The sequence below is a fragment of the Helianthus annuus genome, chromosome 9 (genome assembly GCF_002127325.2).
Source record: "Helianthus annuus cultivar XRQ/B chromosome 9, HanXRQr2.0-SUNRISE, whole genome shotgun sequence".
NCBI classification, from domain to species: Eukaryota; Viridiplantae; Streptophyta; class Magnoliopsida; order Asterales; family Asteraceae; genus Helianthus; species Helianthus annuus.
The window spans coordinates 2255099-2327187 of NC_035441.2; positions in this window are offsets into that span (position 1 = coordinate 2255099).

Genomic DNA, 72089 nt, shown 5'->3' on the forward strand with positions numbered 1-72089 from the left:
TCGAAAGTATAAGCGATGGTTTAAATCGCTTACCTTACGACCCTATATAAGCACTAAACTAAAAGTGACGAGCTAAGCATGTTAGAACATGCTTAACTAAGTTTAGAAACAGGTTTGGCATTAAAACAAACGGCTTTGATGCCCTCGAGTAGTTTGGTTACAAAATACGCAAGAATGCGCATTTTGGCCGAAACTACGACTCGTCACTGAGCCTAGATAACGTGGTAATCAGTAGGTATGGTCACTATGGACCATAACCATCGTGATCACGCTCACGTTATGAAGTTCCATGAACTTCACATTGACCAAAAGCTGGTCAATGCAGAAAGTCAACAAAACGTTGACTTTTGGACTCGAAAAGCGAATAAAAGAGCGAAAGAATACTTACGGAGGGTCCCCCAATGCTAATCTAGATCACAATAGCTCAGGTATGAAACAAAGGTTCCAACTTAGAGCTTAGATCAGATTTTTGTGGGTTTTTGCAATCAAGGGGGGGGGTATTTATAGGAAAAGCATAACCGTTAGGATCGTTTATCGAATAACGTGATCGAATCTCGTGCGTACACTTGTCGTAAAGTTGTGGTTACTGGAAACACCCTTTAGAGAGCTGAAAGGGCAAGTTTAAACATGTGGTTGTGGTTGAATCTGCTGAATAATCGCTGACTAATCGTTCTTATCTGTTCTGCAAGTCTGACGCGCCCCGCGTAAGGATTTGGTAAATCCTTACGCGCCCCGCCTAAGGTTCCCAGATCAGAATTTTCAATTTTAGTCCCTGCACTTCAGAAACACGTAATTTGGCCCATTTTTGGCACTTTTAAGCCCCGTTAACCTCATTTCAAGGCTCTAGGATGAAGTTAAAGTGTAGGGGACTTGAAATATGCTCAAAAATATTCCGGATGTCGGTTCGTTTGGCCGTACGATTGCGATGTTCGCTTAATTACGACGGAATGCGCATAAGCGCGAAAGACGATCCAAATGACGCGACGAATGGATTTTTCTCATGCCAAACACTAAGGCATAATATAAGGATGCTTATATAAATTTTTGGATGTCCGGATGTATTCAGAACGTAAGTTATGCGCGAAAGTGCAAACTTATGCACTTTTTGACACTTTTAGTCCCTGAATGATCCAAAAGTTTATTTTAGCATACCAAACCTCTCAAAGCCTATTTCTAAGCTATGTAAAGGATATTTATGGTATGTTTAACTTATGGACATGTTCCGGAATGTTCGTTACAGTTCAAATTGGCATACTTTCGCAGTTTGTCAAGTTTAGTCCCTGTAAGCGAATTAACTTGTTTTTGCTATACCAAAGCCTTCAAAACTTATTTCTAAGTTATGTAAAGGTTATCTAAGGTATGTTGAGTATATGTTGATGTTCCGGAGTATTTGTCGCACTAAACTGAGTACGTTTACGCACCAGTTAGCGTATAACTCTCCAGAAAGCGATGTAGAGTTTGGAATTGAATAAAAGTCAAACACGAAAAATGTAAAACACAATGAAACAAACATTGGGATCAAATAACATTATTTTATTGATAATTGAACTGTTCATGATGATTACAGGCACAAATGTTACACCGCCCAATTCTTAACCGCATCTACTTTTGCAGGATCCACATGTATCCCTTTTTCGTTAACAACATGGCCAAGGAAATGTACTTCTCGAATCCAGAAGTCACACTTAGAAAACTTTGCATACAGTTGTTCCTTCCTCAACAGTTCCAAAACAAGACGTAGATGTTGCTCGTGATCCTTCTTGTTTTTTGAATAAACCAAGATGTCGTCAATGAACACTATAACAAACTCGTCGAGATATGGCCTACATACACGGTTCATGAGATCCATGAAGACCGTTGGTGCATTAGTCAATCCGAACGGCATGACCAGAAATTCATAGTGGCCATACCGCATTCGGAAAGCTGTTCGAGGCACATCCTCCTCTCTAACCCGTACCTGATGATATCCGGACCTAAATCAATCTTGGAATAGAAACTTGACCCTTGCAGCTGGTCAAACAAGTCGTCAATGCATGGCAGAGGATAACGATTCTTGATCGTCACCTTGTTGAGCTCGCGATAGTCGATGCACATACGAAAAGACCCGTCCTTCTTCTTCACAAAAATACAGGGGCTCCCCAAGGAGAAGAGCTAGGACGAATGAAACCCCTGTCTAGTAACTCTTGAAGTTGATTCGATAATTCTTGCAACTCTCCTGGTGCAAGACTGTATGGAGCACGAGCAATCGGTGCTGCTCCTGGCTGGAGTTCGATCTGAAATTCTACCTGACGATGCGGAGGTAAACCAGGGAGCTCTTCAGGAAAAACATCAGGAAACTCTCGAACAACAGGAAGATCTTCGAGTTTCCTCTCGTCAGTCTGAGAGTCAGTAACAAGGGCCAAAAGGGAAGGATAGCCCTTACGTAGACAACTTAGAGCCTTCATGGCTGAGATAATACTTACTGTAGCACCGTTACGATGACCCTGAACCGATAACGATTCACCACTAGCAAGGGGAATACGAACGACTTTCTCCTTGCAGAGAATTTCTGCCTGATATTTGGATAACTAATCCATTCCGACAACTACATCGAAGCTCCCGAGAGTAACAGGAAGTAGGTCAATGTCAAATACTTGACCTAAGAGATCTAATTTGCAACCCATGAGGACATGAGACGCTTCAATAGTTTTACCATTTGCTATTTCCACTACATGCTTAACAACAAGAGGTGTTGGACTCAATCCTAGACGACTACTGAACCCCGTAGACACATAACTCCAATCGGCACCCGAGTCAAATAAAATAGAAGCATAAACACCATTCACAGAGAACGTACCAGTAACTACATTGCCGTCGTTCCGAGCTTCACCAGCTCCAATCTGGAACACTCTGCCTCGAGCACCATTTCCCCCATTGTTGCCGTTGTTGTTGTTCTCAGCATTGTTATTATTCGGGCGATTGTTGTCGTTAGCGTTCTGGTTTAGCTGAGGGCAATCCCGCTTAAAATGACCCTCATCCCCACACTGATAGCACCCTTTCCTGAAACCCTGGTTCTGCTGGGGTGGTTGCCCCTGTTGTCTTTGATTCTGCTGGTTCTGTTGCTGCTGGTGTTTGGGCTGTGGGGCCCTACAATCCCTAGCCTCATGGCCCGCTTTGCCACACCTGTTACACATTCGCCTACACGGCCCGTAATGATGATAGCCACACTTGTTACACCGTGGCTTTCTCCCCGCATACTGACCCTGACTTTGGCCACTTCCCTGGCCTTGATTGACAGAAGACGACTGGCTGATGCTGCGATTGGTATTATTGTCTGGCCTCTTCTGAGTCTGACCGGCACTGGACGTTTTATCATAGTCGTTCCACTTCTGTTTGTTGTCATTAGCAGATGCAGTAACAGTGGGTGCAGCAGCAGTATTTGTTGAAACACGCGGCGGTAACGAGCCACTCTCTACCTCTTGATCCACAATCTTGTGGGTTAATCGAACAATCTGTGTCAAATCATTGAGATGGGTTGCAGTGACCAAACTCTTCACACGCGGAGGCAGTCCCTTGATGAACAACTCAATCCTCCGGGACATAGGCCGGGACAAGTTCGGACACATGTCGGCCAGTTCATACGATCGCTTCACATACGCTTCGACCTCAGATCCAACCATCTTCAGGTCATAGTACTCGTTTTCCAACTTCTGGACCTCATCCCGAGGACAATACTCCTCTCTGATCAGTTCTTTAAAGTCATCCCAAGTTGTGGCATTCGCTGCCTCAATGCCCAGCAACTGCACTTGGGCATTCCACCACGTTAGGGCACCATCTGCCAAGGTACCCGCAGCATATTTCACCCTGTCCCAAGCGGGACAATTACAGATAGCAAACACGGACTCAGCTTTCTCAAACCATCTCAGAAGTCCCACAGCCCCTTCAGTCTCGGTGAAGGTCTGTGGCTTGCAGTCCATGAACATTTTGAATGTACAAGCAGGTTGGTTGGGTTGGGGTTGCGCGTGCTGACCAGCTTGATAGGCTGCTAAGGCCTCAGCCACACGGGTATTGATTAAGTCAATCAACTCAGCCTGAGTCATGTTGATGTTGCCACGTCCGTTTCCTCGTCCACTCATGATTCTATATGTAGAGATGAACCAATTCAGGAAATCAAAACAAGATGGAAATCAAGTATCATGTTGATATCTACGTACTACCAGGTTCACACATAATAAGGCAGAACCCTTCTCACGCTCGATAAGCCTCACTGGGACTTGCATGCACTCCACGTTATTATTAAGTGTGCACCCATAATAATAAGGCAATTTGCATGCTTATCTCAGTGCCTCTTAACTTGCGCTCGAAGTTTCCCCCGTACAAACAATACAACAGATGGTATCACAGGTCTATGATTCACATGAGTCAAAGAGTAGTGTCACACTATCAAGTCACTACGTTGTTTAATGTTCATTTCATATATGTTGTGGGTGTGTGACTGCTAAGCAAATATTGTATAAAGTGAGAGAGACGAACCTTGCAATCTGGAGCTGAGTGTCATGATCGATTTTTTTGATGGTGTTCGGTTATAGTCTGGTTTTACAAACGTTTTAAAACGTAGTTCACTATAACCAGTGGCTCTGATACCAAACTGTAACACCCCCAAAATTCCACCTGCGGAAACCCCGCGAGGCGTGTTACGCATCAGAGTTCAAGCCACCAATCACAGAGTTCAAGCCACCAATCACATTGAACCAATGGTAAATACTTAAATAAAACATGTCATTAATTACTGAATTAAATGTCAACATGATGTCAATTCCCAAAATGTTGTGTAGCGGAAGCAGGTAAATAATCGTTTAGCAAATGTTTCATAATAATACTTAAAACCAGTGTATCAAATGTAAGATAATCCGAAAGCCTCGATCCATGATCACTCCAGCACTCCCAGATAGCAAGTCCATGCTCCAAACGTTAACGACCTACAAGCATGCAAACAAGTGTGTCAGACTACGCTGGTGAGTTCAAGTTTTAGTTAACAGGTTGTGTTACCATATGTATGTTAATGCGATTCAACGTTGCAACACGAAGTTGCTCATGCTAGATACCCTAGGGAGTGTGCCCATATGTATCCGGGGAGTGTGCCCCTTAACAACCCCAATGCTCCTAACCGAGCATTGGTAATGATCGATCCCATGTACAATATCCAATATCCAAGCTAATCGTTTACCCAGAGTTTCCCTTCCAAATGTCTACCAGTTGTCCCAAACCACCGGGACGCATGCTTAGAGAAATGCAATGAACTCACCTTGATTTGCTCGGTATGTTATAGTAAGTGCTCACAAACAATCAGTCAAGTCCTACGGTACGTATATGTATAGGATCAGTTGGTATTCACAAAGTTGACACGTATGTGTAATCACAAAGGACAATGCATCGATGATCACCAAGTAGCACATTGTACGCATTCGAATTCATATAAGTCATGCATGTCACTTAACGGCAGTTAAGTATCTCAGTTAACATCTAACAACGTTAAATCAGGTTACTGTACAAGTATTCAAGTTGGCGAAATACACTTTTGGCGAATCACACCTTTGGCGAATCACATCATTGGCGAAACACAACCCGTTTCGTCAATTCTGCTTTTGGCGAAACAGAGTTATGTTTCATCAATCATCCCTTGGCGAAACACATCTGTTTCGCTGAGATTTCGGTTTCGTCAAACCAGTCCAGTTCGTTAACATCAGTTATGTCCATGATCAGTTACGGTTTCAAAACCCTAGTTGCCGTCACAACGTCATCAATCATACAGTCATCACATAACACAGAAATCACGGGAATCCTAATCATGGCTGCAGCCGTTATCGACATCAACATCAACATCAGTCATCAAACAGTAATCACATGATCATCAATCAAACATACGGACTCATACAGGAATCGTTATACTGACTGCAATAAAACTGTGTGCCAATCGTAGGTAATCTAGCATATATGTTAATCATTAGAACACATCCAGTTAAATGCTACACAACCCTAACAATCATGTTTCGTATAATGTTATGAAACCGATTCATATAAACAATCGTGCATACCAATTCGAAACCACAATACTCATATAAACACATTTATTCTAGAGATCGAACCAGCACATACACACGCAAAGGTTGAGAGATCAAAGTATCATAAAAACCGATTATACTAACCGAGATACAAGTAAGGATGATGCGGGTCGATCGAGAGAGCTTGGGAATACAATCTGCCGTCGTACCGAGTGTTCTAGGGTTTTTGTTTTGCCAAGAGTGTAAAATAGGAGCCGGTTCACGTTATTATACACGTTTTCACGTAATGGGCCCTTACTGGGCTTGGCGAAACTGATGGGCCGGCTAAACAGATTTCCTGTTTCGTCGAGATGTTCTTGGCGAATCAACTTCTGTTTCGTCGAGCTCATTCATGTGTTAACAGTTTAACAGTTTAAGTTTCTCAACAGGTTTCAAGTTATACAATTAAACACATAATCATGCAAACACAATACGTTTCATCATAACATAACGTGTACAATTACAAGTCAATAAATCAAATACTAACAGTCAAAGTCAACGTATATTTAATGTGAAAGTGAAGGTAGAAAACTCGAGTTGTCACACACATGGTTTCTCCTAATCTATGGGCTAGTTTTAGGTGCAAATGGTTTTGTAAATCAGTGGGTACGAGGTGTAAGGCTCAGATCGAAGCTCGGTTTTCAAGAAACGATCCTAGCGGTTCTACTAAAACTATAATACCCCTCACCCATTTCATTCTTTCCCACATTTGATCTGAGTTTTTCTCTAAGTGGTTGTGTTTATACACTTCCTACCTGAGATTACATGGAATCAAACCTTGCGGGGACCTTCTGTAAGTATTCTTTCGCGTTTTACGTTCATTTTAGCGTTAAAGTCAAGCTTTGTTTGACTTTATGCATTAACCAGTTTATGGTCAATGCGAAGTTCGTTTGAACTTCATAACGTGAGCTTAATCACGATGGTTATAGTCCCTAGTGACTATACCTACTGATTAGCACGTTATCTAGGCTCAGTGACGAGTCGTAGTTTCGGCCAAAATGCGTTTTCTCGCGTATTTTGTTACCACAGTACTCAAGGGTATCAAAACCGTTTGTTTTGATACCAAACCTGTTTTCTAACTTAACTAAACATGTTCTAGCATCTTTAGCTCGTCGCTTTTAGATTTGTGCTTGTTTATGGTCGTAAAGGTAAGCGATCTAATCAATCGCTTATGCTTTCGAACCCGACCCGTTTGGTCGATCATTAGGATCCGCCCAAACACATTAGGTGACCATAGTTGTATAGGGAATAAGCTTCCAAGGTTATACCTTATGGTCACGCCATTTAAGTAGTTATATGATAGGTAGTTTATATGCCTTAGGAAAATTACCAAAATACCCTTTTACGCATAATTTCATTTTAAGCATATGTAACCTAAATTTTGACATCTAAACTGATTAAGCAACTATATTAGACATGTTAAGGCATATTCTACTTGTCATAGGACTAGCTAGACGGTCCGAACGCGTTTTACGCGAACGACGCGTTGAAGTAGCATAAGCTACCTAAACGGGTCGTAATGGGTCGTAAGCACTTAGGTTAGGTTTCCTTTTAGTATGTAGGCTTTATTAAACCATATCATATGAGTTCCAACACTCATTTGGTTTACGAAACCTCATACTATCCAATCTCCCGATTAGGTTGTGACAACTCGAGTTTCCGAGATTCCACCTTCACATTTATTGCACGTTCACTGTTTGTTAGGCGTTTACTTGCACAATTGGTTTACTTTGTAACTGTATATGTTTTGGTTCAATAAAGTGTATTGTGATTGTGCATGGTTATGTGTTAAGTGTGACAAATACATGAACTTGGTGATGAAGCGGTAAAATTATATTGTGATGGGTGTTTTATGTAAAAGATGATACTTAGGGATGAGTAGAGTAATTAGTGAAATTATAATCATTCTTAACCCTAATCCTTTTCACTAATCATCACCCAAGAAGCAAAACACGTACTTTCACATTCTCCAATCCTCTCTACAATCATCTTCTTAATCATTGGCAAGCTCCCAATCATCACACTTGATTCCACACTTTATCTAGAATCAATCCAAGGTAATTGTTTAATGATTGTTTGTTATTATCAATTCTTGATTTTGTGATTCATGTAAACCCTAGTTCTTCACATACTAGTTCTGTACTTACTGATTGAGTTCTGATTATTGTGAAATGATGTTGATTAGTTGTGTAATCGGTTGCCTGATGCTAAGATACAAGATATGTAGAATGATTGATTGATAATTGGATTACTGCAATGCACATGAGTGAATTAGGGTTTTCTGATCGTATGAACGTAAGAACGTAACTGTTCCAATGAACTTGAATATTCGTATGTATGACTGATTGTTTGTCTGAGTTTCATGCTTAAAGGTCCGACTTTTACATGTTGCACTTAAGGTCCGAATTTTGTTGATTCACATGATGTCCGACTTTTTGTGGTAGCCTATGATGTCCGAATTTGTGAAGGGTTAAAGGGAGTTCGACTTTTAATAAGATAGGGTAGTCCCACTTTTGTTGTGAAACATGGTCTAACCTTTTTATGTATTAATAATGGTCCGAGTTTTGATATGCATAGAGGGTCCGAGTTTTAACATGAGAAGTAGGTCCGACCTTTATAAGTTATAAGGGGTCCGAATTTTTACAAGGGGAGCCATTTGGTCTGAATTTCTAAGGCTTAAGCCTTGTCCGAATTTAAATGCATGGGGAGTCCGAACGTTTTATCATGCAACACGTAATGTCCGAGTTTTGTAGGATGCCCCCTTGTCCGAACTTTTGATTTGTTTTGTCCGAATACTATGACTTTGTGATCTGTTATGAAGGTCCGACTATTCTAACGGATGCCTAGTCCGAACTTTTGGTGGATGATCTCTTGGTCCGAGTCTTATGCATGAACATACAATCTGAGTTTTGTTGTCTGTTAAGTGATTAACTTATTAAGTGTTAACTGTGTTATGTTCGTCAGATATGTAAAGTATGTAACTGTTGTTCAGCCTGATAACCCGTAAAGTGTGTTACTGACTAACTACGTTAGAATTGACCAAGAACTCTGTCATATGATGCATGATTGGATGAACGTGAAATATAACTGTTATGTGTTACATGACGATGACTGCTTAAAACGCTTTGTGACATAGATTACATGCGTATCATTACGAACATGAACTGATTTAATACACGTGCACACTACAGGACTTGACTGATTACTTGTGAGTGCATAACCTAGCATACTGAGCAAACCAAGGTGAGTTCACACAGCCAAGGCATGGGGTTCCCAGGGTGGGAATGGGTTTGGATTATTTACTTGTGCTTACCTAGCTTATGGAACTTAGTTATATGGTCCTCGGGTGAGGAAGGGTTATAGATAAGATACGATTAGACTAGTGATACTTATAGAACCGATCTTCGCACACAAGCCGGGGTTGGCCGCGATAATGTGACTAATCTTCGCACACATGCCTAGGAAGGCCGCGAACTATACAGTAAACTTCGCACACATGCCGGGTGGCCGCGATACAAATATACCTAGTCTAGAACACTCGGGAAACTTTCCCTAATCTTCGCATACATGCCTAGAGGGCCGCGATACGAACTAATACGATACATGACTTAATGAACGAACACACGGCTTACTATACTATTATAATTACTGAACTATTAACTGTGAACTCGCTCAACTAGTTGTTGACTCTCTGCTGCATGCCTTGCAGGACCTTAGGTACATATGGAGCTTGCACAGGAAGAAGCAGGTCGTTGTGGTGCATGGATTGTGGATCTTATGTTAAACTTTATAACACTTGAACTTATTACATGCATTGGGTTCTCATATTATGCTTCCGCTACATAAACTATGTTTGATTTGAACATCAACTATATTGAATTGGGTTTTTACAAACTACTGCGATTATTATATACTATGTTCAATATGATTGGTGGCTTGATCCTGGTCAGTCATGCTCCCAAGCGGTGATACTCCGCGTGTGGATTTTGGGGGTGTGACAGATTGGTATCAGAGCCTTTGGTTATAGAGAACTTGGTTTTAATATGGGAAAACGTTTTTATTAAAACCAGACTATAACCAGAACAGTGCTCTCAACGATCCACAACGACGCTTCGCTCCACATGCAAGACTCGACATCCTAGGTAATAAGGTTTATATTAATTGCCTACATGCTATAATTACATAGAACTTTGCTCGTGGTATGCTTAGATTACATTGCTCACTATATGTTATTGCTTGAGAACACTTGAGTGCTTACTCTCTTCTGTCATCGCACTACCCGCGAACCATTCTCACTTGTTTTACTTTTACTATGAAAATTATGTCTGGACGTGTTAACATGACTCAAGCCCAGTTGACGGCTCTCATTGCAGAACAAGTTGCTGCGGCACTTGCAGCTGCACAAGCAGGTAGTATACCCTTCGGATGTGATTCACACTAGGATCTTTAGATCCTACATTAACTCTTGTGTTTAACCTTGTCCTATTCTTACACGATAGGTTAACACGCTCAGCAGCTCGTCTGCACTTTCAAGAACTTCATGGACTGTCGTCCAAGCACATTCAGTGGCACCGAGGGGGCAGTGGGACTCCTCCATTGGTTTGAGAAGCTAGAGTCAGTATTTGAAATGTGTGAATGCCCTGAGGCTCGCAGAGTCAAGTACGCCACTAGCACTCTCGAAGGAATAGCGCTAACTTGGTGGAACGCGCAAGTACAGATCCTAGGGTTGGCAGCTGCTAACGCCACACCTTGGGAAGATTTCAAGGAACTGATAAAACGAGTGTGACACCCCAGGAAAGCTAGTGAACAGTATACCTTACGTTAGTGAGTGCATAACAAATTTCGGGACGAAATTTCTTTTTAGTTGGGGATACTGTGACAACTCGTATTTCAAACCCGTTTTTGTATTGTATGCAACGTATGTGAACTTGATTGAATTATCAAATGATTAAATTATTGAATGTCATGATGTTATGATAGGTTATATGTTTATGAATGTGTTTACTTTGTCCGAACCGCACAACACATAGCCGATCGCACAAACTAATGGGCTGACCCATGACACTCTCGGCCCACTCTCTTTGAATCCGAAACACATAGATAACCCATGAAGGGATTCGGCCCACTTCACTTATACGAAATAGATGGTAGGGTAAACACCTCATTTGTTACAATTCACCTCACACACTCAAAACCCTAAAGCTCCCTCTTCTCTCACTCGAACTCGACGGCACAAGACAACCAAGGAATATCCTTCGTTTGGATCACCCTCTTGCCATCATTAACCGGTTAGTATGCTTGTAATTGTTTGCGTGGTTGAATGATAGATTACGTGTTGTGTGTGTACTATGATAGCCTTGCATGATGATTTAGGATTTTTAATTAACATGACCGATTATGTTCTTGTGAATAAGATTACATGTCTTGCATGATGATTTAGGTGATTAATCGGCTGCCATGTTCTGTGTTCGGATTAGTTGTGTGATGAACTAAGAATTGAAAGTATGTAATGTTGTGTAATCGGACGGAACCATATAATTAGATAAATTATTATTATGCTCGAACAAGATTAGGGTTCATGAGAATTAGAAGGTAAAAACCCTCATTTGATCGAGTAAAGGCACGTTTTGAAATAGATTAGTTGTTAATTGATAGATGATAAACTTGGAAACTATTGATTGGCTTGATTAATGCTTGTAACCGATTGGCAAGATAACCGGATGTTCAAAACTAACCGCACAAACGATCCAGTCGCACAAAGTTCACTGGATCGCACAAACCGCACAAGATTGGGCCGGATGTATGTTTGGGCTGGCCTGGTCCAATCGCACAACCCATTGGGCCGCACAAGACCTCCTGTCGCACAAGAGGTCCAATCACACAAGTCTGATCCGGTCGCACAAGGGGTATTGACCGCACAAGACTCCCTGGATCGCACAAAGTTAGCGGATCAGCTTAACATGTTGGGCCGGACAAGCCCAATTACAAGTGCACAATCCGTTCGGAAAGTACAAGGCTGTCCGGTTCGCACAACACTTGTATGTTATGACAATTGGGGCGAGAATAGGTTAATGGGCTGTTATATTGTTGGGCCTACTATCTTTTTGGGCTTGGTTATTTAAATCATTCAAGTATGAATATGATATGCTCTCGAATGTTAACGTATAACACGTGTTGTCATGAACTTTACGTGCTTGTGACTTGTTAGTCTATGTGTAAACATACGTGCATTATTTGAGACAAAACCTGACTTGTATGATAAACGTGTTAGGACGTGATTGACCATTTTAATTCGAGTAACTTTGGTATAATCTGCCGAGCAAACCAAGGTGAGTTCATTGCATTTTCTCAAGCATGCGTCCCGGTGGTTTGGGACAATTGGTAAACATTTGGACGGGAACATTGGGTAAACAACTTAATCGGTTGGGTTATTGCCTGGAGGGCAATGGGGGTAATTAGTTGATAGCGCTATTAGGTGGGAAACCTCACACCGGGCTGTAAGGACGGGCGTGAACTAATTATCTGGATAGGGCTATGGTTGTTAGAGGCACACTCCTCGGATACATATGGGCACACTCCCTAGGGTATCTAACGATGGCAACATAGACGAACAAGGGGTAACCACTCCCCGGATACACATGGGCACACTCCCTAGGGTATCTAACATGAGCAACAGCGTAACGCAACATTGTATCGCATTAACATACATCTGGTAACTCAACACGTTAATAAAACCTTGAACTCACCAGCGTAGTCTGACACACTTGTTTGCATGCTTGTAGGTCGTTAACCTTGGAACATGGACTTGCTATCTGGGCTTGCTGAAGTGGTCATGGATCGAGGCTACTGGATTATTTATAATTGATACATTGGTTTTTAAGTTATTTCAAAACAATTACTAAACGATTTATCATATGCTTCCGCTACATAACTCTTGGGAATTCTGTTGTGTTTGACATTCAATCTTGGCTATTAATGTCATGTTTTATTTAAGAATTTACTATTGGTTCAATGTGATTGGTGGCTCAGACTCTGATGTGTAACACGCCTCGCGGGGGTTTCCGCAGGTGGTATTTTGGGGGTGTTACAGTTTGGTATCAGAGCCACTGGTTATAGTGAACTAGGTTTTAAAACGTTTTGTAAAACCAGACTATAACCGAACAACTTCGAAAATCGCTCATGACACTCAGCTCCAGATTGCAAGGTTCGTTTCTCTCTCACTTTATACAATACTTGCTTAGCAGTCACACACCCACAACGTATATGAACTGAAACGTTTAACACCATAGTGACTTGATAGTGTGACACTACTCTTCGACTCATGTACACCATAGGACGGTGATATCATCTATTGTGTTGTTTGAACGGGGGAAACTTCGAGCGTAAGTTAAGAGGCACTGAGATAAGCATGCAAATTGCCTTATTATTATGGGTGCACACTTAATAATAACGCGGGGTGCATGCAAGTCCCAGTGAGGCTTATCGAGCGTAGGAAGGGTTCTGCCTTACTATGTGTGAACTTGGTAGTACGTAAATATCAGTGTGATACTTGACTCCTGTCTCGTTTCGATTCCTAAATCGGTTTATTCCCCACTGTAGAAACATGAGTGGACGAGGACACGGACGTGGCAACATCAACATGACTCAGGCTGAGTTGAATGACCTAATCAATACCCGCGTGGCTGAGGCTTTAGCGGCCTATCAAGCTGGTACGGAATGTACCAAGTACTCTTTACTCTTATACCACGTACACGTCTTTTCATTCCTATAATGTGTTTCCTCCCGTTATTTAGGTCAACAAGCGCAACCTCAACCTAACCAGCCTGCGTGTACGTTCAAAATGTTTATGGACTGCAAGCCACAGACCTTCACCGGGACTGAAGGGGCTGTGGGACTCTTAAGATGGTTCGAAAAAGCGGAGTCTGTGTTTGCTATCTGTAACTGTCCCGCTGGGGACAGGGTGAAATATGCTGCGGGTACCTTGGCTGATGGTGCCCTAACATGGTGGAACGCCCAAGTACAGTTGTTGGGTATCGAGGCAGCGAATGCCACAACTTGGGAAAACTTTAAAGAACTGATCAGGGAGGAGTACTGTCCTCGGGATGAAGTCGAGAAACTGGAAAACGAGTACTACAACTTGAAGATGGTTGGGTCTGAAGTTGAAGCGTATGTGAAGCGATCGTATGAGCTGGCCGACATGTGCCCAAACTTGTCCCGGCCTATGCCTAGGAGGATTGAGTTATTCATCAGAGGGTTGCCTTCGCGTGTGAAGAGCTTGGTCACTGCAGCCCATCTCAATGATTTGACACAGATCGTTCGTCTGACTCATAAGATTGTGGACCAAGAGGTGGAAAGCGAATCGTTACCTCCGCGCATCTCAGCCACTGCTGCTGCAACACCCCCTGCTACTGCATCTGCTAACGATAACAAACGAAAGGGGAGCGACTACGACAAAGTATCCAGTGCTGGTCAGACTCAGAAAAGGCCAGACAACAGCAACCGCAACATCAGCCAGTCGTCTTCTGTTAATCAAGGCCAGGGAAGTGGCCACAGCCAGGGTTCGTATGCAGGGAAGAAGCCACGATGTAACAAGTGTGGCTATCATCATTTCGGGTCGTGTACTCGGAAGTGTGACAGGTGTGGTAAGGCGGGCCATGAGGCCAGGGATTGTAGGGCCTCACAACCCAAACACCAGCAGCAACAGAACCAGCAGAATCAGAGACAACAGGGACAACCACCCCAACAGAACCGGGGTCTTAGGAGGGGGTGCTATCAATGTGGGGATGAGGGTCACTTTAAGCGGGATTGCCCTCAGTTAAACCAGAACGCCAACGACAACAACCGCCCGAATAACAACAATGCTGGGAACAACAACAATAACAACAACGGCAACAACGGGGGTAATGGTGCTCGGGGCAGAGTATTTCAGCTTGGAGCAGGGGATGCCAGGAATGACGGCAACGTTGTATCTGGTACGTTTCCTGTTAACAATCGTATTGCTTCTGTATTATTTGATTCGGGTGCCGATTGGAGTTACGTGTCCCTAGAGTTTAGTCAATGATTAGGGATAACCCCAACACCCTTAGAGGTTAAGCAAGTAGTAGAACTAGCAGATGGTAAGACGATAGAAGCCTCAAATGTCCTTTTTGGATGCAAACTGGATCTCGTGGGTCAGGTGTTTGATATTGACCTCCTTCCCGTTACGCTCGGTAGTTTTGACATAGTAGTAGGCATGGACTGGTTGTCTAAGCATCAAGCAGAAATTCTATGTAACGAGAAGATGGTGCGAATTCCTCTCCCTGATGGAGAGTCACTGTTAGTTCAAGGGCATCGTAGTGGGACGATGGTTGGGATTATCACAGCCATGCGTGCACAACAGTATCTACAAAAGGGGTATCCTGCACTGTTAGCGCTGGTTACCAACGCTCAATCTGAAGAAAGTAAGATCGAGGATCTACCAGTGGTGCGAGAATTCGCTGATGTATTCCCAGAGGAGCTACCAGGATTACCTCCTCACCGTCAAGTAGAATTTCAGATTGATCTTGCACCAGGAGCGGCTCCAATTGCTCGAGCTCCTTACCGGTTAGCACCTGGAGAATTACAGGAACTGTCCAATCAACTGCAGGAGTTGTTGGATAGGGGTTTCATTCGACCCAGTTCTTCGCCTTGGGGAGCCCCAGTTCTGTTCGTGAAGAAGAAAGACGGGTCATTCCGTATGTGTATCGATTATCGAGAACTCAACAAGGTGACCATTAAGAACCGCTATCCGTTACCACGCATCGACGACTTGTTTGACCAGTTGCAAGGGTCAAGCTTCTATTCAAAGATCGACTTAAGGTCGGGTTATCACCAGGTAAGGGTTAGGGAAGAGGATGTTCCCAAGACAGCCTTTCGAACGCGCTACGGACACTATGAGTTTTTGGTCATGCCGTTTGGATTGACCAATGCACCAGCGGTTTTCATGGATCTCATGAACCGCGTATGCAAGCCATATCTCGACGAGTTTGTTATAGTGTTTATAGACGACATCTTAGTCTACTCCAAGAACAAGGAAGATCACGAGCGTCACCTACGTCTCATCTTGGAACTCTTGAGAAGGGAGCAGTTGTATGCGAAATTTTCTATGTGCGACTTTTGGATTCGAGAAGTGCACTTCCTTGGGCATGTTGTTAACGAGAAAGGGATACATGTGGATCCTGCGAAGGTGGATGCAGTTAAGAATTGGGCAGCACCAAAGACTCCGTCTGAGGTGCGACAATTTCTTGGTCTCGCAGGGTATTATCGAAGGTTCATTAAAGATTTCTCGAAAATCGCGCAACCTCTCACCTCACTGACACAGAAGAACACAGCGTACTCTTGGGGAACGAAGCAAGAAGAGGCCTTCCAGTTGTTAAAACAGAAACTTTGCAGTGCACCGATCTTGTCTTTACCAGAGGGCACCGAAGATTTTGTGGTATATTGTGACGCGTCAATTCAGGGTCTCGGTTGTGTGTTGATGCAACGCGAGAAGGTAATAGCTTATGCTTCACGTCAGCTGAAGGTACACGAGAAGAACTACACAACACATGACTTGGAGTTAGGAGCGGTGGTGTTTGCGTTGAAGATTTGCAGGCACTATCTGTACGGTACCAAATGCACCATCTATACCGACCATAGGAGTCTCCAGCACATCTTCGACCAGAAAGAGTTGAATATGCGACAACGACGATGGGTGGAATTATTGAACGATTATGAATGTGCCATCAAGTATCATCCGGGCAAGGCAAACGTTGTAGCTGACGCCCTCAGCAGAAAAGATAACGCACCTAGGCGTGTGCGAGCATTGCAACTCACGATTCAGTCCAACCTCCCCTCCCAGATACGAGACGCTCAGTTAGAAGCGTTAAAACCAGAGAATGTTCAAGCTGAAGCTTTACGTGGCTCGAGACAACGACTAGAACAGAAGGGAGACGGTGCCTACTATGTAACCGGACGCATCTGGGTTCCACTCTATGGTAACTTACGAGAACTCGTAATGGAAGAGGCACATAAATCACGCTACTCTGTACATCCTGGATCAGATAAGATGTACCATGACTTGAAAACTACCTACTGGTGGCCCAGCATGAAGGCTCATATAGCCACCTACGTCAGCAAATGTTTGACTTGTGCTAAAGTCAAAGCAGAACATCAAAAGCCCTCAGGTCTACTGCAGCAACCAGAAATACCCACATGGAAGTGGGAACAAATCGCTATGGATTTCGTAACAGGACTACCTAGAACTCAGGCGGGGAACGATACCATTTGGGTGATTGTTGATCGCCTCACGAAGTCAGCACACTTTTTAGCAATCAAGGAAACAGACAAGTTTTCGCAATTGGCAGCAATCTACCTTAAGGAAGTGGTTTCTAGGCATGGGGTGCCAACTTCTATCATTTCAGACCGTGATCCACGTTTCACTTCAGAATTATGGCAGTCTATGCATAAATCGTTTGGTTCCCAACTCGACATGAGCACCGCTTATCACCCACAGACGGATGGTCAAAGTGAGCGCACCATCCAAACACTCGAAGATATGCTTCGGGCATGCGTACTCGACTTTGGAAAAGGGTGGGAGAAGCACCTACCGTTGATAGAATTCTCATACAACAACAGCTACCATTCAAGTATTAAGGCAGCTCCGTTCGAAGCATTGTACGGACGGAAATGTCGTTCACCTCTCTGTTGGCATGAGGTGGGTGATAGCCAGATCACAGGACCTGAGTTTGTCCTTGAAGCATCGGAAAGCATTGTGCAGATCAGAAACCGTATGGCCGCAGCTCGTGACCGACAGAAGAGCTACGCTGACAAGCGTAGTAAACCGTTGGAATTTGAAGTTAATGACCGCGTTATGTTAAAGGTTTCACCCTGGAAGGGTGTGGTGCGTTTTGGGAAACGCGGCAAACTAAACCCTCGTTACGTAGGACCATTCAAAATTTTAGAACGAATTGGAAAGGTGGCTTACAGATTGGAGTTACCGGCCGAGTTGGGTAATGTCCATGATGTATTCCACGTATCGCAGCTAAAGAAGTGTTTGGTTGATGAAACACTAGTAGTACCATTTCAAGAGCTGAAGATAGACGACAAATTGCAGTTTGTTGAAGAACCTATTGAAATCATGGATCGGGAAGTTAAAGTTCGTAAGCACAGCCGCATACCGATTGTGAGAGTTCGTTGGAACTCAAGACGGGGTCCAGAGTTCACGTGGGAACGCGAGGACCAGATGAAACTTAAGTATCCACATTTGTTCCCCACAAATCAGGCAGAACCTAGCAAACTTAATGTTGATGCAACTAGTGAATTTCGGGACGAAATTCCCATTCAAGTGGGGGATGATGTGACACCCCAGGAAAGCTAGTGAACAGTATACCTTACGTTAGTGAGTGCATAACAAATTTCGGGACGAAATTTCTTTTTAGTTGGGGATACTGTGACAACTCGTATTTCAAACCCGTTTTTGTATTGTATGCAACGTATGTGAACTTGATTGAATTATCAAATGATTAAATTATTGAATGTCATGATGTTATGATAGGTTATATGTTTATGAATGTGTTTACTTTGTCCGAACCGCACAACACATAGCCGATCGCACAAACTAATGGGCTGACCCATGACACTCTCGGCCCACTCTCTTTGAATCCGAAACACATAGATAACCCATGAAGGGATTCGGCCCACTTCACTTATACGAAATAGATGGTAGGGTAAACACCTCATTTGTTACAATTCACCTCACACACTCAAAACCCTAAAGCTCCCTCTTCTCTCACTCGAACTCGACGGCACAAGACAACCAAGGAATATCCTTCGTTTGGATCACCCTCTTGCCATCATTAACCGGTTAGTATGCTTGTAATTGTTTGCGTGGTTGAATGATAGATTACGTGTTGTGTGTGTACTATGATAGCCTTGCATGATGATTTAGGATTTTTAATTAACATGACCGATTATGTTCTTGTGAATAAGATTACATGTCTTGCATGATGATTTAGGTGATTAATCGGCTGCCATGTTCTGTGTTCGGATTAGTTGTGTGATGAACTAAGAATTGAAAGTATGTAATGTTGTGTAATCGGACGGAACCATATAATTAGATAAATTATTATTATGCTCGAACAAGATTAGGGTTCATGAGAATTAGAAGGTAAAAACCCTCATTTGATCGAGTAAAGGCACGTTTTGAAATAGATTAGTTGTTAATTGATAGATGATAAACTTGGAAACTATTGATTGGCTTGATTAATGCTTGTAACCGATTGGCAAGATAACCGGATGTTCAAAACTAATCGCACAAACGATCCAGTCGCACAAGGTTCACTGGATCGCACAAACCGCACAAGATTGGGCCGGATGTATGTTTGGGCTGGCCTGGTCCAATCGCACAACCCATTGGGCCGCACAAGACCTCCTGTCGCACAAGAGGTCCAATCACACAAGTCTGATCCGGTCGCACAAGGGGTATTGACCGCACAAGACTCCCTGGATCGCACAAAGTTAGCGGATCAGCTTAACATGTTGGGCCGGACAAGCCCAATTACAAGTGCACAATCCGTTCGGAAAGTACAAGGCTGTCCGGTTCGCACAACACTTGTATGTTATGACAATTGGGGCGAGAATAGGTTAATGGGCTGTTATATTGTTGGGCCTACTATCTTTTTGGGCTTGGTTATTTAAATCATTCAAGTATGAATATGATATGCTCTCGACTGTTAACGTATAACACGTGTTGTCATGAACTTTACGTGCTTGTGACTTGTTAGTCTATGTGTAAACATACGTGCATTATTTGAGACAAAACCTGACTTGTATGATAAACGTGTTAGGACGTGATTGACCATTTTAATTCGAGTAACTTTGGTATAATCTGCCGAGCAAACCAAGGTGAGTTCATTGCATTTTCTCAAGCATGCGTCCCGGTGGTTTGGGACAATTGGTAAACATTTGGACGGGAACATTGGGTAAACAACTTAATCGGTTGGGTTATTGCCTGGAGGGCAATTGGGGTAATTAGTTGATAGCGCTATTAGGTGGGAAACCTCACACCGGGCTGTAAGGACGGGCGTGAACTAATTATCTGGATAGGGCTATGGTTGTTAGAGGCACACTCCTCGGATACATATGGGCACACTCCCTAGGGTATCTAACGATGGCAACATAGACGAACAAGGGGTAACCACTCCCCGGATACACATGGGCACACTCCCTAGGGTATCTAACATGAGCAACAGCGTAACGCAACATTGTATCGCATTAACATACATCTGGTAACTCAACACGTTAATAAAACCTTGAACTCCCCAGCGTAGTCTGACACACTTGTTTGCATGCTTGTAGGTCGTTAACCTTGGAACATGGACTTGCTATCTGGGCTTGCTGGAGTGGTCATGGATCGAGGCTACTGGATTATTTATAATTGATACATTGGTTTTTAAGTTATTTCAAAACAATTACTAAACGATTTATCATATGCTTCCGCTACATAACTCTTGGGAATTCTATTGTGTTTGACATTCAATCTTGGCTATTAATGTCATGTTTTATTTAAGAATTTACTATTGGTTCAATGTGATTGGTGGCTCAGACTCTGATGTGTAACACGCCTCGCGGGGGTTTCCGCAGGTGGTATTTTGGGGGTGTTACAACGAGAATACTGCACGCGTGATGACATCCACAAGTTGGAGGTGGAGCTGTATCACCTGAAAATGACGGGGTCGGAAATTGAAGCTTACACGAAACGGTTAAACGAGCAGGCCATCCTCTGTCCAACTATGGTGGACCCTCCAGTTAAGCGCATTGAGTTGTATCTCAAGGGACTTGCGCCAGAGATTCAGAGCCATGTGACATTGGCTAACCTTAACAACATCCAAGACATTCAGCGCCTTGCTCATCGCCTCACCGATCAAGAATTGGAACAGAACAAGCTACCAAAATGCATCAGTGCTACCACTACTGCTGTCACTACTTCTGCTACTCCCAGTGACAACAAGAGAAAATGGGATGGGGATTCCAGCAAGGGATCAGTTTCTGTTCAGTCTCAAGCACAACAACGCAAGACAAATGACCACCAGAATCCGGGTCAGCAATCATCAGGCAGTCAGGGGCAGGGTGGATATCGGGGAAATCACCCACTTTGTAATAGGTGCAACAGGCATCACAGCGGACGGTGTCGCAAGGAACGTTGTCATAGATGTCTCAAGTTAGGGCATGAAGCTAAAGACTGAAGGAGTGCACGACCTGCAAATCAGAATCAGCAACTCCCACTACCAGCTCCACAGAACCAGCAACAGCAGCCACAGCGAGGAAACCGGGGGTGTTTCCAGTGTGGGGCTGAAGGTCATTTCAAACGTGATTGCCCTCAATTGAACCAGAACCGAAATCGCAACAACAACAATCACCAGGGCAATGGGAACAACAACAATGGGGGAAACAACAACAACAACAACGGCAATGATGCTAGAGGCCATGTGTTCGTGCTGGGTCGGGGTGACGCAAGGAACGACCCTAACGTGGTGATGGGTAAGTTTCTTCTTGACGACTTTTACGTTACTGTTTTGTTTGATTCGGGTGCGGATACAAGCTATGTGTCTCTTAAAGTTAGCCAAATGTTAAAACATGCACCAACTCCATTAAACACCAAACATATCGTAGAGTTAGCTAATGGTAAAAATATAGAGGCCACACACATAGTTCAGGGTTGTAATCTTATCCTCGCTGGTCAAGCTTTCTACATCGACCTTATTCCTATAGTTCTGGGTAGTTTCAACATCGTTGTTGGTATGGATTGGTTATCCAAGCAGCAAACAGATATCCTATGTAAAGAATAGATCATTCATATTCCCCGTTCTGGTCAAGAACCTCTCGAAGTTCAAGGCGACAAGAGTGGTGCTGTGGTGGGTATCATCTCCTTCCTGAAGGCCCAAAAGTGTTTACGAAAGGGGCACACTGCCATTTTGGCACTAGTTACTGATGCATCAACAAAAGAGAAAAGAATAGAGGATATTCCTATGGTACGCGAATTTCCTCAAGTGTTTCCTGAAGATTTACCTGGTCTACCGCCTCGTCGCCAGGTCGAGTTTCAAATCGAGCTAGCTCCTGGAGCAGCACCAATAGCCCGCGCACCGTATCGTTTAGCTCCAACTGAACTGGAAGAACTGTCTAAGCAACTACAAGAGCTCTTGGATAAGGGCTTTATTCGTCCTAGCTCTTCGCCTTGGGGAGCTCCAGTGTTATTTGTGAAAAAGAAGGATGGCACTTTCAGGATGTGCATTGATTACCGCGAACTAAACAAGGTCACAGTGAAGAACCGTTATCCTCTTCCACGTATTAACGACTTATTCGACAAGTTGCAAGGGTTGAGCTATTACTCCAAGATTGATCTGAGGTCAGGTGACCATCAGCTGAGAGTCTGGGATGTGGACGTCTCCAAGACAGCATTCAAAACTCGCTACGGCCACTACGATTTTCTAGTCATGCCATCCGGGCTAACGAACGCCCTACAGTTTTCATGGATCTTATGAACAGGGTGTGCAAGCCTTATCTAGACAAGTTTGTGATTGTTTTTATCGACGACATTCTGATCTACTCCAAGAGTCAGGGGGAACACGAGCAGCACCTGCGTCTTATCTTGGAACTTCTTCGAAAGGAGCAACTGTACGCCAAGTTTTCAAAATGCGACTTCTGGCTTCGTGAAGTCCACTTTCTATGCCATGTGGTAAACAAGGATGGGATTCATGTTGATCCATCCAAGGTAGATTCGATCTGGAACTGGCATGCACCGCGTACACCAACGGAAATACGCCAATTCTTGGGTTTGGCGGGTTGCTACAGGCGATTCATTAAAGACTTCTTAAAGATCGCTCAGCCGCTTACATTGCTAACACAGAAGGGTGTCACCTATCGTTGGGGTAATCCCCAGTAAACCACTTTTCAGCACTTAAAGGATGGACTATGCAGCGCACCCATACTTTCATTGCCAGAGGGCACGGATGATTTTGTGGTCTATTGTGACGCATCGATACAGGGGCTCGGGTGTGTATTGATGCAACGGGATAAAGTTATTGCCTACGCTTCTCGTCAACTCAAGGTTTATGAACGAAACTACACGACGCACGATTTAGAGCTGGGAGCTGCTGTTTTTGCGCTTAAGATATGGCGACACTACTTGTACGGTACCAAGTGCACTATCTACACCGATCACAGGAGTCTCGAGCATATCTTCAAGAAGAAGGAATTGAACATGCGTCAACGTCGATGGGTCGAGATACTGAATGATTATGAATGCGCCATCAAGTACCATCCAGGCAAAGCCAATGTTGTGGCTGACGCCCTCAGTCGGAAAGACACTACACCTAAGTGCGTACGAGCATTGCAACTCACCATTCAGTCTAGTCTTCCAGCACAGATACTAGATGCTCAAGTAGAAGCATTGAAACCGGAAAATGTAAAGGCTGAAGCTTTACGTGGCTTGAGGCAACAATTAGAACAGAAGGAAGACGGCGCCTACTATGTAACAGGACGTATTTGGGTCCCACTTTATGGCAACTTGCGTGAGCTAGTGATGGATGAAGCTCACAAATCGCGCTACTCGGTACATCCAGGGTCGGATAAAATGTACCACGACATCGGAACTACTTATTGGTGGCCTAGCATGAAGGCCCACATTGCTACCTATGTCAGCAAATGCTTGACCTGTGCAAGATTCAAGGCAGAGTATCAGTAACCAGCGGGCCTACTCCAACAACCAAAGATACCACAATGCAAATGGGAGCAAATTTCCATGGATTTTGTTACAGGCCTACCTAGATCCAGGGCGGGAATGATACTATTTGGGTGATCGTGGATCGACTCACAAAGTCTGCACACTTCTTGGCAATCAAAGAAACAGACAAGTTCTCCACACTAGCAGACCTATACGTAAAGGAAGTAGTCTCAAGGCACGGGGTGCCCACCTCTATCATTTTGGATCACGATGCACGATTCACATCAGAACTATGGCAAGCAATGCACAAGGCTTTTGGCTCTCGGTTAGATATGAGAACAACTTATCACCCTCAGACGGATGGGCAGTCTGAACGCACGATTCAAACCTTAGAAGATATGCTTCGGGCATGTGTTATCGATTTCGGCAACAGCTGGGAAAAACATCTCCCTTTAGTAGAGTTCTCGTACAATAACAGTTATCACACTAGCATACAAGCCGCTCCATTCGAGGCATTGTACGGACGTAAATGCCGGTCGCCTCTCTGTTGGGCAGAGGTGGGGGATAGTCAAATCACAGGTCCAGAACTTGTAGTCGATGCTACCGAACAAATTGCTCAGATACGTCAACGCATGGCGGCAACACGCGACCGTCAGAAAAGCTACTCGGATAAGCGTAGGAAGCCATTGGAATTTCAGGTCGAGGACCAGGTTTTACTCAAAGTCTCACCCTGGAAGGGTGTGGTTCGTTTTGGCAAACGGGGCAAACACAATCCGTGGTACGTCGGACCGTTGAAATCATTGAGAGAATAGGCAAGGTAGCCTACAAACTGAATCTACCAGCAGAACTCGGGGCAGTTCACAATGTCTTTCACATGTCGAATCTGTATAAGTGTCTGTCAGATGAGACCCTCATCGTTCCTTTGAAGGAACTCACTATCGACGAACAGTTACATTTCGTCGAGGAACCAGTTGAAATCACGGACCGGGATATTAAGGTCCTCAAGAACACTAGAATACCTCTTGTACGAGTTCGTTGGAACTCCCGTCGTGGCCCAGAGTTCACCTGGGAACGAGAAGACCAAATGAAACTCAAGTATCCCCAGTTATTCAGGACGGATTCCAAATCAACGGGGGGATGATGTGACACCCCAGGAAAACCAGTAAACGATACAACTTACCTAGCTTCCTTAGTAACCGCATGCTAACTATCGGGACGAAATTTCTTCTAAGTTGGGGATAATGTGACAACTCGAGTTTCCGAGATTCCACCTACAAATTTATTGCACGTTCACTGTTTGTTAGACGTTTACTTGCACAATTGGTTTACTTTGTAACTGTATATGATTTGGTTCAATAAAGTGTATTGAGATTGTACATGGTTATGTGTTAAGTGTGACTAATACATGAACTTGGTGATGAAGCTGTAAAATTATATTGAGATGGGTGTTTTATGTAAAAGATGATACTTAGGGATGAGTAGAGTAATTAGTGAAATTCTAATCATTCTAAACCCTAATCCTTTTCACTAATCATCACCCAAGAAGCAAAACACATACTTTCACATTCTCCAATCCTCTCTACAATCATCTTCTTAATCATTGGCAAGCTCCCAATCATCACACTTGATTCCACACTTTATCTAGAATCAATCCAAGGTAATTGTTTAATGATTGTTTGTTATTATCAATTCTTGATTTTGTGATTCATGTAAACCCTAGTTCTTCACATACTAGTTCTGTACTTACTGATTGAGTTCTGATTATTGTGAAATGATGTTGATTAGTTGTGTAATCGGTTGCCTGATGCTAAGATACAAGATATGTAGAATGATTGATTGATAATTGGATTACTGCAATGCACATGAGTGAATTAGGGTTTTCTGATCGTATGAACGTAAGAACGTAACTGTTCCAATGAACTTGAATATTCGTATGTATGACTGATTGTTTGTCTGAGTGTCATGCTTAAAGGTCCGACTTTTACATGTTACACTTAAGGTCCGAATTTTGTTGATTCACATGATGTCCGACTTTTTATGGTAGCCTATGATGTCCGAATTTGTGAAGGGTTAAAGGGAGTCCGACTTTTTAAGATAGGGTAGTCCGACTTTTGTTGTGAAACATGGTCCGACCTTTTATGTATTAATGATGGTCCGAGTTTTGATGTGCATAGAGGGTCCGAGTTTTAACATGAGAAGTAGGTCTGAGCTTTATAAGTTATAAGGGGTCCGAATTTTTACAAGGGGATCCATTTGGTCCGAATTTCTAAGGCTTAAGCCTTGTCTGACTTTTGAATGCATGGGGAGTCCAAACTTTTTATCATGCAACAGGTAATGTCCGAGTTTTGTAGGATGCCCCCTTGTCCGAACTTTTGATGTGTTTTGTCCGAATACTATGACTTTGTGATGTGTTATAAAGGTCCGACTATTCTAATGGATGCCTAGTCCGAACTTTTGGTGGATGATCTCTTGGTCCGAGTCTTATGCATGAACATACGATCTGAGTTTTGTTGTATGTTAAGTGATTAACCTGTTGAGTGTTAACTGTGTTATATTCGTCAGATATGTAAAGTATGTAACTGTTGTTCAGCCTGATAACCCGTAAAGTGTGTTACTGACTAACTACGTTAGAATTGACCAAGAACTCTGTCATATGATGCATGATTGGATGAACGTGAAATATAACTGTTATATGTTACATGACGATGACCACTTAAAACGCTTTGTGACATAGATTACATGCGTATCATTATGAACATGAACTGATTTAATACACGTGCACACTATAGGACTTGACTGATTACTTGTGAGCGCATAACCTAGCATACCGAGCAAACCAAGGTGAGTTCACACAGCCAAGGCATGGGGTTCCCAGGGTGGGAATGGGTTTGGATTATTTACTTGTACTTACCTAGCTTATGGAACTTAGTTATATTCAGTCCTCGGGTGAGGAAGGGTTATTGATAAGATACGACTAGACTAGTGATACTTATAGAACTGATCTTCGCACACACACCGGGGTTGGCCGCGATAATATGGCTAATCTTCGCACACATGCCTAGGAAGGCCGCGAACTATACAGTAAACTTCGCACACATGCCGGGTGGCCGCGATACAAATATACCTAGTCTAGAACACTCGGGAAACTTTCCCTAATCTTCGCATACATGCCTAGAGGGCCGCGATACGAACTAATACGATACATGACTTAATGAACGAACACAAGGCTTACTATACTATTATGATTACTGAACTATTAACTGTGAACTCGCTCAACTAGTTGTTGACTCTCTGCTGCATGCCTTGCAGGACATTAGGTACATATGGAGCTTGCACAGGAAGAAGCAGGTCGTTGTGGAGCATGGATCGTGGATGTTATGTTAAACTTTACGAACTTATTACATGCATTGGGTTCTCATATTATGCTTCCGCTACTTAAACTATGTTTGATTTGAACATCAACTGTATTGAATTGGGTTTTTACAAACTACTGCGATTATTATATACTATGTTCAATATGATTGGTGGCTTGATCCTGGTCAGTCATGCTCCCAAGCGGTGATACTCCGCGTGTGGATTTTGGGGGTGTGACATAGGTCCGGTTATTTATGTAGTTATCTATATAGGGTGCCGTTTGATTCCGTGATCCCTCTAGCTTTGCTTGGTTGTTGTTCACTTGGGTGATCGTAGATAGACTCACGCTACTAGCACACTTTCTTGCAATCGATGGACTGGCGAGCCTTCACAGCTTGTGACTATTACTCTGAGAGATGTGGCTTTAGGGCACGAGGTGCCAACTCCTGTCATCTCTGATTTTGATTTATCCTTGATTCATGTCATGCAATACACAACATCCTTGGCTCACGTATAGACATGAGCATTGCTTGTCACCGTAGGATAAATGGTCAGAATAAACGAACCCCCCTGACACTCAAAGACATGTTGCGAACATGTGTGTGACTGGCTTTGGTGCAAATTTGAAGGACTCTTACCGATGGTTGAGTACTACTGCGGCAGCTACCATTCTGGTAACCAGACAGCTTTATTGAGGCAATACATAGACGATAATGCCAACCTTCATGTTAGACTGAGAGGGTGGACAACTTAATTACTGGTCCAGGAGGACTGGTACTCGAAACTATTGGGAAGGTTGCTTGGATCGGGAGTTGATTGGCGGCAACGCGCGTCTGTGAGGAAAGTTGTTAAACTTGGGAAACGCTGAAAGATCGCTGTAGGCGATCGTATCGTGTGGAGAGTCTCATCCTGGGAGGGTGTGGGATGCTTGGGAAGCATGGCGAGCTTAACTGACGTCACAAGGGACCATTCAACAGTCTGGGAGGAATCAGTAGCGTAACCTACAAACTCGAGTTACCCGACGAATCGGGTAACGCACGCGATGTCATTTATGTTTCGGATCTAAGGTAGTGGTTGTCTGATGTAACACGTGCGACACCTTTACTAGAGGAATTTATCGAGCACATGGACCAGGATGTCAAGGTTCGTTAACTTAGTCAAATTCCAATCATGAGTGTTCGTTGGAACTCAAGATGGGGACCGGGGTTCACGTTGGAACGTGAGGATCAGGTGAAGTTTAAGTATCCTCAACTTTTTCTGATGACAAATCTAAATCTGGTAAAGATGGTGAATTTCGGGACGAAATTCCTCTTTAAGTTGGGGATGATGTGACACCTGAGGAAAACCTGTAGCAATCTTGAGTTATCACTTCTTGATTTATCACTTCACCTTTCTGTGCTTACTTGTCAAATTTTGGGACGAAATTTCTTTCAAGTTGGGGATGATGTGACAACCCGAAATTCCCAGGTCTTTCCTCTATGCATTGCATGTTCACAATTCTGTCCTCTTAACTTGTTGACGTTGTAACTCGTACTGGAAGTGCGAATATTTTAGGTATCGTTTGGGTTGATGTTTAGTGAAAACCTAAGTATTGTGTAATATTATGAAATGTTAAAAACTTACATGAACTCTACGTGACAAGTTAATGCATTAAACTATGTTGAACGCTCATGAATTATTTATACACGACATGTGAAGTTATTTTACACTCGTGACTCTAGAAAACGTGCTGATTGTTAAATGTGATTAAGTATGTTGTGTGCTTAGTGGGCCACTTGGTTAAGTTGGGCCGCAATACCTGAAATACGTTAACCCGGTCGCGGATGCCGTGGGCTGCCACCGCTTATAAATGAACTTGACCCTAACATGTTATATAACACCAATGAATAAACCTTTAGACTTGGCCCAAATATTGTTCCGCACTATTGTGTAGTCTCGGCCCAATCCACTGTTTTGATTAGCAAACATAACCGGCCCAAATCCCTTGTCCATATACCTACATGTATACGTGAATGATAAGGAATGCAAAGTAAAACCAAACCCTACCCCTTCTTGTTGCGACGGTAGTGGGCACCCTTCCCCTCTTCGAAACCTCATTCTATTGGAACAAGCCTCGTGGTTAGTGAATCGTATTCATGCTAAATTCTACTCATTTGATCTTGTTATATATGTTTACTGATTAACATAAAGTATCTACATGTGACATGTGATAACTATACTATATGATAGAAGTAGGCTGGTAGAATGGAAAACAAGTAATCGGCCACATGAAACAATAGGGACTTTTCAAACTGATTTGAGATCTGACCACTTTTTGACTAAAAAAAATTTCCATGTGAAATCAGTATTGTCTTTGATTGAACCAATAATAACCTTCTGACTCAGACCCACTAATCCACATCACTATTGGACCTTGCAAAATTAACATATGGGCTGAACTAAGTAGTGATCGGACAATATTAAATGATGGTGTTAGTTGAATGATGGCTGAAAATTCTGATTTTAATCAACTTTTATTGGGCCGCTGTTAATAAATGTTGAATGATGAATTATGTGAACGATCGAGACTATAATAATCGGAATTATAACTGTGTTATTTGGTATTGTGAGAATCCATTATGTTATTGATTGTGACTATGTGATAGTGATTATAATGGTTACATGTCAATAAACTGAATAATTCTTGATGGGGTTGCCATGGTTGAATGTGTGGGAGGGGACGGTTCATTCACAACAGTAGGATCGATGGGCTAGGTATGCATGGTGATGATTGATTATTGAAGGAATTGTGTTACTGTTTTTTATTTTGTATGCATGGTGATGATTGATTTTTTTTTATTTGGTTTATGTTATATGCATGAAGTGGGGGATGACTTAAAAAAAAGGACATAAAAGAATTGGTAATAGGGATAATATTAGGGATTGATGAAATCAATTTAGGTGAGGGTTGCATGCATATGCATATAATCACGCTAGATGCTTCTGTTAGATGGTTGTAGTTATTATTGAAAAATGGAAATGGATGTCATGTGGAATTAATGGATTTCTGATATTGTTTAGTTAATAAAACGAATAATGAGATAGGGTTGGGTTTTGGATACTGGGAAACGGGATTTGGAACAAATTTGGGAATTCCTTATGCAATTGGGCTCGCTAGTTGGCTGCACAAAAGATGTGCTGAGCAGGCGCATGTGGGCTGCGAAATCAGCTTCAGCGGCACATGTATTGGGCCGGCGATAATTGGGTCAGGTGGTGGAGATTGGGCCGCACGCCGACTAATGTTCCCGGGTGGGAATGGAGTGCGGTTTAGATTGTGTTGATACTTTTTGGCCGGACCGGGTAATGGGTGCACGCAACTAGTGGACTACATTTCCCTTATGGGCTGTAGAATTGAATTAGGCCGATGACGTTGGTCTTGGCAATAGCCTAAGCATTTGTTATACGATAGATGTTGTGCATGTCAACTTGTGATCGGAAATAAACTTGTATGAATTAACTATGTAGGGATCCTAGACACATATTATATAATAGCATGGTATGCCTAAAATCAAGTATTACAATGGATGTTATGTTTGGCATATAGCACAATTCTCTGCTACGATTGGCATGTCGTTATGTGTAATACCTATATGTTATATGTGTAATGTGAATATAGAACGCGTGATTTATGTGCATAAGACTGATTGTTACTGGTAACTCTTTTAGGGCGTGGTGGTTCATCTGATAAACAAAATAACTAATCTAACCAAGCAAATCAAAGGTGAGTTCACTACTTTGAGCATGCGTCCCGGTGGTTGGGACAGTCAGTGGGTATGCCGGAGAGGGATAAATCTTTTGGGTAAAACTGGGATGTTGGATAATATTCTCACTCTCTATCTTTTAAGTCCCATTCATTGTTACCGGGGAGGTAACGGGTATTAGTTGGTAGCGCTACTTAGGTTCGGCACCCTCACGCCATACCGGGGAGGACGGTTGTGAACTAATTACCCAGTCGGGCCTAGTGCTTTGATAGGAGCACTGGGGAAAGGGTAAAACATACATCTGGAGCCGTCTTGTTCAGTATCGAGATATTATCAACATTACTTTCGGATTTAAATTCAATGGATTAACTAAACACTTGGTAACCAACGTTTTCGTAAAACTATGAACTCACCAGCGTTTTCTGATACAGTTGTTGCATGCTCGCAGGTCGTTAGATGTCTTGGATTTGGAACTTGTTGTCTAGAGTAGCTGGAGTGGTCATTGGTCGAACTGGATGGATACATGGGATGGAATTACTGATATTATACATTGGTTTTGAAACAGTTATCTATGGTTTACTATTTGCTTCCGCTAAACAATGTAGGGCTTATTGAAACTTATTGCTGATACTTTTTATTAATAAGTGATGACTTCCATTTAAAAACTTGTATGGGTTCAACATGATTAGTGGCTCGTTATTGGTTTGTCACACGCCTAACACTGACATTCCCTAGGTGGTATTTTGGGGGTGTGACATCAATAGACGTAATGCACCAACAGACTCCCCCTCGGATATTGACGAAGTCTTCAGTTACTAATCTCTGTCGTGACACCTCTTCAGTCTTGATCATTTTGCTTTCTCGTTCAGATTGTAACATTGTAACCATTCATCAAAATCTTGATCAGCTTCACACTTTTGACTTTTATATCAGAATCTCATCACTCGCTCTATCATCAACAGCTTTAACATCAGCAGGCTCCCCCTTTCGTTAAACTTCCGTGCTTGGGATCGACACCTAGCTTTCCAGCTACAAGCTCTTCCTACCATCTAGCTTGTCTTCAGACTCCCCCTCAGACTTTGCTCTCGGGATCGTAGTCTGGTACCTTATCTGCAAACACTCATACACTTGATAAGTAACAACATTTTTTATTTCTAGATATTGTAATCTGACAACACAAACTTTCTAAATCATTTCTCATGAATTTGGCAGTTTCATCGAATCGTATCGGAAACTAGCTCTATAACAAAATAAGCATCCAAATCCCCCACAGTTAATCATCCAAGTCCAAATTAATGACCTTGGAGATATCACAAACTGTTTTTGATTTTTTTATAGAAATTCAAGTTTCAAATTAATGAACTTGTTTTATTTTCAGAAACACAATCAGCTTACTTAAGATTTTGAAACTCAATATTTCAGATATCGATTGTCGAAAATAAATCAGAAATCAAAATCTTTTTGTATTTTCTGAAAATATAATGCAGTAAGAAATATGTACAAACATATTTATAGACAATATTTTTTGTTTGAGCATGCATCAGAGGATCATATCAGTTTTGACACGTCACGAGTACCGTTGAGCTTAATTTCACTTTAAGAATTAAACATTTCACTTAGATTTTCGATATACTGGTCCACTTAAATTTTCATACAAACTTCAACTGATTCAGGATACGATTTATATGTTTTAAGAACTTAAACTCATTCAGGTGTTCCACCTCTTGAATATACTCCCGTATCTAGAATCCCAATATTCAGTCTTACAGGTGAGTATACTACAATGATATCTGTGCATAAATTACGGGTTTAATGCGAGGGCCGAGGGATCTCAGGTCGATACTTCCATATACGCAGAGAGATATCCGCTTTGACTTATCGCTATGTCCCCTTTAGAGGATCTTTTAGCTACAACAGCAATGATTATCAATTTTATTGTTTAATCAGCTGAGGGCTTATGCTATGTTTCAAGCATATGAAGAAAGTATTATCCATGGACTAAGTCAGAACTTCCATTCAGCAGAAGTCCCGGAATAATACCTCAGACATCATTGAGTATAAAGACCCAGTATATCAGAATAAGAGACCTTTCAAACGAGATTTCAGGGGTTACCTATATTTTCACACCCTGACCACGTAAAACCACAAAACATGGCGGAAACGTCGGGGAGTGTTGTAACAGAATCATTGTTTCACAACCATGGATTAAACAGTTTTGTTTTATTGACTTATTGAACTAAATGTTTTGCTACAAATTAGATAAATACAACTATTATCTTTCAAGTTTTAAAGTCGCTAAGGCCTTGTCCATTCCAATGTGAGAATACACCAATATCATCATCAAGCATCATCAACTATTGTAATTGAGGGTGCTTAGGAGTCTTTGAACAAAAACCAAGCAAAGCTAGAGGGATCACGGAATCAAACGACACCTAAGGGTCCTTGCTATCTTTTCTACAAGAAAACCAAGTTCCCAATAAGATTAGAAAGCTCCAAACACTTGAGGGAGATCTCCAAATCAGATGTAGAGAAGAGGAAGAATGATTGAGCAAGGAATGAATGAAAATGGATGGCTATTTATAATTGTGGTGAGGTTACAAGATCATTCCAAGTGTTTGTGTGGCCATCAAGGAATAAATCATGGCCATCCGTGTGTTAGGAGCTGATTAGTAGCCTTGGTGAACACTTGAACTTGCTTAACACACCAAAAATTTGCATAAACAGCCCCTGAATTAGCAACAAATTGCTCAAATTCAATTTCTAGTCACTGGGAACTTTACAGGGCCCGCATAAGGATAGGCCTGGGCCATACGCGCCCCGCCTGGGCTCCCCAGATCAGCAAAGTTTCATAATTGACAGTTTAGGTCCCTGCATGCATTCGAGTCCATTTTTGGCACTTTTAAAACCTGTTAAGCCACTTTCAAGGCTCTACAAGGTCAATAAGGTTTAGAGGACTCAAAATATGCTCGGAAAACTCTCGGATGTCGGCTCGTTTGGTCGTACGGTCGCGTTGTTCGCTAAATTACGTCGTTTTTGACACTTTTAGCCCCTGAAAGGTCATATAAGTATATTTTCGCACACCGAACCTATCAAAGGTTATTTCTAAGCCATTTCTAGGTAATATATGGTATGTTTAACTTATGATCATGTTCTGGACTGTTCGTTACAGTACAAATCGGCATACTTTCACAGTTTGTCGAATTTAGTCCCTGTAAGCGAATAAACTTGATTTCAGCATACCAAACCATCCAAAACTTATTTCTAAGTTATGTAAAGGTTATTTAAGGTATGTTAAGCCTATTTCACTATTCCGGAGTGTTTGTTGCTTTAAACTGGTTATATTCACACATCAGATCGCGTATACCTTCCAGAAAGCGATTTAAGACCCGAAATCGAACAAGAATTTGATATGTGCAAATGATACACATAATTTCACAAATCCCAAGTATGAAACACAATATTTCATTGGTTTGGTATTTGTTTGACGGTCACAATGACACAGAGGTCACAGTCTCCCCTACTTTAGGAAATTTCGTCCCGAAATTTATTCGTAGGAGTTTGTCTGTGACGTTGTGTTAAGTAACCACCAGAGATATGTAAGGCATAATCCTGTCATTTCCTTAATGGATATTCTTCAGAAACGAAAATTAACAAAGGAGTCATTTTCAACCGATGCTTCATCAGAAATGGAAAATGAAGTAATAGACTGAAAGATATTTATCTCCCCAACGGATATTCTTCAGAAACGAAAATGAACGGACGAAGTCATTTTCAAAGGATGCTTCCTCAGAAACGGAAATGAGAAAGGATAATCAAACGGATGTTCATTTCCTTCAACGGATATTCTTTAGAAACGAAAATGAACAAACGGAGTCATTTTCAATCATCAGAATTGGAAATGAAGGTTTTTAACAATCGGATATTCATTTCCATCAACGGATATTCTTCAGAAGCGAAACTGAATGGATGATCCATTTTCCTCAACGGATTCTTCATCAGAACGGAAATGAAGGATTAAACAAACGGATATTCATTTCCATCAACTGATATTCTTCAGAAGCGAAAATGAATGGATGATCCATTTTCCTCAACGGATTCTTCACCAGAACGGAAATGAAAGATTAAACAAACGGATATTCATTTCTATCAATGAATATTCTTCAGAAGCGAAAATGAATGGATGATCCATTTTCCTCAACGGATTCTTCATCAGAACGGAAATGAAGGATTAAACAAATGGATATTCATTTCCATCAACGGATATTCTTTAGAAGCGAAAATGAATGGATGATCCATTTTCCTCAACAGATTCTTCATTAGAACGGAAATGAAGGATTAAACAAACGGATATTCATTTACATCAACAGATATTCTTTCAGAAGTGAAAAATGAATAGCTAGTTCATTTTTCTTCAACGGATGCTTCATCAGAATTGGAAATGAACAGGGTTCACTCAAGACACATGACAAAACTCGATGTGGTTTTTGTGCACTAAATTCCATAATTATGTAGGCCTCCATAATTACGTAATTCCTTGCAAAGTCCGCACATTTTGTTTTGTGATGTGAAAGGGATTGAATTTGAACAAACTTGAGACAGCATTGCTTGGGTTAACACATAAACACATAGGAGCATAAATGTTTTTCTTGGATATATATTTATTATTATTTGGTTATAGATTGCTATAAACTTGACGTCGATTTGAATATGGGTATTTAAGTTATACCAGGAATCCAGTCGATGGACTTCAACATCCTGAAGCATTTATCTGAAAAGATAGAATGATCTTCCAAAAATTTGATTTTTGATTACAAGGAATCACCAGATTTTAATTAAGGTATACAACAATTAAGGATTTACGGAAATACCCTTAGGTATCCTATCAAGGATTGGGTATTCGTCCAGAGTTGTAACTTGCGCCTTGTACTTCTTTTCCTTGGAAGATACGGGTACTTAGGATTTTCGTGGAAAATGCAAGAGACCATAATATGAAAGAATTTTGGGGATAGTTTGATTTCCAAGGAGTACGGCTTCTTGATTGTCGGTGTTGTAGGGGATATGTTGTTTATACATGCAACCATATCAATATATATTGCGATGTAAAATTACAAGATATATTTATAAACAACAATTACAACTGTTTCGTGGACCATGAAAACAAAAGAAATAATACATAAGGCTTGATTATTTCTAGACAATGTTGTCTTCCAATAGGTTGGGTGCTCATCCCTGCGTTGGATTCGCATTAGCAAGCTTTGGGCAATTTCTTCGGAAATGGCCCATCTCACCACAGTTGAAGCAAGAACCTGGTGGACAACGACCTTGAGCTGGATTGTTGCCAGCTTAATTTGGTGCTGCTGCAGCTGGGCAAACTCTTGCTGCATGGCCTAAGAGTCCACATGTGACAACTCGAAATCTAGAACCTTTCGTTGTAACTTGCTTGTACGTTATGTGACTAGTTAAAATGATAACGTGAACCTTTTTATGTGATAAGTGCTTTGTTATGTGTGCATTTGTAAATATATGTGTACGTGTTTTATGTGAACCGAGAACCCAACCCGAGAACAAAGAACCCGACTCGAGACCATGAGGTCTCGAGTGGACTTGGGCCGAGAACCTAGTGGCCGGTTGGGCCTTTGGGCCGTGAACCCCCACTCGAAACCCACTAAGGGTGCACACTTGGAACTTGACTATATATACACCACCTTAGTTAGTTTTTACCATTTGTTGAACATTAGAACACACACACACCCTCCTACTTCTCTCTCTAAACCTAAGAACACAAACACTTCATCATTCTTGGATCTTTGGACTTGGATCGGCTCACACACACACACCCGGTTGGAAGTTTTACACACACCCTCGAAACCCATTAACCGGTTAGTGTTTTTAAAGATTATGGTTGAATGCTTAGTGTTAATATGTTCATGTTATGTTTGTATGATGAGATTATGTGATAATATGGTAGTTAACTTAGTTATGCATGATGTTTTGAAAAGAAATCGGTTCATGAATGTTCTTGTTATGTGTGGAACTATGCATAAATGCTTAATGTAAAAATGGGTTCATTGTATGTTAAAAGGTGAATGATGATATTGGTTGCACTTGGATTTGGATCCGAAAAGTTGGGTGTTTATACTAAACAAATCGGCTAATGAACATGTTTGTCATATAGGATGCATGATAGTAAATTGTATTTTGATTGTTGTTCATAGTGTTGGTTGAATAAGTGATTAATATGTTATGAACTTGATGAACACATGTTTGAATATGTGAAGAACACTTTGAATGATAGTTGAAGATAGAAAACCCTTGTGATTTGATCCATCTTTGACCAATAACCTGATTAGGAAAACTGTTAGTGGAATGCTATTGGTTATTTCCGGATTTGGGCCTGATTATATTGTACCACTAATCTGACTACATCTGCATCAACACGTGAACTTGAAAACGACTGCTACCGACTCGCAATCACGCAGTTGCGACTCGCAACCACAGCGTGATGACTCGAGACCACGCGGTTGCGACTCGCAACCATAGCAGGACAAGCCGAAACCACAGGTTACGAGTCCCGTTGCGACTCGAGACCTTAGCATGATGAACCGAGACTACGGTTGCGACACCGGTTGCGACTCGCAACCATCCATGATCAACACACAGCATGACTCGAGACCATGCTTGCGAGTCCGGTTGCGACTCGAGACCACACTTTGGGCCTTAGTTAGTGGGCCGGACTTATGAACTTCTGTGCTACTGTTGATGAGTTATTTGGGCCTGTTATCACGAGCCCAACTGTTTGGACTTTGAACATGTGATTAACTGTTACCTATGAACTGCTACTGATTAACGTGTCTGCCATACGTGTTGAACATTTGTGCACTACTTGGTTCGAATCTGATTATACGTGATAACCGTGATAGGACGTTATTGACTACTTGCGACTTGATTGACTTTCTGTGATTAACTGCCGAGCAAACCGAGGTGAGTTCACACCCTCTACAAAGCATGGGATTCCCTGGGTTGGGAACGGGGTTAAGGAACGTGGTTCCTCGTCTACCTTGGGTAGGACGTCAGTGGTTCAGGAATGTGATTCCTCGTCCGGATGGACGGATAAACGTACTAGACTAAAACTCTATCACGAAGTCCCTCCTTTTTGTATCGACTAATCGCCGGGCCAATGGCGAGCGGGTCATTAGTTAGATAGCGCTATTTAGGTCTGACAAGCCTCACACCGTGCCGCAGAGGACGGGCGTGAACTAATGGATCTGGGGCACGTCAATGATGATAGACATTGATGTTTTTCAGGGCACATAAACATGACTACAGTCAGCAATCGATACGGTAACGAGTCTAGTATACACATGGGGTAGCCCCCACGGCTGGAGAGCCAGATGATGTACATGGGGTAGCCCCCACGGCCGAAATGCCTGATAACTACATGGGGTAGCCCCCACGGCCGGAGTGCCGGAGTAACTGGGAACGAACTGGTCACGTTTTTAAAACTATGGGGTAACCCCCACGGCAGGATGCCAGATAAAGTAAACTGTTTTCGAAACAACTAAAACGAACGCCCACCCGTGAACTCACTCAACTAGTTGTTGACTCGTTACTACATGCTTTGCAGGACCATAGGTACTCAGTGGGAGCTTGCATGGAGGAGGATCGTTGTGGGACAGGGATTGCTACAAGACTATGTTAAACTTGAAACTTTTGGAACTTATGTTACAACTTTAAACTTATGCTTCCGCTTACAACTTAAACTTATTTGTTTTGGAACACCAATCGTAGTGGTTAAACTTTTATAATTACTTATATGCTTGTTCAGTATGATTGGTGGCTGGATCCTGGTCAGTCACGCCTCCAAGCGGTAGTACTCCGCAGGTGGGATTTTGGGGGTGTGACAGATTGGTATCAGAGCCATTGGTTATAGTGAACTTGGTTTTAATAAAGGAGAAACGTTTTTGTTAAAACCAGACTATAACCGGTTTAGTGCTCAACGGTCCACAACGACACTTCGCTCCTCATGCAAGGCTCGACGTTCTAGGTAATATAATGTATGTATATGGCCTACTTGTTAGTTGCGTAGTACATTGCTCATGGTATGCTTGACTAGTATAACTACTGTTGTTTGAACACATGCGTACTTACTCTGTCCTACTATCGTGCTTTCGCGAACCTCTCTCACACGTATTGCTTTTATTATGAAGAACCATGTCTGGACGCGTTAACATGACACAAGCCCAGTTGACGGCTTTGATCAACGAGCGAGTTGCCGCAGCGCTCGCAGCTGCACACGCAGGAGGTATATCCTGCAGTCCGAAATTGTTCTAGGATCATTTGGATCCTACTCTCGTGAACCAACCTTTGTGTTAAACTCTGTCTTTTCTTTCACCTACCTTAGGTCAGTATGCTCAGGCACCGGTGTGCACTTTTAAGACCTTTATGGACTGTCGACCCACTACTTTTAGCGGAACTGAGGGAGCAGTAGGTCTCCTACACTGGTTTGAGAAACTGGAGTCTGTGTTCGAAATGTGTGAATGCCCTGAAGCGCGCAGGGTGAAGTATGCTACTGGTACTCTCGAGGGTTTGGCTCTCACGTGGTGGAATGCTCAAGTGCAGATGTTAGGGTTGGTTGCTGCCAATGCCACCCCATGGGAAACTTTCAAGGAAATGATCAGGGAAGAATACTGCAGTCGTGACGACATTCACAAACTGGAAGATGAGTTCTACAATCTCAAGATGTCGGGGTCGGAGATTGAGGCATACACTAAGAGATCGCATGAGCTTGCCTTGTTGTGTCCTACTATGGTGGACCCTCCGTATAAGCGAATTGAACTCTATCTCAAGGGCTTGGTGCCAGAGATCCAAAGTCATGTGACTTCAGCGAACTTGACTACTATCCAGCAGGTTGTACAGTTGGCTCACCGTCTCACTGACCAAGCGGTGGAGCAGAACAAGTTACCGAAGCGCATAGGTGCTGCAACTACTTCTGGTGCTTCTAGTGGGGATAAACGGAAATGGGATGGAACTTCAAGCAGGGGTTCAACATCAGTGCAAACTCAGTCTCAGCAGAGAAAGACGGATGATCACAAAAGCCCCAGTCAGCAATCGTCTGGTGGTCAAAGTCATGGTGGATACAAGGGGAATCACCCCAAATGCAATCGCTGCAGCCTACATCACAGTGGGCCATGCACCAGGGGCAACTGTCATCGATGCAACAAGCCTGGTCATGTTGCAAAAGATTGCAGGAGCGCATATCCCGTCAATCAGAATCGTCAGCAACCTCAGCAGAACCAGCGACAGCAGCAGGGTAACAACAAAGGGTGTTTTCAGTGTGGAGCTGAAGGTCATTTCAAGAAGGATTGTCCCCAACTGAACCAGAACAACAACAATAATCAGGGGAATGGTAACAATGGGAACAACAACAATGGTGCTAGGGGACGTGTGTTCGTGATTGGCCAAGGTGAAGCAAGGAATGATCCCAACGTGGTGACGGGTAAGTTCCTTCTCGACGACTTTTATGTTACAGTCTTATTTGATTCGGGTGCCGATACTAGTTATGTGTCACTAGAAGTTAGTAAGATGCTTAAGCGTATTCCTACACCCCTGAGCGACAAGCACACTGTAGAGCTAGCTAATGGTAAGAGTTTGGAAGCCTCTCACGTAGTCAAGGGTTGCCAGCTTATTCTCGCTAACCAGACTTTCTCTATCGATCTTATTCCTATTGTCTTGGGTAGTTTCGACGTTGTCATTGGGATGGATTGGTTATCCCAACACCGAGCAGAGATTCTTTGCAACGAGAAGATCGTTCGTATTCCTGGTTTAGGTAGTGAACCTCTCATGATTCGTGGCGACAAGAGAAGTGCTGTTGAGAACATCATCTCTCTTCTTAAGGCTCAGAAATGCTTACGAAAGGGCCACACTGCGATTTTGGCTCTAGTTACTGATACCACAGAGAAGGAGAAGAAGCTAGAGGATTTTCCGGTTGTACGCGACTATCCTGAGGTATTCCCTGAGGAATTACCTGGTCTTCCGCCCCATCGCCAAGTCGAGTTTCAGATTGATCTAGCTCCTGGAGCCGCGCCTGTAGCCCGTGCACCTTATCGTTTAGCGCCATCAGAGTTGGAAGAACTCTCCACGCAACTACAAGAACTCTTGGATAAGGGTTTCATTCGTCCTAGCTCATCGCCTTGGGGAGCTCCAGTGTTATTTGTGAAGAAGAAGGATGGTACCTTCAGAATGTGTATCGACTATCGCGAACTCAACAAAGTGACTGTGAAGAATCGTTATCCTCTACCGCGTATTGACGACTTGTTCGACCAGTTGCAGGGGTCGAGCTACTATTCAAAGATCGATCTGAGATCGGGATATCACCAGCTGAGAGTTCGGGAAGAGGATGTCTCTAAGACGGCCTTTAGGACTCGATATGGGCACTATGAGTTTCTGGTCATGCCGTTTGGGCTGACGAACGCACCGGCAGTTTTTATGGATTTGATGAATCGAGTGTGCAAACCGTATCTGGACAAGTTTGTTATAGTCTTCATCGACGACATCCTGATCTATTCTAAGAGCAAAGAAGAGCACGAACAACATCTACGACTTATTTTGGAACTCCTTCGGAAGGAACAGCTTTACGCAAAATTCTCGAAATGCGACTTCTGGCTTCGTGAAGTCCATTTCCTAGGGCATGTGGTGAACAAGGATGGGATTCACGTTGATCCATCCAAAGTGGAATCTATTAAGAACTGGCCTGCGCCTCGCACACCAAAGGAAATTCGCCAATTTTTGGGATTGGCAGGTTATTACAGGAGATTCATTAAGGATTTTTCTAAGATCGCGCAGCCCCTCACGTTGTTAACACAGAAAGGCGTTGTTTATCATTGGGGAAATGCACAAGAGTTAGCTTTTCAGCATCTAAAGGATAGACTTTGTAGTGCACCTATCCTTTCACTGCCAGAGGGCACAGAAGATTTTGTGGTTTACTGTGATGCATCAATTCAAGGTCTTGGTTGTGTATTGATGCAACGAGATAAAGTCATAGCTTACGCCTCACGACAACTTAAAGTTCACGAGAAGAACTACACTACGCATGATTTAGAGCTGGGAGCTGTTGTTTTTGCACTTAAGTTATGGCGGCATTACCTGTACGGAACCAAGTGCGCCATCTACACCGACCACAGAAGTTTAGAACACATATTCAAGCAGAAGGAACTGAATATGCGGCAGCGACGATGGGTCGAGCTGCTGAATGACTACGAGTGCTCTATCAGGTATCACCCGGGCAAGGCCAATGTTGTGGCAGACGCCCTGAGTCGGAAGGACACTACGCCTAAGCGCGTAAGAGCTTTACAACTCACGATACATTCTAGTCTACCTTCGCAAATACGAGCTGCTCAGATAGAAGCACTGAAACCAGAAAACGTTAGAGCTGAAGCTCTACGCGGGTCAAGGCAACGCTTAGAACAGAAGGAAGACGGTGCTTATTATGTAACAGGACGCATTTGGGTCCCACTCTATGGCGACTTACGAGAACTTGTGATGGATGAAGCGCACAAATCTCGCTACTCGGTACACCCTGGTTCGGACAAGATGTACCACGATATTAAAACTACGTATTGGTGGCCTAGCATGAAGGCCCACATAGCAACCTACGTCAGCAAGTGTTTGACTTGTGCGCGAGTCAAGACAGAATATCAGAAACCTTCAGGCCTACTTCAGCAACCAGAGATACCACAATGGAAATGGGAGCAAATTTCCATGGATTTCGTTACTGGCTTACCTAGATCACAGCGCGGGAACGATACTATCTGGGTGATCGTGGATCGACTCACAAAATCCGCACACTTCTTGGCAATCAAAGAAACAGATAAATTCTCCACTCTAGCGGAAATATACCTCAAGGAAGTTGTTTCGAGGCACGGGGTGCCCACTTCTATTATCTCTGATCGAGATGCACGTTTTACTTCGGAACTGTGGCAGGCAATGCACAAGTCTTTTGGCTCACGTTTAGATATGAGCACAGCGTATCACCCACAGACGGACGGGCAGTCCGAGCGAACTATTCAGACATTAGAAGACATGCTTCGCGCTTGTGTAATCGACTTTGGCAACAGCTGGGAAAGGCATCTGCCACTCGTGGAATTCTCGTATAATAACAGCTACCACACCAGCATTAAAGCTGCTCCGTTTGAGGCATTGTACGGACGTAAATGCCGGTCACCCCTCTGTTGGGCAGAAGTGGGGGATAGTCAGATCACTGGTCCAGAACATGTGGTAGACACTACTGAGCGGATTGCTCAAATACGACAACGCATGGCGGCGGCTCGTGACCGTCAGAAGGCCTACGCCGATAAGGGCAGGAAACCACTTGAGCTCCAGGTTGGGGAGCGGGTATTACTCAAAGTCTCACCCTGGAAGGGTGTGGTTCGTTTTGGTAAACGCGGCAAACTCAACCCACGGTACGTTGGACCTTTTGAAATTCTTGAGAAAATAGGCAAGGTGGCCTACAGACTGAAATTACCAGCAGAACTCGGTGCAGTTCACAACGTTTTCCATGTGTCGAATCTGAAGAAGTGTCTGTCAGATGAGACGCACGTAGTTCCTCTGAAGGAACTTACGATCGACGAACAGTTGAAATTCGTCGAAGAACCTGTCGAGATCACGGACCGGGATGTTAAGGTCCTCAAGAGCACTAGAATACCTCTTGTACGAGTTCGTTGGAACTCACGTCGCGGCCCAGAGTTTACCTGGGAGCGCGAAGATCGGATGAAACAAAAGTATCCCCAACTGTTTGAGAACAGTACAAACGCTACTGAGGCTGAAGCTACGGAATTTCGGGACGAAATTCCAGATCAACGGGGGGTGGATGTGACACCCCAGGAAAACCGGGAAAACCTTGCAACCTAACTAGCTTCCTCAGTGAGTGCCATCAAATTTCGGGACGAAATTTCTTTCAACTTGGGGATGATGTGACAACTCGAAATCTAGAACCTTTCGTTGTAACTTGCTTGTACGTTATGTGACTAGTTAAAATGATAACGTGAACCTTTTTATGTGATAAGTGCTTTGTTATGTGTGCATTTGTAAATATATGTGTACGTGTTTTATGTGAACCGAGAACCCAACCCGAGAACAAAGAACCCGACTCGAGACCATGAGGTCTCGAGTGGACTTGGGCCGAGAACCTAGTGGCCGGTTGGGCCTTTGGGCCGTGAACCCCCACTCGAAACCCACTAAGGGTGCACACTTGGAACTTGACTATATATACACCACCTTAGTTAGTTTTTACCATTTGTTGAACATTAGAACACACACACACCCTCCTACTTCTCTCTCTAAACCTAAGAACACAAACACTTCATCATTCTTGGATCTTTGGACTTGGATCGGCTCACACACACACACCCGGTTGGAAGTTTTACACACACCCTCGAAACCCATTAACCGGTTAGTGTTTTTAAAGATTATGGTTGAATGCTTAGTGTTAATATGTTCATGTTATGTTTGTATGATGAGATTATGTGATAATATGGTAGTTAACTTAGTTATGCATGATGTTTTGAAAAGAAATCGGTTCATGAATGTTCTTGTTATGTGTGGAACTATGCATAAATGCTTAATGTAAAAATGGGTTCATTGTATGTTAAAAGGTGAATGATGATATTGGTTGCACTTGGATTTGGATCCGAAAAGTTGGGTGTTTATACTAAACAAATCGGCTAATGAACATGTTTGTCATATAGGATGCATGATAGTAAATTGTATTTTGATTGTTGTTCATAGTGTTGGTTGAATAAGTGATTAATATGTTATGAACTTGATGAACACATGTTTGAATATGTGAAGAACACTTTGAATGATAGTTGAAGATAGAAAACCCTTGTGATTTGATCCATCTTTGACCAATAACCTGATTAGGAAAACTGTTAGTGGAATGCTATTGGTTATTTCCGGATTTGGGCCTGATTATATTGTACCACTAATCTGACTACATCTGCATCAACACGTGAACTTGAAAACGACTGCTACCGACTCGCAATCACGCAGTTGCGACTCGCAACCACAGCGTGATGACTCGAGACCACGCGGTTGCGACTCGCAACCATAGCAGGACAAGCCGAAACCACAGGTTACGAGTCCCGTTGCGACTCGAGACCTTAGCATGATGAACCGAGACTACGGTTGCGACACCGGTTGCGACTCGCAACCATCCATGATCAACACACAGCATGACTCGAGACCATGCTTGCGAGTCCGGTTGCGACTCGAGACCACACTTTGGGCCTTAGTTAGTGGGCCGGACTTATGAACTTCTGTGCTACTGTTGATGAGTTATTTGGGCCTGTTATCACGAGCCCAACTGTTTGGACTTTGAACATGTGATTAACTGTTACCTATGAACTGCTACTGATTAACGTGTCTGCCATACGTGTTGAACATTTGTGCACTACTTGGTTCGAATCTGATTATACGTGATAACCGTGATAGGACGTTATTGACTACTTGCGACTTGATTGACTTTCTGTGATTAACTGCCGAGCAAACCGAGGTGAGTTCACACCCTCTACAAAGCATGGGATTCCCTGGGTTGGGAACGGGGTTAAGGAACGTGGTTCCTCGTCTACCTTGGGTAGGACGTCAGTGGTTCAGGAATGTGATTCCTCGTCCGGATGGACGGATAAACGTACTAGACTAAAACTCTATCACGAAGTCCCTCCTTTTTGTATCGACTAATCGCCGGGCCAATGGCGAGCGGGTCATTAGTTAGATAGCGCTATTTAGGTCTGACAAGCCTCACACCGTGCCGCAGAGGACGGGCGTGAACTAATGGATCTGGGGCACGTCAATGATGATAGACATTGATGTTTTTCAGGGCACATAAACATGACTACAGTCAGCAATCGATACGGTAACGAGTCTAGTATACACATGGGGTAGCCCCCACGGCTGGAGAGCCAGATGATGTACATGGGGTAGCCCCCACGGCCGAAATGCCTGATAACTACATGGGGTAGCCCCCACGGCCGGAGTGCCGGAGTAACTGGGAACGAACTGGTCACGTTTTTAAAACTATGGGGTAACCCCCACGGCAGGATGCCAGATAAAGTAAACTGTTTTCGAAACAACTAAAACGAACGCCCACCCGTGAACTCACTCAACTAGTTGTTGACTCGTTACTACATGCTTTGCAGGACCATAGGTACTCAGTGGGAGCTTGCATGGAGGAGGATCGTTGTGGGACAGGGATTGCTACAAGACTATGTTAAACTTGAAACTTTTGGAACTTATGTTACAACTTTAAACTTATGCTTCCGCTTACAACTTAAACTTATTTGTTTTGGAACACCAATCGTAGTGGTTAAACTTTTATAATTACTTATATGCTTGTTCAGTATGATTGGTGGCTGGATCCTGGTCAGTCACGCCTCCAAGCGGTAGTACTCCGCAGGTGGGATTTTGGGGGTGTGACACCACAAGTTTGGCATTTGCGGCACTTTACATTGGCATGATGATGAAGGCTACATTGGTTGCACAAGGGTGCAGTTCCGTTGTAGGGCTTCCTAGCAGGGGGTTGAGCTGGTTGGTTGGGAACGGCTTGGTCATTATGAGCAACCACGGCGAAGTTCTGAGAAGCCTTTCGGTTGGAGGATTCAATCTGTTCATCCCCTGGTTTCGATTCCTCATCTGGTTTCTTATCACCCTTTCAGAAAAGTTTGCCTTTCCTGATCTGAGATTCAGTTAAGGTAGCGGATAGCTCAATGGCCTGTCTAACTGTAGTGGGATTACTACCAGTCACAATGTCTTGTACCGTGTCAGGGAGACCATCGATGTACTTTTCGATTGCCTTATCCAAAGGCGTAACCATGTTTGGGCATAGCAGACTTAACTCCTCATAACGATCCGTGTAGGCTCGATGCTCACCGCTATCTTGCTTAAGATCGTCAAATTCCCTTTCCAAGGCCCTGATCTCATGACAGGGACATAATTCCTTCATCATCAGAGCTCGAAGCTCTTCCCATGTTTGAGCCAGTGCCACATCGGCACCCCTGTCTCTCATCACACCATTCCACCATGTCAAAGCTCGTTTCTCAAAGACACTAGATGCGAAATCTACTTTTCGCTCATTTGGATATTGAACATGTCTGAAGGTGTTCTCTAAACTCTCGAACCATTGCAGAAGTGCAGTTGCTCCTTGAGTCCCAGAGAACTTTGATGGCTTAGCCGAGTTGAACGTCTTGAAGTTGCAGGAAGCTTTATTGTTGTTGAGAGCTTGGTTACATTGAGCGATGATGTTCGGGATTGCAGTAGTCATTTGCTGCGTAATGATAGCTGCCAGATCTTCAATAGGTAAATGGTTTTCACGTCGTGGAGGCATTCTAAAAGGGGAAACAAGAGAGGAAACAAGTGAAATGGCATTGGGTAAGAATAGGATGTTACAAATACCGACTAAAAGCATGGGTGATGGTCATTTGCTTGAACCACGAAGCAAACAAACGACACACAAAGGCTGAATCAAAGTAAATAGGTCCTCATGATGTATCGCGAAGACATGCTTGCCTATAAGTGGACACTTACCCCAAGAGTTCCCAGGTAAGAGTGACTGGTCCGATACTGTAGATTTGTACGAACACTCTAGCCTTAGACAGAAAACTCAGGGTACAGGCACCCACCCTTCCAGTTTGCACGTGTTCACATCATTTAGATCCAAACATTGAAGAGAAATTGAAAACTTTGAAGGTTCGAAACCTTATAATAAATCATCCTAGAACAGATGATTAGTTTTCAAAGCAGATTCGAATTTTGTGTTCTTATTGTGGTTGTTGCCTAAGGATAGGCAACGGTATTGTTTTATGTCTAAACGAAAGTAAACTCGCGTTAGGGTCCTAGGAAGGTTATAGTCTAGGTCAAAGCGTTACTAATAACCTAAGTCTCTATAACCATTGGCTCTGGTACCAACTTTTCTGTCACACCCCGACCACGTAAAACAACAAAACGTGGCGGAAACGTTGGGGAGTGTTGTAACAGAATCATTGTTTCACAACCATGGATTAAACAGTTTTGTTTTATTGAATTATTGAACTAAATGTTTTGTTACAAATTAGATAAATACAACTATTATCTTTCAAGTTTTAAAGTCGCTAAGGCCTTATCCATTCCAATGTGAGAGTACACCCATATCATCATCAAGCATCATCAACTATTGTACTTGAGGGTGCTTAGGAGTCTTTGAACAACAACCAAGCAAAGCTAGAGGGATCACGGAATCAAACGACACCTAAGGGTCCTTGCTATCCTTTCTACAAGAAAACCAAGTTCCCAATAAGATTAGAAATCTCCAAACACTTGAGGGAGATCTCCAAATCAGATGTAGAGAAGAGGAAGAATGAATGAGCAAGGAATGAATGAAAATGGATGGCTATATATAATTGTGGTGAGGTTACAAGATCACTCCAAGTGTTTGTGTGGCATCAAGGAATAAATCATGGCCATCCATGTGTTACGAGCTGATTAGTAGCCTTGGTGAACACTTGAACTTGCTTAACACACCAAAAATTTGCATAAACAGCCCCTGAATTAGCAACAAATTGCTCAAATTCAATTTCGGGTCTCTGGGAACTTTACACGGCCCGCGTAAGGATAGACTTGGGCCTTACGCGCCCCGCCTGGGCTCCCCAGATCAGCAAAGTTTCATAATTGACAGTTTAGGTCCCTACATGCATTCGAGTCCATTTTTGGCACTTTTAAAACCAGTTAAGCCATTTTCAAGGCTCTACAAGGTCAATAAGGTTTAAAGGACTCAAAATATGCTCGGAAAACTCTCGGATGTCGGCTCGTTTGGTCGTACGGTCGCGTTGTTCGTTAAATTACGACAAAACTCAAACGGACGCGAAAACGAACCAAATTAAGCGACGAGTGGTATTTTTGCATGCCGATTACTAAAATAAAAATATTTTAGTGTGTACAAAAAATTTGAATGTCCAGATGTGGGCAGAACATAAGATATGCGCGAAAATGCAAACTTACGCCGTTTTTGACACTTTTAGCTCCTGAAAGATCATATAAGTATGTTTTCGCGCATCGAACCTATCAAAGCTTATTTCTAAGACATGTTTAGGTTATATATGGTATCTTTAACTTATGATCATGTTCTGGACTGTTCGTTACAGTACAAATCGACATACTTTCACGGTTTGTCGAATTTAGTCCTTGTAAGCGAATAAACTTGATTTCAGCATACCAAACCATCCAAAACTTATTTCTAAGTTCTGTAAAGGTTATTTAAGGTATGTTAAGCCTATTTCACTATTCCGGAGTGTTTGTTGAATTAAACTGGTTATATTCACACATCAGATCGCGTATAACCTTCCAGAAAGCGATTTAAGGCCCGAAATCGAACAAGAATTTGATATGTGCAAATGATACACATAATTTCACAAATCGCAAGTATGAAACACAATATTTCATTGGTTTGGTATTTGTTTGACGGTCACAATGACACAGGTGTCACATATATATCCAAGTAGTGTTCCCCACGAAATAAGTAAGAGTTTGAATTTAGGTTTATATCCCGAAAAAGTTTACTAAGTGTATAAAAACCTATCGGCATATCATCAGTGAGACTGTTTAATGCTATTTAATCATTACATTTCTTTAGCATACTGTAACTATCTACTGATGTACTATCATTTCCTCTTTTTATGCACAACTCAAATTTTTGAATTTTATCATGTTTTTTGACTTTTTCAAAGTTTCTAATGTTTTTGGATTTTCTGAGGACAATTTTTCTCCCCCTAAAATGCAAAATCATTAAAAATTTGACAACCAGATACCGATAGCTTTGTCTCGCCATCCATTTTCTACTAATTATGCACTGAATCATACTAAAAGCAGTAATTACCCCCATGATTTACAACACATTGATTTTTGCAGTTTGAAAACCGTTTTTCAATATGATGAATGTGATCATGTTTGTTCAGCTGGGAGGATTTCGGCGTATTCAATCAAAAGTTATTCTAACAAAATTAAAAACAAACATATTTTTTGTTTTTAATTTTTTCAAGTTTTTAGGGTTTTTTGAAATATTGTTTTTTTATGTACAAACAACAATCAAACTAAACTCCCTGTTCAACCAAACCAGGGTCCCGCAACCTCTTCCTGTGCCAGGCTGCCCCAACTACCATTCTTACAATCTTCAAATCCGTTGAGCACCTGCACATTCAAACTTTTATCAATTATTTGAACAATTTAGCCCAGGTCGGTGGGACCATAGGCATTTCCACACAATAATGTTCCTTCAATTTTGGAAAATCTTTGTCACTTAAAACTTTTTCAACTTTGACTTCAACTTTCTCTTCCTTTTTCGAAGTCATTGGTTTCTTAGCCACCCAGTTTTGACCTTTTGGTGTTCCACGTTTGTAAAAATATGATTCTTTTTGAACACTTTGTGTTTGAGCAACCTTTGGTTTCCAAAACTCTTGAGGTTTTGTCAAATCAACTAATGTTTTCCATTTTTTGTGTTAGTTCTCAATCTGGGTGTGTGAACATTCCAAGTCTGTCTTGATTCAGACTTAATCTGTTTTGGTATCAAAATTTGATTTGAAGCAGACTTGTTTGTAGTATACCTCCAAGTTTGTTTCGAATCAAATCTGGTTTGCCTTGGTTTCACATCCTCAGATTTCTGTTTTTCAACATCATCAGGCTTTGGATTTTGACACTTACGTACAACATGTCCAATTTTATCACATCTAAGACAAGTTTTCTTTGAAACATCATTAGCCTGATGTTGTTTCCTTTTCTGAGCATGGAACTCTTCATTAGACTGTTGTCCAATTTTGAGTTTTTCCTCTTCTCTGAAACATTTTCCTTTAACAAAATTCATTTTTTGTTGAACATTCAATTTTTCAGTTTGCTTCCAAGTTTGTTTTTTTTTTATAACCCAAACCTTCCTTCATGTTCTTCTTTTTGTAACCGGGTTTGTTATAAGACATTTTGTGACCTTAACCAGCAAACTTTGAAATCTCAGATTTTTCAATCTCAACCATTTTGAAAACTTTATCAACCTTTTCTGAAATCACATTCTGAATCGGGAAAGCAATATCTAAGAACATTTTGTCTGATCCAATCATGGTATAAACCAATCCCTTTGAATCATCATCCACAACTGTCTTAGATTTTGTGTTTTTCAAGTAACCATCATGAAAATTACCTTCATCTTCATTCTGTGATTCAGATTTACCTTTTGTAGACTCATCTTTCAAGACACTATCAACCACCTTACTTACCACCTCTGAATCATCAGCATTATCAGATTTGGTGTAAGCTACATCGATACTTTCAGGTAATTGGTCAGCTATGTTCAAACCCTTTGCCACCTTTTCCTCATCATAAAAAGTATAATTGTTTCTCAATGGTGGTGGTACCTGATGAAATTTTGAACCAATACCCTATTTGCAATTATCAGTATCTTTGTTGTGACAACTCGAACTTTAGGCTTGCTTGATGTAACGTTTGTGCACGATATGTGATTTTATAAACCCGAATGATTAATTGATTTCATGATATATGTTATGTTATATGCATTATGTGTGTATGTATGTCGTATGTATGTGAACCGGCCACACAAAGCCCTTGGGGCCACTCCTTGTTCTCGGGTCCATTAGACAACCGAGTGGGCTCGGCCCACTCCCCATTCGCAACACAAAACCGGAACAAGGGGCTTGTTTCACCACTTTTGCAAATCACAAACACACACACCTAACCCTAGCTCCTCTATCTCGTCTCTCTCTCCCTCGGCTTGCTTGGAACCCGACGACACGCACACACACTTTGAAACTTGTGAAGTGAATCGATCCTCTACCTTCAATCCAACCGGTTAGTGCTTGATAATTAGATTGCTTGTTAAATGGTTATCGTATGGTTTTGTATGTTGGTGTTGCTTAACCGAGAATTCTTGTTAATGTATTGATTGGGATGATAATTGATTTAGTTTTGTTAATCGACTCATGTATGCTAAACATGATCACAATAATTGACGTTTTGGATATAAGCACCGAGTAGTTAGTAATCGGCTGTTAGACATTGTTTGATCGGGTAGAGTTGGTAATCGGGATCCATGTTAGAATGTATGTATTGTTATGAATGTTACTATTGTTCATATGCATGATTACTAATTAAATTGCCGGTTTGATGTTCTTGAATTGTTATGGATATGCATGAAATCTGAATTAACTGTTGATGAATTTCTGTGATTGATCTGATTTCGAAACTGCCTTAGATGTTTGCTAGAATCACGGATAAGTCAATGCAGGAATTATGGAAATCAGTTACATACGCGGTTTCGACACCTGGTTGCGAGTCGGGACCATAGTTGCGAGTCAGAATCCCACTCGTAACCAAGCCAGCACAAGTCGAGACTACGGTTGCGAGTCCCGTTGCGACTCGTAACCAGCACATGATCAGTCGTAACCAGGCCATGATGAACCGAGATCACCGTTGCGACTCGCAACCAGCTGTTGCGACTCGTAATCTCCGGTTGCGACTCGAGATCTCCGTTGCGACTCGAGACCATCGTTTACACGCACACTGTTGGGCCTTCACTGTCACGGGCCCAATCTATTGAGCCCAAATGATTTGATTTATGGGCTGTTTATTAATGGACTTGAATGTGTTTGCTATTTGGGCCGATTGAGAATCTGGACTGTTTTGTTATTGGGCTGCTTATGTCTTTGGGCCGGGTATTGTTGGACTTGGATAATTGGATCACGCATGCTATGTCTTATCTGCTTACGTGCGTACATGTTTGCCATGACTATACGTGATTACTATATACGTGCTATACACGAACCTGACTCGTATAATAACCATGGTAGGACGTGAGTGACCATTTACTTGCTACTTGTACTCTCTGTGTATCTGCCGAGCAAACCAAGGTGAGTTCACACAGCCAAGGCATGGGATTCCCGGGTTGGGAATTGGGTTGGATATGTTATTGTAAAAGGAGTTACTCGTACTTACGCATATACCAGACTATAGACCATCGTCCTCAGGTTAGTCAGGACACGTTACGTAAAGCCTACGTAACCCAGTATATTTGCCATATGTCTCCCGGGTCGGGAGGACACGTTACGTAAAGCCTACGTAACCCAATACCATCTACTGGCTTCCAGGTCGGAAGGCCACGCTGCGTAAAGCCTACGTAGCCCCCACGCGTACCACTGTCCTCGGGGAAGGGCACGTCACGTAAAGCCTACGTGACCCTGTACGTATTCCTGTTCTCGGTAAAGAAGAACACATGGTCGGATGTTAGTCTAGTAAGTACCGTTAATGAGAAGCCCTCATTAACCAGGATGAACATGGGAAGCCCCCACCTTTATTACACACTAGTATGGGAAGCCCCCACTAGCTATACTTATGCATTACACTATGAACTTACTTTCTGTGAACTCGCTCAACTAGTTTGTTGATTATTTGCTGCATGCCTTGCAGGACCTTAGGTATACTTGGAGCTTGCACAGGGAAGAGCAGGTCGTTGTGGGCAGATGGATCGTAATGATGTTGAACTCATAACTCGTAAAACTATTTGGATTTACTTTACTATGCTTCCGCTACTTAAAACAGTATTTGGTTTTGAAACATCAATCATGTCATGGAGACTTACGTTAATTACTTTTATATTAAATGCTATGTTTGATATGATTGATGGCTTGATCCTGGTCAGTCACGCTCCCAAGCGGTGGTATTCCGCGGGTGGATTTTGGGGGTGTGACAGATTGGTATCAGAGCCATTGGTTATAGAGAACTTGGTTTTAATATGGGAAAACGTTTTTATTAAAACCGGACTATAACCAGAACAGTGCTCTCAATGATCCACAACGACGCTTCGCTCCACGTGCAAGACTCGACATCTTAGGTAATAAGGTTTATGTTTATTGCCTGTTTGCTAGAACTGCTTAGAACCTTGCTCGCATTACGCTTAGATACACATGCTTTGATTACATGAGAACACCTATATGCCTACGCTTTTCTGTCATCGCCCTACTCGCGAACCATTCTTACGTATGCTACTTGTTACTATGAAGATCATGTCTGGACGAATCAACATGACACAAGCCCAGCTAGAGGCTCTTGTTCAAGCTCAAGTTGCTGCGGCAGTTGCAGCAGCTCAAGCAGGTAGTATATCCTGCAGTATAGGCACACACTAGGATCTTTAGATCCTACATTAACTCTCGTATTTAACTTCGTCCTATTCGTACACAATAGGTCAACACGCGCAGCAGCCAGTCTGCACTTTCAAGAACTTTATGGACTGCCGTCCAAACTCTTTCAGCGGCACAGAGGGGGCAGTGGGACTCCTCCACTGGTTCGAGAAGCTAGAATCAGTATTCGAAATGTGCGAGTGCCCTGAGGCTCGCAAGGTCAAGTTTGCTACCGGTACTTTGGAAGGAATAGCACTGACTTGGTGGAACGCCCAAGTTCAGATCTTAGGGTTGGCAGCTGCTAACGCCACCCCATGGAACGATTTTAAGGAACTCATCAAGCGTGAGTATTGCACGCGTGAAGATATTCACAAGCTGGAAGACGAGCTTTATAACCTGAAAATGGTTGGATCGGAAATCGAGGCGTATACTAAACGGTCTAATGAACTGGCCGTTCTGTGTCCTACTATGGTGGACCCTCCATACAAGCGCATTGAGTTGTACCTCAAGGGATTGGCGCCAGAAATTCAGAGCCACGTGACGTCGGCTAACCTCGAAAACATCCAGGAAATCCAACGCCTAGCTCACCGTATCACCGATCAGGCAGTGGATCAGAATAAACTGCCCAAGCGTGTTAATGCTATTGCTAACGTCACCACCTCAGTTACTCCTGCTACATCTGGTGACAGTAAAAGAAAATGGGATGGAGATTCTAGTAAAGGTTCAGCGACCGTTCAGCCACAAGCTCAGCAACAGAAAATCGACCACTATCAGAGTCCCAGTCAGCAATCCTCTGGTGGTCACAGACAGAGGAGATATCAGGGTAGTCAACCCAGGTGCCACAACTGCAACAGGCATCACCACGGCCCATGTAACAAGGGTCGCTGTCAAAGGTGTCTTAAGATGGGGCACGAGGCCAAAGACTGCAGGAGCCCTCGTCCTGCGAATCAGAATCAGCAGCCTCAGCAACCAGCTCCACAGAACCAGCAGCAGCAACAGCAGCCACAGCGTGGAAACCGGGGATGTTTCCAGTGTGGGGCTGAAGGTCACTTCAAACGCGATTGCCCTCAGTTGAACCAGAACCGCAACAACAATAACAACCAGGGCAACGGGAACAACAACGGTGGAAACAACAACAACAACGGCAATGAAGCTCGTGGTCGTGCTTTTGTGCTAGGTCGAGGCGACGCAGTGAACGATCCCAACGTTGTCATGGGTAAGTTTCTCCTTGACAATATTTACGTTACTGTTTTATTTGATTCGGGTGCGGATACAAGCTATATGTCTGTGAAAATGTGTCAACTGCTAAAACGTGCACCAACACTTTTACCCACCAAACATGTAGTAGAGTTAGCTAACGGTAGAAGTCTAGAAGCCACGCACGTAGTTCAGGGTTGTAATCTTATCTTAGCTGGTCAAGCCTTCTCTATTGATCTCATTCCCATAGTTTTGGGTAGCTTCGACGTCGTGATTGGGATGGATTGGTTGTCCCAACACCAGGCAGAAATCTTATGCAGCGAAAAGGTTATTCGCATTCCTCGTTCGGGTCAGGAACCTCTAGAAGTTCAAGGCGACAAGAGTGGTGCTGTGGTTGGCGTCATCTCTTTCTTGAAGGCTCAGAAATGCTTACGTAAGGGGCACACTGCCATTCTGGCACTAGTTTCAGATGCATCGACGAAGGAAAAGAAATTGGAAGACATTCCAGTTGTACGTGATTACCCTCAGGTGTTTCCTGAAGACTTACCAGGCTTACCGCCTCATCGTCAGGTTGAATTTCAGATCGAGCTCGCTCCAGGAGCAGCACCCATAGCTCGCGCACCATATCGTCTAGCTCCATCGGAATTGGAGGAATTGTCAAAGCAACTGCAGGAACTCTTGGAAAAGGGTTTCATTCGTCCAAGCTCTTCGCCTTGGGGAGCTCCAGTACTTTTCGTGAAGAAGAAAGACGGTACGTTCAGGATGTGCATCGACTACCGTGAACTCAACAAGGTGACGGTGAAGAACCGTTATCCTCTTCCACGCATAGACGACTTATTCGACCAATTGCAAGGGTCGTGTTACTACTCGAAGATAGACTTGAGGTCTGGGTACCATCAGTTGAGAGTCCGGGATGAGGACGTCTCCAAGACAGCCTTCAGAACTCGTTACGGTCACTACGAGTTTCTCGTCATGCCATTCGGGTTAACGAACGCGCCTGCGGTATTTATGGATCTTATGAACAGGGTGTGCAAACCCTATCTCGACAAGTTCGTCATTGTGTTCATCGACGACATCCTGATTTACTCCAAGAGTCAGGAGGAGCACGAGCAGCATCTTCGCCTTATTTTGGAACTCCTTCGGAAGGAACAGTTGTACGCCAAGCTTTCTAAATGCGACTTCTGGCTTCGTGAAGTCCACTTCTTAGGCCACGTGGTAAACAAGGATGGGATCCATGTCGATCCATCCAAGGTAGATTCGATCAGGAACTGGCCTGCACCGCGTACGCCAACGGAAATACGCCAATTCTTGGGTCTGGCAGGTTACTACAGACGGTTTATTAGAGACTTCTCGAAGATTGCTCAGCCGCTTACGCTACTGACACAGAAGGGTGTTACCTATCGCTGGGGAGAGCCCCAGGAGACTGCTTTTCAGCACCTAAAGGATAGACTTTGCAGTGCACCTATCCTCTCATTGCCAGAGGGCACAGATGACTTCGTGGTTTATTGTGATGCATCCATTCGGGGACTTGGATGTGTGTTAATGCAGCGCGACAAGGTTATCGCTTACGCCTCTCGTCAACTCAAGATTCATGAACGCAACTACACGACGCACGATTTAGAGCTGGGAGCTGTTGTTTTCGCGCTTAAGATATGGCGACACTACCTGTACGGTACCAGGTGCACGATTTACACCGATCACAGGAGTCTCGAGCATATCCTTAAGCAGAAGGATTTGAACATGCGTCAACGGCGATGGGTCGAATTACTAAACGATTATGAATGCGCTATCAAGTATCATCCAGGCAAAGCCAATGTGGTGGCTGATGCCCTTAGTCGAAAGGACACTTTACCGAAGCGCGTGCGAGCACTACAGCTTACGATTCAGTCTAGTCTTCCTGCACGGATACGAAATGCTCAGGTAGAAGCATTGAAGCCCGAAAACGTCAAGGCTGAAGCCTTACGCGGCTCACGACAACAGATGGAACAGAAGGCAGACGGCGCCTATTATGTAACGGGCCGGATTTGGGTCCCTCTTTATGGCGGTTTACGCGAACTTGTGATGGATGAAGCACACAAGTCTCGCTATTCGGTACATCCAGGGTCGGATAAAATGTACCACGATATCAGCACTACCTATTGGTGGCCTAGTATGAAGGCCCACATTGCTACGTATGTTGGAAAATGCTTGACATGTGCAAGAGTCAAGGTCGAATATCAGAAACCAGCTGGTCTACTTCAGCAGCCTAAGATACCTCAGTGGAAATGGGAAGAAATTTCCATGGATTTCGTTACAGGCCTACCTAGATCCCAGCGTGGGAACGATACGATATGGGTCATAGTTGATCGACTCACTAAGTCTGCACACTTCCTGCCGATTAAGGAAACGGACAAGTTCTCCACACTTGCAGACGTCTATCTTAAAGAAGTTGTCTCGAGGCACGGGGTGCCCACGTCTATCATTTCGGATCGCGACGCACGATTCACGTCAGAACTTTGGCAAGCAATGCATAAATCCTTTGGCTCACGACTAGACATGAGCACAGCATACCACCCTCAGACGGATGGACAGTCTGAGCGTACGATTCAAACTCTTGAAGACATGCTTCGGGCATGCGTCATCGATTTCGGCAACGGCTGGGAAAAGCACCTCCCTTTGGTGGAGTTTTCTTACAATAACAGTTATCACACCAGCATTCAAGCCGCTCCATTCGAGGCATTGTACGGGCGTAAATGCCGGTCACCTCTCTGTTGGGCAGAGGTGGGAGATAGTCAGATTACGGGTCCAGAGATTGTAGTGGACGCCACAGAAAAGATTGCACAGATACGACAACGCATGGCGGCAGCATGAGACCGTCAGAAAGCCTACGCGGATAAGCGTAGAAAGCCATTGGAATTTGAGGTCGGGGACCGGGTTTTATTGAAAGTCTCACCCTGGAAGGGTGTGGTTCGTTTTGGCAAACGGGGCAAACTGAATCCGCGATACGTCGGACCATTCGAAATCATAGAAAAGATTGGCAAAGTAGCCTACAAGTTGAAACTACCAGCTGAACTCGGGGCAGTTGACAATGTTTTTCACGTGTCGAACTTAAAGAAGTGATTATCAGATGAAAACCTCATCATTCCTTTTAAGGAACTCACTATCGACGAGCGGTTGCAGTTCGTCGAGGAACCAGTTGAAATCACGGACCGGGATGTGAAGGTCCTCAAACACAAGAGAATCCCTCTTGTTCGAGTTCGTTGGAACTCCAAACGTGGTCCAGAGTACACCTGGGAACGCGAAGACAGGATGACAGAAAAGTACCCCCAGTTATTCGGGAACCAGGCAACCACTACTGAGGCTGAAGCTACTACTTCGGAATTTCGGGACGAAATTCCAGATCAACGGGGGGAGGATGTGACACCCCAGGAAAACCAGTGAACAGTACAGTTTACCTAGCTTCCTCAGTGAGTGCATACCAAATTTCGGGACGAAATTTCCAATTAGTTGGGGATAATGTGACAACTCGAACTTTAGGCTTGCTTGATGTAACGTTTGTGCACGATATGTGATTTTATAAACCCGAATGATTAATTGATTTCATGATATATGTTATGTTATATGCATTATGTGTGTATGTATGTCGTATGTATGTGAACCGGCCACACAAAGCCCTTGGGGCCACTCCTTGTTCTCGGGTCCATTAGACAACCGAGTGGGCTCGGCCCACTCCCCATTCGCAACACAAAACCGGAACAAGGGGCTTGTTTCACCACTTTTGCAAATCACAAACACACACACCTAACCCTAGCTCCTCTATCTCGTCTCTCTCTCCCTCGGCTTGCTTGGAACCCGACGACACGCACACACACTTTGAAACTTGTGAAGTGAATCGATCCTCTACCTTCAATCCAACCGGTTAGTGCTTGATAATTAGATTGCTTGTTAAATGGTTATCGTATGGTTTTGTATGTTGGTGTTGCTTAACCGAGAATTCTTGTTAATGTATTGATTGGGATGATAATTGATTTAGTTTTGTTAATCGACTCATGTATGCTAAACATGATCACAATAATTGACGTTTTGGATATAAGCACCGAGTAGTTAGTAATCGGCTGTTAGACATTGTTTGATCGGGTAGAGTTGGTAATCGGGATCCATGTTAGAATGTATGTATTGTTATGAATGTTACTATTGTTCATATGCATGATTACTAATTAAATTGCCGGTTTGATGTTCTTGAATTGTTATGGATATGCATGAAATCTGAATTAACTGTTGATGAATTTCTGTGATTGATCTGATTTCGAAACTGCCTTAGATGTTTGCTAGAATCACGGATAAGTCAATGCAGGAATTATGGAAATCAGTTACATACGCGGTTTCGACACCTGGTTGCGAGTCGGGACCATAGTTGCGAGTCAGAATCCCACTCGTAACCAAGCCAGCACAAGTCGAGACTACGGTTGCGAGTCCCGTTGCGACTCGTAACCAGCACATGATCAGTCGTAACCAGGCCATGATGAACCGAGATCACCGTTGCGACTCGCAACCAGCTGTTGCGACTCGTAATCTCCGGTTGCGACTCGAGATCTCCGTTGCGACTCGAGACCATCGTTTACACGCACACTGTTGGGCCTTCACTGTCACGGGCCCAATCTATTGAGCCCAAATGATTTGATTTATGGGCTGTTTATTAATGGACTTGAATGTGTTTGCTATTTGGGCCGATTGAGAATCTGGACTGTTTTGTTATTGGGCTGCTTATGTCTTTGGGCCGGGTATTGTTGGACTTGGATAATTGGATCACGCATGCTATGTCTTATCTGCTTACGTGCGTACATGTTTGCCATGACTATACGTGATTACTATATACGTGCTATACACGAACCTGACTCGTATAATAACCATGGTAGGACGTGAGTGACCATTTACTTGCTACTTGTACTCTCTGTGTATCTGCCGAGCAAACCAAGGTGAGTTCACACAGCCAAGGCATGGGATTCCCGGGTTGGGAATTGGGTTGGATATGTTATTGTAAAAGGAGTTACTCGTACTTACGCATATACCAGACTATAGACCATCGTCCTCAGGTTAGTCAGGACACGTTACGTAAAGCCTACGTAACCCAGTATATTTGCCATATGTCTCCCGGGTCGGGAGGACACGTTACGTAAAGCCTACGTAACCCAATACCATCTACTGGCTTCCAGGTCGGAAGGCCACGCTGCGTAAAGCCTACGTAGCCCCCACGCGTACCACTGTCCTCGGGGAAGGGCACGTCACGTAAAGCCTACGTGACCCTGTACGTATTCCTGTTCTCGGTAAAGAAGAACACATGGTCGGATGTTAGTCTAGTAAGTACCGTTAATGAGAAGCCCTCATTAACCAGGATGAACATGGGAAGCCCCCACCTTTATTACACACTAGTATGGGAAGCCCCCACTAGCTATACTTATGCATTACACTATGAACTTACTTTCTGTGAACTCGCTCAACTAGTTTGTTGATTATTTGCTGCATGCCTTGCAGGACCTTAGGTATACTTGGAGCTTGCACAGGGAAGAGCAGGTCGTTGTGGGCAGATGGATCGTAATGATGTTGAACTCATAACTCGTAAAACTATTTGGATTTACTTTACTATGCTTCCGCTACTTAAAACAGTATTTGGTTTTGAAACATCAATCATGTCATGGAGACTTACGTTAATTACTTTTATATTAAATGCTATGTTTGATATGATTGATGGCTTGATCCTGGTCAGTCACGCTCCCAAGCGGTGGTATTCCGCGGGTGGATTTTGGGGGTGTGACATTTGTCATCTGGTGTGATGTTGAAAATGCGTTCGAGAATGTACGAAGAGTTATGATAACTTTGAAGTTTGGTAACAACCTTTTCTTTTTCAGCCAAAACATGTTTGAGATTAGCAACTTCATCAACATACTTGTTTAATTCAAGTTGCTTTTCTTTAAACTGTCTCTCATACATTTCTTTGGTTGTTAACGTTCAGATAGTCTTTGATCAAAACTTTTGACTTGTCTCTTCAAAGTATCATATGCTACTTGTACTCTTTGACTCGACCATTTTAAAGAATCATACTGTTTCTGTAAATCTAGAAACTTAATTTCTTTTTCACCACAATCGACACATTTTGCTGAACACAGTTGTCGATAAACCTCATTATCCTTTTCAAGACCTTGACACTTCTGTGTTAGTTTCTCAATTTTTAATTTCAAAATTTCTTCTATTTCAATCATTTCTTTACATTTCATTTTGAAAACATTTTCAAATTTGTTTCCTTCATTTTCTTTTGCTTTTATTTCTTCTTTTTCAATACAAGCTTTGCATACTTTTATGCAATTCTTGCACTTGTTTTCAATTTTATCAACATTTTCATCAATCAACAATTTAGAAAAATCATTTATCTCAGCTTCTTTCGGCACCGATGATTCTTTTGTCTCACCTTTCAAATCTTTTCCTTTCTTTTCTGCTTCTTCCATCTTCTGTTCTACTTCAACATCATTTTTTGCCAAACTTTTCACCTCTTCTACCAACTTTTTCAACTTTTCTTCTTTCCTCTTTTTCATTTCCACTACCTTTGGTAGACTTGCTTCAAAAACTTCTTTTAACTTGATCATCAAATTCGGCAAATAGCTTTTATCAAAAAGCCTTCTAGTGTTGAAAGTAGCCTCTCTTGGAAACAAATTGGTTACAAAATCAAAATCCACTTTTGACGGATCAACCACTTGATTACCCTGTGGGTCCATGTAACACTCTAGTTCTGCATTCCATCTTTTCGCTCTCCGTGCTTCCTCAAATGGTTCATTTAACTTTCTAATCTCCCATCTCGCACTATCTCTTCTCCACCATCTATCATGATCAGACTCAGCCATGACTTGAAATTCTTGAATAACCTGAGAACAAACAAACAAGTTCAATCAGTTTAAACAATATCTAATAACCTGTAATAAACCAACACTTGATTGTCGTGGAATGATCTTGACGCGCAAATGTTCACTTTCGAGCGAAATATGACACTCGGGTGAAATCAGCTTTTGACTGACAAGCGAAATCAGCTATATGTCTCTATAAGCTAAATTAGACACTGTATGTCCCTAAAAGCGAAATCCCAAATGTCTGAAAAAGCGAAATCAGGTGATGACCAGATAAGCGAAATCGGTTTATGACAAATAAGCGAAATCCCTTAGAATTTGTTAACAAGAGCGAAATCAGAATGATCAAATGAGTGAAATCAGTATTTCTTTGTGTCATAAAAGCGAAATCAGGATTCTGAGTGACCATATGAGCGAAATTACACTGACACATGAGCGAAATCACACATATTCTTGTTCATTGGAGCGAAATTAGATGAGCCTAAAAGCGAAATCAGATGTTGTCCGAATAAGCGAAATCAACTCGGATATCAATTTTGGTCATTTTTAGTTCGAATTTTGTCCTGGAACTTTCAAGGCTTTGTTAATATCCACTAATACATATTCTGTGAAAAACTTGGGCGATTTTAACCATGGAAACTTGTTTAGATCGAAAAAGAAGGTGTAGAATACAGAAAACAGATCCAATTGAGCTAAACTCTTCCTCCTGAGCTCTGATACCACTTGTAGGATCGTTGTTGAACCCGAATGAGTCAAGCAAAAGAGTTGTGAACCAGATTCAAAGGCGGAATCAATGAAATGGACACTAAAACTAATTATAATGCCTCTTGTAATGATATAACACTGATTACAACCTGAGAGCAATCTGGCAGCACTTCATTACAAGTTCTGGATCCGTGCCAAATGAAACAACAAGTGCACCTTATATAGAAGTGGTGGTTTCGCTTATATGGACATGCCTTATGAGCGAAATCAATAGCTTATGATTTCGCTTTTATGGATAGTGTCCATATGAGCGAAATCTCCTGCTTAACCACTAAACTTCGATTCTCGAACCTCGTGCATTGGTTATTCTAACCTATCCTATTCTATTACATGATAAAGACGAAGTCAATAGACGTAATGCACCAACACCTAACCTAAGTGCTTATGACCTATTATGACCCGTTTAGGTAGCTAACGCTACTTTAACGCGCCGTTCGCATAAAACGCGTTCGGACAGCCTAACTAGTCCTATGATAAGTAACATATGCCTTAACATGTCTAATAATATTGCCTAATTAGTTTAGATGTCAAAAATTATGTTACATATGTTTAAAATGAACTTTGGCGCAAAAAGGGCATTTTGGTAATTTTCCTAAGGCATATATACTACCTATCATACAACTAACTAAACGCCGTGACCATAAGGTATAACCTCGGAAGGTTATTCCCTATACAACTATGGTCACCTAATGTGTTTGGTCGGATCCTAATGATCGACCAAACGGGTCGTGTTCGAAAGTATAAGCGATTGTTTAGATCGCTTTCCTTACGACCCTATATAAGCACAAATCTAAAAGTGACGAGCTAAACATGTTAAAACATGCTTAAAGATGTTTGAAAACAGGTTTGGTATCAAAACAAACGGTTTTGATACCTAAAAGTAGGCCTAGATAACGTGGTAATCAGTAGGTATAGTCACAAGAGACTAAAACCATAGTGATTACGCTCACGTTATGAAGTTCAAACGAACTTGATGTTGACCATAAACTGGTCAAATCAGAAAGTCAAACACAGTTTGACTTCCACGCGAAAAGAACGAAAGAGGACTTACAAAAGGTCCAAGAACGGAAGTTTGACCCGATTATTCTCAGGTATGAAGTGATAACACCTCAACTTATAGAGCAATTAGATCAAGGTGTGAAGAATGCAAATGTGTAAGATGGGTATTTATAGTTTTTGCACAACCGTTAAGATCGTTCATCGTAAAATGAGATTCGATCTCATCCGTACACATGTGCCCTTGGTTTTGTGAAACCATGGGAGCCCCTAGTTTCATTAAAACCATGTGAAAAAGAGGGGAACATCTGGAACAAGCTGGAATTTAAATTTTTCATTTTGGTCCCTTCCTAAGATAACTTTGGCAGGTTGTCAATTTTGGTCCCTGAATGTGCAAAACATGGTTTTTGATGCATTTTTGACACGTTTAAGCCCCGTTAATCCCATTCAAAGCTCTAAAAATAGGGGACATGAAACATGCTCAAAACTATCACGGATGTCAGTTCGTTTGGTCGTACGGTTGCGTTGTTTGGTTAATTGCGATGAAACTAAGACAAATGCGAAAAACGATCCAAATTACGCGACGAATGGAACTTTATCATGCCAATCACTTAAATTAAATATTTTAATGATTACATAAAGTTTTTGGATGTCCCGATGTATTCAGAATGTAAGATATGCGTGAAAATGCAAACTTATGCACTTTTTGACGCTTTTAGTCCCTGAATGAGCATAAAGTTTATTTTAGCACACCGAACCCCTTAGAGCCTATTTCTAAGCTATGTACAGGATATTTAGGGTGTGTTTAACTTATGATCATGTTTCGAAGGGTCTGTTACAGTACAAATTGACTTACTTTCACAGTTTGCCTAATTTAGTCCCTGTAGGCGAATAAACTTGATTTCGGCATACCAAACCATCCAAAACTTATTTCTAAGTTATATAAAGGTTATTAAGGTATGTTACGCCTATATCACTGTTCCGGAGTGTTTTCTGTATTAAACTGGTTATATTTACGCATCAGATCGCGTATAACATTCTAGAAAGCGATTTAAAGCCCGAAATCGAAAAAGAGTTGATATGTGCAAATGATACACATATTTTTACAAATCCCAACTATGAAACACAATATTTCATTGATTTGGTATTTGTTTGATGGTCACGGAGGCACAGGTGTCACAATATGGGCATTGAGGTGTATTATGGATGGAAAGATAGATTTGGGAATTGGGTTCAAGCGAATCATTTGAGATCATGGGAGTGTATTAAGAAAAAGTATGTGAAACCCCGTACAGATCTTCAAGTTGTTAAAACAATTTCTGAACTAATAGACAAAGAACGAGATATGTATAAAGCTGAAAAAATGATGATTAGTTTGCTTCAACAAGCTATAAAAGAAGATATCTTTATATTACTTCAGCATGATGGTACTTCACGATTGATCTAGGATGCACTTAAAGTCAACTTTGAAGGTAGTGAAAAGATGATCAAGAGCAAGAAAGCATTGCTAAAGAAAGAGTTCCATTTGTTTACAAGTTTTCCGGGTGAATCGTCAAAGAAGCTAATTGAAAGATATTGTCACCTAGTGAGATCTATGTCATTGTTAGGGATTGTTAAAGAGCGAGAAGAATGGGTCACCAAATTGGCTGACGCATTACCTCAAAGAGAATGGGGTACTTTTTTGATGATCTTAAAGAACACTGGAGAATATGATGGCTTGACAATTTCTTAGTTCATCGAAAAGATTGAAGGACAAGACCTAGAGCAACAGAAGATAGCTAGAATGAGCAATCCAAGTGCACAACAAGATGTTAAGATGTACTTCAAAGGGAATGGTCAGGAGTTTCAAGCTAGTCTAAAAATTCAAACTGCTTTCAGTGTAGAAAACACATCAGTATCAAACAATCAAAGTCCAAACAGTAGCAGTGGATTTTCTTCATACTCAAGTGTTAATCCAAATGTTTCAGCTTCAAGCTATCAGTCTCAAGGATTAAAGAATGGAAATGGGTATGTGAATGCAACATTGCATTGAATCTTTCGAGTGGTCAAAGCTTTTCTGAAGAAGTTGCTAAAGATCACATGACGTTACTTACTATCGGGCTATAATCATATGAGGGATTGGTTGCTGGAAGGATCGGAAATCCTATGCTGACAAAAGAGGATTACGATCAAGACAATGCTGAAGAGATGGAGCTCATGGATATCAAGTGGTACTTAGCTAGTGTCTTGAGAAGAGCTGAAAAATTCAAGATGATTACTGGAAGAAATGATTTTCTGGATGCAAATGTCTCTACTTTGAGTTTTGATAAATCTAAAGTTACTTGTTTTCGATGCAGGGAGAAGGGGCATTTTAAAAGATAATGCAAAAATCAAGAGGCAAGTGGAGCAAAAAGCCATATATCAACAAGTTGCTCATCAACAGAATCAACAAAAGGAACCCCAAACTGCTCATGCTAGAATGATTGAAGATGCAAATAAGAAAGCTTATTATGGTATCATTGATCAAGATATTGAAAAGGTAGCGGAATGTTTTAGCTTGGATAAATACATTCCATCTGATTCAAAAACAGTAGCACTTATCGCTCAAATTGTTAAAGAAACTGATTTGCTGACCAAATGGATGAAAGTGTTTGATAGTAATGATACAAGTCAAGAAGAAGAATTAGTTTCATCAGATGAATGTTCAGAAAGAACAACAGTTTTTGATCAATCACCATGAGATTCTAGTTTATCAGATGACAGTTCAGAAAACACAATAGTGTTTGATCAATCACCAACTGATGACAGTGGTGATGAAGAGGAAGAAAGACATATTAATGTTGCAAAAACTCATCTATCTCCTGAAAGTTTTCAATTTTATTTTCCTGATCGCTTGGAGAAGCTGAAGGAGAGACAAGCAGCTAGAGAATAGAAAAAGATAAGATGTCAGAAAGTTTCTCAAGCAAAGAATTGTGATCAAAGTTATGAAGTCAAAGTTTCTAAGAAGATGGTTGAAGTTGAGAAGGTGGCGGAAGTGTAAAAAATCATCGAAGTTGAAAAGATTGTTGAGGTTATCAAGCCATGTGAAAAATGTTTGGAATCTTGCAAGAAATGTGAAGAAAAGGATGAGAAATTGTGTGAATTTGACAAGATAAAAGAACAACTACTTTTCAATCTCAATTATGAGAAAGAGTCATATGATGTGCTAAATAGAACAGTAACTGGTCTTCAAAAGACAAATTCTGAAAGAGAAGACGCATTGACCATGATGAATGCCCTGATGATGTTGAAGCAAAAAGCCATAAATCATTACATTGAGGAATGTGCCAAGGTAAAGCAAGACGTTTACTGCAATGTAATTCTAGTTCTGATTATTCGATTGATCGAATCTATCCAACTGTCGTAGGTTTTGAAGCATTTCAAGAGGATAAGAAGCCAAAGAAGAAGGATACTTGTAAGAAACAGAGTGTTAGTTATAACAAGTGTCTGCCTCCGATCTGGGAAGGGTATTCTCCCATAAAACCAAATGAGGAGCAAGTCGAAAAAGCAGTCAATATAAAGCTAAAGTCCGATATAACCAATGATTTACCAGAAAACATTGACGTCATTTTTACATCATCTGACACTGATCATGAGTCCAAGTTAATAAAAAAAGGTGGTTGCTCAGGTGTTGGATAAAGATGAGGAGTCAGAGTCAAAGTCCGAGTCTGGGAGTTCAAATTCGTCTGTCAAAAGTTCGAGTTCGTTGGTCAAGAATGCAAAAAAGTCGGTTAAACGGGTGTACAGTAAAGAATTTCTTTTATCAAAATCTAATTTGAAGGATGAAACATTTGAAGTTGCATATACTTTGAATGATTCGGATAAATTATATTCTCATAAAGAATTTCCAATAAGTAGTGTTCAAATTGAAAAGATCAAAAAGGTTTTCAAAATGACTGAAATTAATATTTCTGAAATAAAAGATTTAAATCCTACTGAAAAACCTAAAAAGTACACTTCAAGAGTACAACAACGATTAAACAAGAAAAAATGTTACAGTTCTGGTTCTGTTTTTCAAAAGAAACCAAACCATAACGGTAATTTCAAAAAGAAAGGTTTAGGTTTTATTCCACCTAAAAATCATAAAAATGATAAAATTTCTAAAATATACACAAAATTTGTTTCAGGAACAAGCTGTGAAGAGGAATCTAAGAGCTCATTCTGGAAGCAATCAAACAGGGAATTTCTTGCTAAGAAGAAAGAGATATTGAAGAATGGAGCTTATCAGAAGAAAGAAACCAGAATCCGTTTTAGATGCAATGAAGCTGGTCACATTGCATGGAACTGTCTACAAGCAACAAAAACAAAACAGGAAGTTTCTAAAATACTTAAAGGAATAGTTGTTGATAAAACTGAAACACCAACTGAAAAGTTTAAAGTGTATAAAAACTCTACATATGAAGTTGGTGAGTGTTCTCAGACAAGTTTTTACAAAAAGAGAGCTAATCATGACAACCAAATGTGGGTTGTTAAGAAGTTTAATGTAAAAAACAGGCGATGAATCTGATTCCACAAATCAGAGGAGCGACAAGTTGTTAAAAATGGTGAAAACTCAGTTCCACCTTTGGATGATGTTCATTTTCCACCCTTGCTGTGACAACCCGAACTCTAGAGGTTAGTGTTATTTAAATCCTGTGATCCAAACCTTCCACTATTCATTCTTTTTGATACTGAACGTGTTAGGATTAATATAAAATAAAATCTTTTTTTTATATGGTAGAATAGTACTTGGTGTAAGTAGGTAGGGTATTTGTGATTTGTTACAAATGGGCCGAAGGTCACTGGAACGTATGGGCTGGGTAGGGTTTAAGTTTGGGTCATGTATCCTAAATATATTATGGTGGTAGCATAAGGTTTAGCAAGAACCTCATAAACTGATCAAACCCTACCCCTTCTCATATTTGCGTGCGGCAGTGGACTTCTCTTCGAAGCAGTCTTCTAATCATCGAATCAGAGATTGTGGTTAGTGTTTTGTGTTTTGTGATATATTAAATAGTTAATTGTTAATATGTATCCATACTTGTGCGCATGATAAAAACGAAGTGACTATGTGTACCTGACGATGACCACTGTACACTATTTACACACATGACATCCATTACACAGGTTATAAAAGATTGCTATGATGTTATGTGTGAATTATGCCGCAGGTAATTTATATATACAGTAGCCGCATGATGTAATATTCCCAAGAAACCACTGTGTGCATTGCTTATAAATGGCATGAGGTCAATAGTACATATATATAATCACTGTAGGTACTTGCTTGCAATATGGGTGGAACGTACAATCATGTGATGACCGATTAGTATATATATATATATTAATGTTGAATATGTGTGTTAAGTATGATGTGATGATTTGACTAGTATGTTTGCTCATATGAGATCGGATAATGACTGTGCATGCATGACATGAGTAGACTAGAATCACAAATTCCAAACCATCACATGTACTGCCTATTTACTATCAAAGAGGACCCATGTTGTTTAATAAAATGGTGGGTATTGAGAAGTGTGAAAGAATCCCTAGGTCATAGTAATGTCAGGTCTTCATTTAATATGATGGATGATATATGTGACAAAAAGGGGACTTGACTATTATTAATTGTCTTGAAATATTAGTCACTATCAACTTTAAGAGAATACATGGATCACCCACACACGCTATGACCGAATGGAATGGGTTGGGCTGGTTGGGTTACGTGGGTCACCGATAATACATGGGCCACTGGTCGGCCAGCTGTAGTATGGAACGTTTAATGGGCCGGGTACATGGGTTGGAGTCGTGTAGCATAACCGAGAAGTAATGCCAAGGCAGTATTTGCAGTTGATACAAGTGGGCGACCCATGAATGGTTGTTGCGATCATAACTGTGATAATTACATGCTTTGTTATCCAAGCTTTACATGTTTAATAGTTGGTTGAAAGAGTGGATTAGTAGAATGTGGTTACATGTGTATAACATGCTTACTGTTGTGAGTTGGTTTATATGTGCGCGTAGTGAGAACAATATACATGTTTGATGTAAATTATGAGTACGTAAATTAGTCGTAACTAACTGTATCGGAAACCCTTTTAGGGCGCGGTTGATCAAACAGTTAAACGAGTAAATAATCTTACCGGGCAAAACCAAGGTGAGTTCACTACATTCGAGCATGCGTCCCAGTGGTTGGGTACAGTCAATGGGTATCCCATGGGGGGGATAAGTCTTTGGGTAAAAACGGGTATATTGGTTAATATTCTCACCTATCATCTTTTGTAAGTCCCTCATCGGGTATTAGTTAGTAGCGCTACTTAGGTTTGGCACCCTCACCCCGTGCCTGTAGAGGACGGAGGTGAACTAATGACCCAGTCTGGCCCAGTACTAGATAGGAGTACGTGGGAAGGGCAGTCGTGTATTTCAGGAGCCGTCATTGTTCGGAAATGAGATATTAACAATATTACTTGCATTGGTTATTGAACTGTTTTATATACAACGGGTAACAAACGTTTTCTAAAACTGTGAACTCGCCAGCTTTGTCTGATACACGTGTTACATGCTCGCAGGTCCTTAGGTACTTGGAATGCAGGAACTTGCTGGCTGGAGGGCGCGAGTGGTCATGGTTACATCGTTGAGTTATTCAATAGACATTTATCTACTTTGGTTGTGTGAAACATATACTTTGGATACGTTAATGCTTGCGCTGAATTTATGTTTTTTTTTGGACAACTTATGTTTGGGATTTCAGTATTATTAAATGATGAAACTTTATTGCAAACTTATGATTCAATGTAATTGGTGGCTCATTGCTAGTCGTCACACGCCTAACAGGGACACTCCCTCGGTGGTAAAATTGGGGGTGTGACAGTTTGGTATCAGAGCCACTGGTTATAGTGAATTTGGTTTTAAAAATGATTTATAAAACCAGACTATAACTGAACTGATACGACATTGACCATGACACTCAGCTCCAGGCAGCAAGGTTCGTCTCTTGTTTACTATTGCATAACATAGTTAGCACATGCTCATGATTAGTATCACACCTGAACGCACACTTGATATTACAATACGAATTACTATGCTATCTGTTCATGCTACGTGTTTTAAGAGTAGGACTCTACTTGAACTTACATGCTCTATGTTGTGATGTCGTCGGTCGTACTGCATGAATTTGGGGAAACCTTTTAACATGAGTAGGGAGGAACCGAGATAAGCATGCAAGTCGGGTTATTATTATGGGTGCACACATAATAACAACGTGGGGTGCATGTGAGTCCCAGTAAATCTCGACTAGTGTGAAAAGGAATCCCACGTTGATAGTCAATCTTGTATTAGAACTTCGAAAACTGTGAATACTATAGCAATACTTGACATCCGCCTGAAATGATCTGTTAATTCGTTCCTTCTTCCCATACCTATAGAATCATGAACGGACGTGGTGGAGGTCGTCGGGGTGGACGTAATGGAGGCCGCGGTGGTGGGCGTGGCGAAATCCATATGACCCAAGCTGAGCTAGAAGCATTACTCAACGCCCAGGTGGCTGCAGCCCTAGCAGCTTATCAGGCTGGTATGACATGTACTAGACATTCCTTTCCTTTGAATCGTAAACTTGAGTCTCACTTGTTGGTATATTTTCTCTCGTTAATAGGTCAGCCGGCGCCACAAAACCAGCCTCACCCACCGGTTTGCACATTTAAAACTTTCATGGATTGCAAGCCACAGACCTTCAGTGGCACTGAAGGGGCTGTGGGACTTATACGCTGGTTCGAAAAGGCGGAGTCAGTGTTTGCGATATGTAACTGCCCAGTTGGGGATAGAGTAAAGTTTGCAGCAGGCACGCTTCAGGATGGTGCCTTGACCTGGTGGAATGCCCAGGTCCAACTGCTAGGTATTGAGGCGGCGAACGCCACTACGTGGGATGATTTTAAAGAACTGATGAGAGAGGAATACTGTCCTCGAGATGAAATACAGAAGTTAGAGAATGAGTACTATCATCTGACAATGGTGGGGTCTGAAATCGAGGCGTATGTGAAGCGGTCGTATGAGTTAGCTGATTTGTGTCCGAACTTGTCCCGACCCATGTCCCGAAGAATCGAGTTGTTTATTAAGGGGTTACCTCCACGGGTGAAGGGTTTAGTTACAGCAGCGAACCTCAATAACCTAACTCAGAT